The sequence below is a fragment of the Falco cherrug genome, chromosome 7 (assembly GCF_023634085.1).
Source record: "Falco cherrug isolate bFalChe1 chromosome 7, bFalChe1.pri, whole genome shotgun sequence".
Lineage (NCBI taxonomy): Eukaryota > Metazoa > Chordata > Aves > Falconiformes > Falconidae > Falco > Falco cherrug.
This window is the reverse complement of record NC_073703.1, coordinates 42,707,729-42,759,856: the sequence shown is the minus strand read 5'-3', so window position 1 is coordinate 42,759,856 and position 52,128 is coordinate 42,707,729. Positions and strand designations below refer to the sequence as shown.

At 38.3% G+C, this 52,128-nt stretch overlaps 1 protein-coding gene across 3 annotated transcripts; it reads right to left on the bottom strand.

The window, feature by feature from the left end:
- Positions 1-7,522: 7,522 nt before the first annotated feature.
- PPP4R3A (protein phosphatase 4 regulatory subunit 3A) lies at positions 7,523-51,746 on the bottom strand. 3 transcript variants are annotated; one of them, XM_005438884.4, is made up of 15 exons: positions 50,469-51,746; positions 41,925-41,980; positions 32,739-32,837; positions 29,725-30,342; positions 20,814-20,891; positions 20,594-20,710; positions 19,993-20,109; positions 19,136-19,267; positions 18,931-19,033; positions 17,495-17,653; positions 16,136-16,305; positions 14,138-14,280; positions 11,365-11,555; positions 10,611-10,837; positions 7,523-8,435 (listed from the first exon to the last, which is right to left on the bottom strand). In XM_005438884.4, the coding sequence occupies exons 1-15, from the start codon at positions 50,608-50,610 to the stop codon at positions 8,322-8,324; spliced, it is 2,466 nt and encodes an 821-aa protein (XP_005438941.1). In that variant the 5' UTR covers positions 50,611-51,746; the 3' UTR covers positions 7,523-8,321. The 3 variants fall into 3 exon arrangements, with proteins under 3 accessions (XP_005438941.1, XP_055571807.1, XP_055571808.1); XM_055715832.1 differs by lacking the exon at positions 50,469-51,746 and adding an exon at positions 34,314-34,378; XM_055715833.1 differs by lacking the exons at positions 32,739-32,837; positions 41,925-41,980; positions 50,469-51,746 and adding an exon at positions 25,832-25,953 and having other exon boundaries at positions 29,725-29,863.
- Positions 51,747-52,128: the final 382 nt, after the last annotated feature.

Sequence of the window (52,128 nt, the reverse complement as noted above, 5' to 3'; positions counted from 1 at the left end):
TCATATTCTGATGGAAGAGCTGTAGGCAGATTATCCATCAGCATTACTCAATTCTCTCACTTTTTGATGTAGCAGTAGCTGGGGTGTCCAAAAAGCACAAAGATCAGACCCATGTTGTAGTGATTGTATTCACTACGCTGTACACACTATCATACCTGATCTACGTCAGCCACCAAGCCATACTTCACTAATATTTTACAAAGGCCAGCAGGAATCTGCAAGCTGCCAGACACATTTTGATATTAGCAGCACCATAAAACAGCCATAGCATATTATTGCCGCAGTAGAAAGCCTTGATGCTCAGTGAGAAAGATCTATCAACCAACCAGTTATTAAAAGGTGGGCTATGTTGTGAAATAGTAGCTACCATTAAATGTCTGGATAATGGCTAGAAATAGATGAGGTGATGTGAATGGTTTAGCTATCAACATCACACATCTGGCTTGCAAAGGTTCTAGTTGTCAGGTACAGCTCGGGAGAAGGACAGGCAAATGGAAGCTTGCTTTCACATTTGGAGCAGGTAACTGTAAGGACTCCCCAAAAACGTCAGTGAACTACAAATTCAGGTCTTGCAGAGCAAGACACTTTGCTGTTCCGGTGAGCAGTTTTATGCCCTCATTTATAATATGCTGAATGTGGCATCTTCTATCTTGGGTGTCTTTTGGTATTCTGGATTTTAACAGCCATCACAGCCGTCTGTAGCTGGCTCTTCTCAGAGCTGTACAAGTGGCTTCCAAAGGGCACACTGGCAGCCACCTGGCTCTCTTCATCTAGTTTTTATTCATCACCAGTAGCCTGCTGATCCTTTCTGTTGCAGCACAAACAAACTATCAGGCTGCAACAAGGTTTTTACCATCCGTCAGATTCTACTGTCCATGCTGCTTCTCCTTCCTCCAGAGGTCAGACCACACTGCTCCTCTGTCAGACAATCCTCAGGTCTATTTAACTACTTAGTGGGAACGAGCTACAGCTGCACATGGTCCATGTCAACCAACCCACTGCCACTGAGGCAAGGCCACAGCTGCATGTTATCAGTGCTAATCAACCCACTGCCTGCATTCCTCTACACCTTTCCATACACAAAAAGGAGTTCATTTTTCACAGTCTATGGATATTTGTCATTACACTTGTAGTAGTCTAAGTGGATATCCTTCATTCCTGAAATGACCCCTTTAGGAGGATCCATATATTTAGGCACATATTTAATTTCTTTTTCCTTTAAAATGATGTATTAACATCAATCCTGAGGCTGAGTAATATTGCTTCACTGTGAAGGAAAATTGCAAGATGAACAAGATTTGTAACAATCCATTGAGGCTTGTGGCACACAGAAGATGGAAATAGTTATAGTGATCTCATTAGGGATGATGATATAATCAAAATAAACAAACGCACACACAATGTCTGTAGATTTCCTGCTATTGTTCTGATGTTTATGGTAAGAACCAAGAGATCTCACAGTTTATTACGGAAACGTCAGCACATGGTATAGAGGCTAACATAATTGTCTGGTAAAACAAAGGTGATCTGTCTTGCGACAGAGATGCTGTAACTAGCCTGCTGTTCTTGGGACTAGAGCGCTAACTTGACACTCTGGTTATTCCTAACTCGGATGGATAGTGACACTGGGAAAAGCTCTGTCCTGTTCTTGGATGTCAAAAGAAGATACGGCTGCAGGTATCAGAATGATTCACTTCTTGCAGCTGGATAGCCAAAGGCTAGCACCTTGTTCCTCCCTTATGCTACTGCCATGCATGTGGTCTCCCTCTCATCTTGACCTCTTTGAGTCAAAAGGTAGAAAAGCAACACGGTTATTAGATGTCAAAAATAAGGATACTTGGGCAGTGTCTCGGGTAGAACTTGACCCAAGTTGTGCTCAGGGATGAGGGGCAAAGTGTGTTCACCGTAAAGCCGCCACGCACCTCATCTGGCATCTGGAGCCACTAGTTTATGAGGTAGGAATGTGTTTTTCCTCAGGGCTACAATCGAGTACCCTTGCATTAGCTATAGGCTGCAAAAGACAGCTCATAACTCCAAACAAACTACACAACTACTACAACCATTCCCTTCGGGAATCACATCACACATGGTGCAGCCACAGTAACGGACCTTTCAGCTAAAGAGCTGTCAAGATAGATCTGTATGCAAACATGTCATGCAAATGTAGCTCTTCCTTACTACAAAATTAACATGAATTAGATACCATTCAATCAGGAAAATTAAACATATCAAATGCGTGGAGTTCAGATTCTAGAGGCTTGAGTTTAGCTTAGGTCACTGGTACCAGGCACCTCACTCTACAGGGAGGTTTTCTTTTGAATGTCCAAGTACAGAAAGTTCATCTTTCTCACCAAATGGAGCAAGAGCAAAGTCCAAAGGTCAGCCAGCTGAGTACTTGAGAGGTTCTACCTGGTGTCCTGTTCATAACAGTGAGCAGTAAGGACTGGTTATTCTCACTCTGATGTGCAGAACATCTGTATGGCCCTGAGGGACAACCGTATAAAAAAAAAATCCTGCAACACAACTGGTCTAACAAAATACACGCACCTCCATACTTGATTCCAAAGGAACACATGCTCTAAAGATGAAATGGGGCCTATATATTAAATAGCTAGCTATATCTTTATCTAAGTACTAAGAACATTTGAAAGGTGCTTTATGAAGAGCAGACACATACAAAAACTTCTGAAGATGGACAAACACTTGTATTACTCTGTTACTAGCTTTGGTACTCGGTTCTCCCACCCATGAAAAACAAACATTTACATCTTCCTTGTTTCTTACCGCGGGTAATCTAGACCTTGAAGAGGTAGGTTTATTTCTGCTTTGAGACTAAACTGAAATATGTTAAAAGCTGTGCTCTCTTGCTGGTTTTAATGAAGTTATTTCTTCAGAAAGAATTGCAGCTTCTAGCTCTCCTGGCTGACCTAAAAAATCCTGACTGACGGCAGCAGAGAAGTCACTTCTGTTTTGGGGGTTGTGGAGGTGGGGGAGCGGAGCCATGGGGAGGAAACAGGCTTTTTTTCAGGGTAAGATAATTTAACACATTTTCAGATGTGTAAAAGTAGAAGCAGATTTGAAATGTAGGTTTTTTTAAAGTTTCTCCTAAATGCTCAATGTTGTTAGCACAGACTCCTGTGACTCTGTTCATCAGGAGCTGCTTCCAGTTACCTCCACATCCTGAGTCACAACGTTGATCAAATCCTGCTAAATGGCGACATTAGCAGATTGCACATCCCCGATCACAGCTGCCTTTGGGGATCCTTGACCTTTCAACACCAGTTCAGTGAGGATGAAGGTACAGTCGTACTGTCTCTGGCCTCACCAGGAGGACAGAAGACTGTACTGAACTCTCCAACCTAACAGCATCAACCTCCCACCTGAACACCAAAGCCGTCCAAAGGCCACTCAGTATCAGCAGGCTTAAATAAGCCTTACTGAGGTAAGCACACCTTAAAATCAAATTTCCAAGATTTCAGCCACTGAGGTGTACATCTGAAACACAAGAGAAAACACTAGCGTCATCGGAAAACTCATGAGCATATTGGAAGGGCTGTGGCGTGCACGTGCTTCCAGAAGCAATGCTAATGAACAGCGATATACACGCAACTACTGAATGCTTCTGAACCCTTTTGGTGGGCAGCCCACGTACAGTATCTTTAAAGTTGCTTACAAGTGGAGTATCAAAATCAATGCTGTTCAGCCCAAATCATCCCTGGTCTTTATTACTGATGCACACTTTGTGAGCATAATTCTACCCTACACCGAGTAATTTCCAGGTCTCAACCTAAACTACAAGCAGTCATTCACACAGAGCCATTTCAGAGTTCTGAGACAGATACCTTACATCTCCAGGAGATGCAACAGTGCACAGCGAGGCTACTGCCACAGGTCTGAAATCACTGTGCATCAGGAACTATTTCAATCATTTGCCAGTAGCATTCTATGTGTTGTTTTTTTCTTTGATGTTACCCACTGGTTTACATATTTTTACACTGTTCATAAATACAATTTGCATACAGAAGACTACATCTCCTTGGTCCCTTTTTTGATTGCCTTTCTTCCAGCAGTCTGCAGGGTTTTATTTCAGCTTTCAGTAATTTTGTTAATTTCAATTTATATAAAACCCCTACAAGACTCACTGTCTCCAATGAACACGATTCCAACTAAAGCAGTATTACACTGAGATAACTGTTTGCCAGATAGCCAGCCACCTAAGAAAATATAGTAAGTTGTGCCTCCCTCGCAAGAGTAACAAGACTTTAAATTATGGCTCTGGTTGAAGGTAGGCATTACAAATCCTCCCACAGATGGTTTTGCTCGATCTGTAGCATGCCCACATGACTCGCCTCCTTTCTGGACTGAACTGTAAGTTGCGTATTACCTTCATTTCCTCCGGACTCCAAGAGAAAGCAGTAGGAGCAGGTGGAGAACGTGCACATGGACAACTTAGCTTGAAAAACTTCAGTTGTTGGCAACTTCTCCTCTTTGAATGCTTGTCTGGTTTTACACTTACGCTGTGGGTGAGCCTAAGCAGTAACTCATCCGGCCTCCTACTTTCACAATTTACCTGTAATGGGTCTCAATATCCTCAAGGCAACTGCAGTACTACACCAGCATTACTCCAGGATACCTCCACAGCTGTAAAACAGTGGATAAAGGCAAGGCTGAACTGCTGTGGCCACTCTACAAATGCTAGGAAACATAATTTAGCAAGGCAACCACTGTAACTTGAAAGGTAGCTAGTTCTCTAATGGAGCCACAGTAGCAATATGAGAACAGACTCTGACTCTTAAACAATAAAACTCTTACTAAAAGTTTCTGAAATCTGCAGAGATGCAAAGCCACAGCCCAATGGTACGTTAAAAGGATTTGGCCTACTTGACATTTCATTCCCTAAGAACCTGATGTCTCACCTGGTTGGGCTATGAGGTGGATGAACAGTCTGACCTTGTTTACCAAGCAGGTACATTACAGACAGGTACATTTGAGAGGCAACTTACTGTTAGATGCACCAGCTTTCAGATCCTTTCATCCTCACGACATAGGAGAGAACAGCTTTTGGTGATGTGCACTGTTACCTGAATGAAGCCCCTACGTACAGTGGAAGAAAATCTGGAAATATTCCAGATTACCTGGAACTACCTTCCTTAACGTAAGGGCGCGCTTCCTTGGGGTACCAGGTACTCCATATACTTTTGTCTGGTATTCCCAGCAAACCTAGGCTCAAAGCTGGGCAGTGTACCGCAGAGTACCCAGCATCAAGTCTTTCAGCCACTGAAAGAATACAGGAGCCTATACTGATGATTCAAGCGTGTTGCATCTTGCCTGTATGATACTTAAGGGTTTGCCCTGTAAACTATACTTAAGGATACAGTTAAGATGCAATTAAGATGATCAAGCCATGTTTAATATATACACACAACTCTACTGGGATGCAGACAAATGGTTTTAAAACTAGTAATAATAAAAATAAAAAAATCAGCCCAGAGAAAGATCTAGAATGGAACACTGTTTCGTAACATAATTTTTTCACCTCTTAAGTCACGACCACTTTCTTTTTTTATACCTATCACTTCTCAGAATCCCACTATTTCCTTTTTTTTCCTGAAATGTATTTTAAGATTTCCATGTAAAAAGTGAAAGTCACTGGACAAAAGCATACCCACCACTGTCTCCAACTCACCTACCACTTCCAGCTTCCATGAATATATCATCTAAGTGTCGACGTGTCCTGTCAGGCCACAAGCATTAAGTAACTGGGAGGACAACTAACCATCTAACTGCAAGTTAGACAGCATTAAAAGATGTGCAACCTATATTTTACCAGTCTTTTAGAGCTTCATGAAAACATACGGTGCTCAGAAATATTCCTACTTCCACTATCATTCTGACTGACACCAGTAACAAGGATAGCATTTCTTTTGTTAAATGTAATGTTTCAAGTACTACAAGTCCAAAATCCAGAATTCCTATAACGATTATGAAAGTATCTTAAAGTTCAGAAGACCGTAGCATCAGACATCACAAGATCAAGTACTCAATAGCTGAAGGAACATAAAAAATGTTAACAAAGAATGTTCCTTCAACCAACTCAGACAAACTGACTTCCTGAGATACAGCCTGGAGGACATGAAGACGATATGGATAGATTTTAAGAGCTTTACGCTCAAGGCAAGTTTGACAGATTGGGAAGGATTTAAATTCAGGCTGCTTAAGAAAACCTGCAAAATGACAGATTTCCTTATCACGATGTCTGCTCTGACACCAAAGTTGCAAAAATCACGTTTCAGATACGTCGCTGAGACAGCATGGGGACTCTCACATTGCAGCAGCAGGTTGTATCGAATCTTGTAGTGACCAAGTGCTCAAGTCTCGCCCTCTCTGTAAAATTTATTGCTGAGAACTGCCCTGTCACAGACGTTTCAAACACACTGTAAAAACTCAACCCTGGAAAGTAATTTCAAATGAACTTTTTGAGGAAAAGATAGCTAATTATTCTTGCCTAATGCACACTCTTATTTAAACTGAGATTACTAATTTGTATTAATACGAAGTCCAAGCACAAAAGCTTTGACTTTTGTAGTTTGCATAGAATATGCCACAAAACATACCTTTTTCAGAAACAAAAGTGCTAACCTACACCTGGGTGTGGTCACATATAATCCAGCCTCAGATTTTAATTTCTCTTATTTCTATTTGTATGTGATACGTTAACGTGTAACATCATGATTGTTGCAACATTGGTGCTGTGAATGTCCAAAAGGAAACCAACTAGAAAATACATGTAAGGGTGTCTCGTTTGTAAAGCAACTGAATAAACTCCCCTTCTTAGGAAGCACTGCTGTGCAATCAAAGCCATCTTCTGTAAAAGTAGTAAGGAAGCAGGAAATAACGTTCAGTTTCAAATTACCAACTAATAATATTTAGATTTTTGGAAAAAGGGGGAAGAATGTAGTCATTGAGTTAGACCCAAAGATTAATTGCTGTTTTTCAACTGAGTATGAGAATACTGAAAGATGGTATCCTTGTAAAGAGTATTCTACAACCATCTTTGATTCACTAAAACTGGTATTCCAAAGGGATTCAGAGGTTTTAAAAAAATACCACTAATGCCATTTTCCTTCAGCTTTAATTACGTCTTTTTTATTTTTGTAAGTCAAATGAGTCAATATATTGGTATTCCTAAATCACCCACCTTGCACGTTGATGAATTGGTCTACCATCATTGTTCTGAGTTACGAAATTTCAAAGTCTCTTTGGAATACTAATTTCATATTTATAGGTTTCACTTTTTTTATCCCATCCTATTTCCCTGAATTTTTTCTCGACAGTTGCTGATGTAAAATTTCATATAAAATATTTAGTCACAAAATAGTATTGCTTTTATGCACATTGTGGTAAGATTTTTTTCTCCCCCGGTAAAAACTATACCATCTTCCATAAAATCCTAAACACATTAAGAACTGTGATGCAGAACAAAATTACACAGGGTGAAACAGGTACCAGCACAACAGTGAGATTATATTACATCAAAAAATTTTAATGGTCCCAAATATATACTCAACAACTAAGCATACACTCAGGGGGGCAAAAAAAAATTATGACACAAAAGTGACCACATCTAGAATTCCACTCAATCTTTAATCAAGAAGGGACAAACAAATCCCCCACCTCCAAAAAAATTTCTGCAGTTTAAAGGGCAAAGGGAACAGATTACAAAAAAAAAAAAACAAAAAAACAAAAAAACAAAAAAAAGAAAAAGAAAAAAAAAGAGAAAACTTTATATTCAGCCCTCCCCCTCAGAGGTTTTAAAACCTGTTGTAGCTTGACTAAAATGTTCAGAATGTATGATTTCAAAGGCAGGTCTCTTTTATACAAAGAAACTGCTGGCATTCTTAACTAGTGAAGAATTATGGCAAAAAATGCCTTTTCTTCAGAAGTCTCATACATGGTCCAAGAAAGCATATTCTGATTGTAGCAACTGACCAGCCAATCCAGAGTTCCACTAACAAAACTCCTGCCCTGTTGGCTTTTTGTTTGTTTGTTTTGTTTTGTTTTCCATTTCCTTCCCTGAGAAAAGGGCAATGTGTGGTCCAAGCTGGAGAGCTCAAAGGCGTTAAGTCCTTCCCCTAAACGAAGTATTTCTTCCCCTTCTTCTGCTCCTTTGAATTGGCACTTGATTGGCAGAAATCTGTTTGTATAGGTTGATCTGTGTCACACACAGTAATTCACAAAAGATTGCTGCTTTGCTGTGGGTTTGTTTTGTTTTTGGAAAAAATATCCTTCCCCCAACTGGTAATGTTCTTCAGCAGTTGCCATTACGATGACTCAAGCTTTGCTTTCTTTGACAAAGGTAAAGTTTCCTCTTTGTCTTCATCTTCATCATCCTCTTCATCATCATCAGGATAATCTACAAGCCCCACAAGGCCTCCCTACAAAGACAAGACACAATTACTATAATTAAGAAAATGTTTGTACATTGATACTTCACATTTGTATTGGAAAATTATGTTTGCACAGAATATTGCCATACACATACTGATTCATGAAGTTTTGAGTAAAATGAATAAAAATAAATCCTTCAGTATGGATGAAAATGACATTGTCTGGAAAATGTTTAGATGAGTAAGTCCAAAACAGGGTTTTACCTATCGAACTGGATAGAAGTATTTCCAGTTGAAATTTAAGAAAATCCACAAGTCTACTTAGTTTTGCTAAGTGCCACTGTAAGTGCCCCTGAAGCTCTATCTGTAAAGATGGGGTTTTTTTTTTGGGGGGGGGGGTGGTGGTTGGGTTTTTTCTTTGTTTTGTACCAAGCATAGCTGACTGCAGCAATGAGCAATCTGGAAGCATTTCAGAAACAAATACAGAATATCCTTCAATTTGAATTTTTGAATCACAATACTTGCAAAACACAGGCTGTCTTCACAGAAGCTACTTTAAATGTGTAATAGCTGAAAGAATTTTTTGTATAATACAATTAAATGAGGTATACAGCTTACAGAATTTAAACAACTTGGCCACTAAAGATGAAAGCATATCTAGTAATATCAAAAACTCCCTTGTACTGCAAATAACCACAAATTTTAAGATTAGGCAGGTCTGTACCCATGAAAAAGCAGCATGAACTTCTATAACTTCCTCCAACTACACTAAGCTGCAATTTCTGAAGCTCAACCAGCATTTGACTACAATGGCAGTTACTGGTGCTTTACTCAAAGATCATACTACTTATTTGGGTGTCTAGTGACAGACATCCAAACCAGAAAATTCCAGCCAGTTACACACATTCTGAACAGTCACATACAACATAACACTGAGTATACTACACATAAAATAATAGGATCAGGTAATTAATGAAAAACCCAATTTTAACAGTTTCTAGTTTGCAACTGTAGCACATTGACGAACAGTGCACACTGCAGTGAAAGAAGATAGCTTATGCCTGAACCCATGAACAGTTTTTTTCAGTACACTGTGTATTCAGTGTAACCTGATCATTTTTCTTTTCCCATCACAACTTGGAATTCTGGAGCCAATACTGTATGCAATACGCTCCATATGTCAAGTCCATTTCAGATTCAAGGAATTACACTTGAGAACAAGCCTCCAGCAGAAATACAGAATAGACTGAACTGTATTCCAAGCAATTTTATGCCTTTATAGAAGTGCTTGATTAACTACTGTGTTTTTTTAATAAATGAAATAAGTCTGCTTCCTCTTCCTACACAGAAGAATTTAAAGGAAGTGTCCCTTAGTTCTTCCATCAGCTGAACTCCTCTCACACTGGAGTTTTCAACAGAAGGTAACCCAAACACAAACTTAAGTCGTGTTTACTATAAGGAAGAAAAAAACCCTAAAACCCCATTTGCCTTTACTAAAAACTAGGTGAACAAGCAGCATGGTGGCATTAAAAAATAAGGAGGAATCAGAATTATTCCAAGGCCACCTGAGAACTGAGATACATACCTGACCTTCCACAGAAATGGAAATAATACTTACAGCATCCTACAGTGTATTTTAAAATTATTTAAACAGGCTTTCTTCTTCTATTTCAGTGTGTTCCAACCCAAAACTACGTTATTTCAAGAGGTAAAAGGAGTCATGCTAAGATATTAAAAATTACTTTTTGTTCTGGCTTACAGCAACCACCCCTTCATAATACAATTTCTTTCTTTCACACGTGCCAGTTTTATCATGCTGAACAATATTAAAAATGGAACAGTAGAAATTCTCAATGGAGCTCATGGGACATCATGGAGCCTGGCAAAATTTGGCAATGTTTCCAAAGTATTTCTACCTGCGAAACAACCCTGTGCAATTTAACAAAAGCCAGGTGTTGTCTGTATTTCACAGTAAAGATCACTGCAAAGAGCAGCTAATGATATGCTTCATACTTCAACAGTTTGGGCGTTAAAAGAGCTTTTATTTCTTTTTATATACATGAAAGATCTCCTTAAAAATGCTGAAGGCCAGACAAAAAGTACACACAAACCAGACAGTCCATTATTACTTAACACGTCAGAATTCACACAAACTTGGGAGAGATGCTGAAGCAAATTTCTAGTCTGTAACAATTAAGTCAACCTATGTCCATTCAAAACTACCTTAGTTGTAATAGCTGCCATCTGAGATGTGCTTTTAGAAACTGATCCTGGAGACCCAGGGGACCCTGGTGATCCGGGAGACCCTGGTGATCCAGGCAGATTACTTGCAGATGACTGGCTGGTAAGGTTAGATTTTGTACCACTGGAAAAGGAAAGCTTGAAACTTGGGCTCTGACGGCCTGAAAGGTTAGTTTTCAGCAGAACTTCCTTTTCTTCACTCTCTTTCACTGGAGAGAAAAAAATACACACACAAAAAATTGAGGAAGTAAAGCAATATAATCAAGCAAAAAATGTAATTACAAATGACTTTACTGTGTGGGAAAAGGCTTAATATTTTATGTACAACTTGGTAAAGTGAGTCATCACAGACTTTTTTTTTTCCTCTCCAAACGACTATACCACCTACCAGCTGTTGCCATTGGCCAGGAATGAACACTTCTATTCTACCAATGATATCACCTGAACATTTTCAAGAAGATTTTTAATTAGAAACTTGAATAAAACACAGGAAAACGTGGCTATCAGCTAAGATTGTCACTCAAATGCTTTAAGAAATCAACAACGTTTTGGATCATTCCGATTTTAAAGACAACAAAACTTGTTTTGAAGGGGTCGTCTACCAACTTGGTGTCACGATTTCAAAATCTAAGAACTTCGGAATAAATACATGCAGAGCCTTCATTGCAGTAGGACTAAAGAATAGGAGTTACTGCTCCTACATAAACCATATGGCATTCTTCTTCTCATCACTTACATTTTTTCCTTTCCATGAATTTACTGATAGGGTCCATAATATCTTCATCATTTTTAGTTTTATCAGAAGGGGGCACCACTGCCTCTCCATCTTCCATATCGTCTTCATCAGTATTGAACCACATTTCCTCCTCATCCTCCAAGGTTCTTGCATCCCTTCTGTATCTATGGTTTCTCAGAATGGAACGCATGCTGCAGAACAGTAAGTTTTAAAACTTATGATTAAAAAACCAGCTCATATTAATAATAAAAATTCTATTTGACATTTACAGTGACAGCTTACAGATACAAATATTGTAGAGCAATAAAACCACCAGCAAATCATTCTGTAATGCAAATCTTTGTATTTTCAATGCAAAAAGCATTAAAAACTTTTCTTTATAAAGAATCAAATAAGGTAGAACTCTGCTAATAGCACATTCAGGCTACTCTACCTTGTCCAAAATTCTGTAGCTTACAAACAGCACTATTAAAAGTAATTTTAATAAATGTCACTAAAGTTGCATTCAGGCTAGGTTTAGCAGTTTGCACTGGTAAATAAAAAGTAGTAAAACAAAGAGTTTAGAAACTAGACTTTTTCTGAAAATACTTTACAACTTGTCAGTATTTGGGGTCCAATGTGTTAAAGAGAAAAACAAACCCAACCTCAAATCTAGTTTAAATGTGACTTCAGTTTAAAATAGACACATTAAAAAGACAGCTATTTCTTTCTGCTACATCCATCTGTTAAATTTTTGGTCACTATCAAACTTTTGCATTCTTCAGAGCCTTGGATACAAAGTGCTATTTCTCCCTCCCCATTTGATCTATTACTAGTGTTGGTCTATCTCAGCTCCATTTTCCTTTTCTTTTCTCTCACAGAAGCAGTATTACGGCCTTGGAGGAGAGGGACAGTGATGTGCACCCTGAAGAATAGGGGGAGGAGAAGTGGAAGAGAGGTTAAAAACACTCTTTTTATTGCTAATGTTGATTTTTAACAGTCAATTTCCAACAAAAGCATGAAACGGTTGACACATTTTCTGTAGCACTTCTTCAAAATTCACTGGTCACAATTAAGTCTGAAATTTGATGTTTTTCATAGTCTCTGTTACTGGAATCAAAATGTTAGTAATATAGTCTCAGCTTATTCTATTTAGAGAAAAGGTCTTGCGTTACTGGCTGCAGGAAAAAGTCAGAATGGAAAAATTAGGAAACTACAAGGTATTAAATAAGAACGCTAAATGTAGTTTTAAAAATCTTAATACTGAATAATTTGCTTGCCAACATTATAATCTGGATCTATACACAATGCATCACTTTACACTGCATTTACATTCAAGTTCTGCTAATAGTGTAAAAATATTACTTAAGTGGCACTCTTCTGAATACTTTTGTGGCCTGCGTCAACAAATTTTTTGGCCTCCTTCCTTACTGAACTATTCTTTGCTAAAACGGGTAAACAGATTCTTGGGTTTTGCATTTTATTATTTCTGGGTTTTCACTTAAGAAATTACATGGACTGTGAATGGGGCTTGTGCAGCCACTATATAAGATGAAGAAAGAAAGTAAAAAGCTGGCTGGTTGAGCTACAGACCTTGAAGCTATAATTTTCTGCTGGATAAAGTCAAGCAACACCCCTATACACAATCAACTTAGCTCAACTTAAGCCAAGAAAAGCCTAATGTTTTACTTCCTATACTAAATGGAAGTTACTGAAGGAAGTGGCTGGGTGCTCTTTCTAACACATGCATTAATGCAAGAATCATAGGCTTGAATTTCACAGCTGTTTAAAACAATAAGCTTAAGCTGACACAAGCCAAGATCGTCTCACCTGTAAAATACTACTACCCAAAACTGCAGATCCCATGTATACTTTTGAAAATGCTTCAACATTTTAAAAACAAATCTATGATTACACTCTCATTTTAATTGTACCAGTCCGAAATTTAAATATTGGTTAAGAAATCTTGTGGCAGAAAATAAAATAGCTTAAAAGTCTGAAATTTAAGGATGTCCTAGTATGACTATTTAGGATTAATTTCTTAAACTGTTTTCACACAAACTTGGGACAACCGAACAAGAACAGGTCTTGCTAACAATTCTTAAAGAGTAACTCATTTATTCACACAAGCAGTACGTTTTCTTTTAATGAAACTACACATTTGTAGTAATAACATTTGACAAAAATAAATGGAGTAAAAAGTCCTAAACTTCCTATTTTTATACACCCTAACCTTTTAACCTTAGGTAACTGCGTACTAAGGAAGGGAACTTCTGTTCTGGCAAACAGGAGGAGTGATTCAAGTGTTACATCAAATTATTTTTTACTCCATCAGCAAATTAACAGTGACAAAAAAGCATTCTCTGAAAATTTCTTAGTATATTCTATTTCTCAATCATTTTGGTAGAGCTTATCTAAATAACTACTCTCCAAACTAATTAAAATAAAAGGAAATCTGATGTGAATTTTTGAAGGAAAAATCCACAGAATGGAAATTCACAACTGAATAATCCTTTAAAAGAAACAGTGGGAATCTGCTATTTGGGCAAATGAACTTCACTTGACAGGCTTCCAGCCTCATCAAAATAGTGTTCATAAGTTTAGGATATAACAACTTAGCATTATTACTGGGGGTCCAGCAACTAATGCTAGCTGAAAGCTGATCAAGAGTTTGAAGCGACACATCTGAAAATCACACTTTTAAACAGGTAAATTCAACAGTGCTTAAGATGCAAGCAGGAGTCTAAACTAGTAAAGCACTAATATACTAGTAAGAGCATTTAGTGCATTTTACCTGTCAAGTTTTGGATTATCTTGTCTTTCCCTTTGTTGTTCAAATCGTAGTTTCAGTCCCTTGAATGTCTGCACATAATCTACATCTTCCAGTGCCTTCCAATAATTTTCAATCACGTGAGCCGTTAACGATTTTATATCTTCCTACAGGAATGAACAAACATAAAGCAAATTGTTTTATGCTATGATTATTTTAATTGAAATGAATTTATTTAATAGAAAATAACTCAAATGAGGGATTTTTTATTAACATTCCATAGGAAGCACCCTATTAATTTACTTATGCTAAAATGAATATTACACATACAAGTGTAGTTAAAAATCTAGAGCTTCAAATATTTGATTAGCAAAACAGGCATAACAGCAGCAAATTTCTAGCAGTATCCTCTCCTGAACACGGATTCTAAAACCCCGATAGAAAATTATACCAAAACCAAATCTAACAGGTCTTTCCCAATGAAACTTGTAAATATTTTTACACTGATAGATTAACTGGTGTCTGTTGTAATCACTCGATGAAAAAATATGTCTATGAGATACAGACTTCACATTCATATTGTTTCTTTCCTTGCTGCAAATAAATTACTTATACAAAAATAATTATTCAATGCATTCGTTTAGGATGAGAACAAGGAAGACATTTTTCATTAGAAACAAACATCAAGTTTTTCCTTTGTTGCCGCACAGTGCTGGTCAAGGTCCTTTACAAAAGCCTCCCAGCTGTTCTGCTATTTCAGTTTAGCGCTGTGGCTGCCCAAAGCCACCCTAGGCAGCTGAGAGCAGCACAGCTCTGCACACTGCAGCAGGAAAACTGCTCCTGTGCACTGTCTGGCTTTCTTAGCACCGCACAGCCCCGGGAATACACTGCAGAATGAACACCTGAATTATCATCTAATAAGGACAAACAAAGCAACATAAATCTTAATACACTGATTATTTTCCTTTTTGGCTACATGCTCAAAGGTCACCTCTTATGAAAGGTAAATACATCAGCAACAACAAAACCACACTTCTTATACATTTTCTCTCTTTAAAAACAAACCTAGATAAAAAAAGTTGACAAAAAATATTGGGAGATGCCAAGAAGTGTTCTTGAAATGCAACCTGGGTATCTATGTCAAAGAGAGGATAACAAAATAGAAGATCATTTATTTCCCCATAGCATAAACTGTAGAATCAGCACCCAGTCTCACGGAGTACTGAAAGACCACAGCACAGAAGTCAGTGCCATCACCTATATGGATTAACTTTTTTCATGGCTTCAAAACCATTTTTACATCAACTCTTCCATGATGATTAGGTCATCTCAGTCTTAAATCACCTTGAGTCCCAGCTTAAAGAGGAAAGAGGTCATCAGCATGGAAGACAGCAAAAGGTGACAAAACCTCCTTTTTTCCTCACCTACTTAACCCTCCACAACTGTCTGCACCCTAGCTTGGCCCCACTTACAACATTTATGGTCTGTGCAGAATCTTGTCAGAATCTGGATGCAAACAGCAGTAAGGAAACAGTACTGTGCAGACAGCCAAACTGGCATGAGCACTTCGAGAGACTCCCCATGGAAGAAACTTTCTATCACTCCTTTAGTATACACAAAAACCCCTGGTATCTCTTCTGTATATTTCCATATTCTGTTAACTGACATCACAAAGCACAGCTAAATTTGATGGGTTTATAGCAATAGCTTCAAATCACATTCCTGTCATAACAGTATCATCCAATCTGCATGATGCAAGTTGCTTAGCACTGCCTTTGCAAATCTTGTTACTGTGAATACACTCTTGACTGAATTTAATTTTCAAGTTATGGTACTGCTTGAATGTAAGAAAGAACATGTACAAATATGTAACATTGATATAAAAGAAAGTTCATTTAAATACAGTATCACATGGTCCCATTATGACAGCATAATTTAGGGTAACAAGTAAAAAGAAAAGTCATCTTGAACTACCAAGATTAACCAATCCAACAAGTATCTTCAGTACGTAACAGCACTCACCACTCTGATAAATTCAAACATCTCTATTATGGCAGAGTTCATCAGATTATAACGGGAACCATTATTTAGAAATGCTTTGACCACAGGTTCAAACAAAAAACTTTTCATTATATAACGGTTGTAGAATTCATCCTTTAGCCCAATTATCTTTCTCTTGAAACGAAGGGCACCTGAAACAGAAATATTGCCATAAGAATTTTAAAATTTTTAAATTTAGACGAAAAAAAATCCAGAAATTACTCGGGGCAATCTGCAACCTCAGTTTTTATACAGCATTACATTATTAGAACCAGACAATACTTTCAGCTAATTCTATGCTTCTCAACAGTCTTGACTATACTGCTGAAGATTACTTATCTATTTTATCATAAAGAAATTCTCCATATATTTGTACAAGTGAAACCACCTCTGTTCACTGAAGAAATAATATACTACTGTTTAACTATATTACTACTAACATAAAGGTGTATCTTCATTTTTTAAATTACTTATGATAAAGGGAAAATATTTTCCCAGTAGATCTGGGAAATTTGCTTATCATTCCTATTATTCAAATGTAAGTTTGATTACATTCAATGAAGCCCTGTTTGATTAGGATGAAAACTATCTCATTTTAAAATCTGTAAATTACATTTTCTTCACACATGTAGTAAACCAAAGAGTTAATATACATCCAGTTTAAAGCTTTTCCCGAAAGCATACGCAAGTACATGAATGTCCACGCATAAAGAGAAAGCAGAAGGTCATCTCACTACAAGGCAGCACATTTTGGTTTGCAGCTAGATGCACATGAAAAAAGATTATTCAAGTTTTCTAAACCCAACCTCAGGTGAATCAGTTACAAATTTAAAAGTTCCATCTTATTGCATGGCACTGCTCAGTCAACTTCAGACTTTGTTTTACTCTATGTGCACAACAGAATAATGGAAAAAATCTCTTCCTTGCCTCCAAAATTAAGTCACACTGCTTTGTTATTACTGTGCAGAGCATGGTCAAGAACTACTAGAGTTTGAAGAGCAGCACAATGAGCTTCTGTGTGTTTTAATGCAATCAGATAACTGTATCTCTAATTAAATACCTTTGATAATGTCTACTAAAAAATATCAAAACTTACAATGGTTCTCTTAGGATACTGAGTACTGAGATACCATCTTTTCAATTCACCTCTACATTGAGATTAACAAAAATCCTTCTGCTTTTTAGAAAAAAAGACATCTATAAATGTAAACTTATTTACTAATACTAGCTGACGAACATATAAATTGGTATGCAAAACACAAGATTTCTTCCAGCAGAACGAAGAGATGCAACACTCCACATTCACAAAATACTAGTTTATTCTTTAGCTTTCAAACTTACACAATGCCAAGAAAGCGTGCTTCGAGGCCATGAGAACAAGTACCCTTCGCAGGATATCTTTGTTAATGATGTAGTTCTTTATGTGGTAAGTATGATGCTCTACACAGAAAGTTAACAATTCCAGTATTAATGCCAAGAGTTGGGCTGTCTGAAAATCATCTGTAATAAAACCAAAACCAAAATAATTAAACATATCTAGAATACTGCCTCCAGAAGCAAACTTCTAAATACTCAACTGCAGTCTTGTAAACATTTCCAAGTTCTTGTATATTCCCACAGATAGCTTAGGGAACATGCTGCAGGGTATGTTTAGTCTTCAAAATAGAAATTGAACAAACGTATTATAGACTGAGTATTTTCTATTTATATAGACATGGCAGGAAATCCTCTTAAACTATAGAAACAATTACATTTTGTCTGTCTTAAATCAGTGTTTGAAGGTTCAGAGAACATGGAACTTCACACCAGCAGGAGCAGCGAGGCTTATTTAACCAAATCTCATTAGGATGTCCACATGTCTGTATCAAAGTATTGCCCTATATGCAGTGCCTTGACTTCAGTCTGTACTAAAAATGTGATCTATTATGCCTTTTAACAAAAGTACTATGCAAGAAATCTCGGGCTCTTTTAATACTTCTAGGACATAATCATAACAACATACACAAAACAACACAAACCCTGCTTTTAAGTAGACAAATAATAAATAAACGTTAGATTTATTCTTTTTTTTAAATGTAGTGTTACCTTTTTAAAAATATTGCCAGGTTGTCTACCGCTAAAGAACACAAGTATTTTAAATGGTAAAAAATCTCACTCCCAATCTATCCGGGAGCCAGCTGAAATAGAACAGATTAATTTAAGTAATCCCTTGGAAAACTATACGATAAATTAAAAAGTTGAGAGGACATTTATGTCTCATTTACATCTCTCATTTTACCTCCATTTTAGATGTGTTATACTATTAATAAACAAACAGTGTTGCTGCTAGTAGCCAGCAAGAACAGTTATCATCACAGATCGCTGTGTTCTTAGTCTGATGTAGAACCAATACCCTCAAATTCAGCACAGTATTGTGATACACACCTTATCAGGGGCACTTTTGCATCCTCTCTAGTAATTCCTGACCTTAAAAAACTCTTACGCATATTTACAATTCTGTGTCAATGAACAGTCCCGTTGAGTTACTAAAAACTATACAAATACTTTAATTTTTGCTGAAGCAAAATCTCCAGGAAATGCTGTTCAGTTCTTAAAGCAGGTGTCTGCTGATTTTACTTATAAATTATTTAAATGACTAAATCATGAATCAACATTTTACTCTGAACTATGTATCACAGTCTCAGGTTCTCCTTAAAACAAAAAACATTCCTTGTTATTCTATTTTAAACACTGACATTCAACCACCTTGATGTGCCCAAAATCCAGCATGCCATTACCTTTACTAGGCTTGTCCTCCGTAGTATTGGCCAATAAAGGGGCTGTGAGAACATGCATACAATGTTTGTAGAAGAAACCCAAGAACTCTGTCTTTTCTGTTTTCTAAAGAATGAAAAAAAAAACAACCAACAAACTATATGTAATACATATCATCAAATACTCTAAAAACACCAAAGGTAGTTTTGTTTGAAGGCATTTACTTACATTGGCAGTGGCAAGCATATTTTCTGGATCAACTAAAGTACGAAGTAAACCCATGAGTAGCACTGCCCCTCCAAGTTCTGGATCTGTGTCACAAATCATGTGTTCTATAATGAGGTTAATGAGTAATATATCCTAACAGGAGGGAAAAAGAAAAAAAAAAAAAAAAGCAAAAGTCAATTCTAATGCTACTCCCTTGCCCCCAGTCTTCAGAATTCAGAAATTACCTTCTGAAAGGGTGACCCCACCTGGTCAGAGATGGTGCTTTATCAAAATTTTGTACAATGTAAACTACACCACCAACCCTAAACTTAACAGAAACAAATTAACTTTACAGCCCAGCGACACATTCTGGTTAAGTTATTCAACAGTAAAAAGGCAAGCAGCTAAAACACGTTCTGAAATTAACAATCTAATTTAGCCTTTAGTCTTGAACACTTAGGACCATGATTCCACTTTCAATGTGCACGACATTAAAATGAACACAGGTTTCTTACAAGTAAATTAAAAACACGTGTACATGCTAAGATCAAGACTGAAATTTATACTTTGCATTTAAAGGAAGCCACAATTAAAAAACATTTTTTTTTGCTTGTATGACAGCTGATGTTTACCAAAATGGTGATTTATGCTAAGCTGCTTTATTTTACACTCAATAGAACAAGAATATGTAAATGGGCAAACACTCATGTCCCCTGACTAACAGAACTTCTAAAACCACAGTAGTTCAGTACCCTGTAACCATCATGACTACATTCCATACTTCTTCAGAATGAGGACTCATGTCACTCATACAGTTGTAAATATAAACCAGTAATTTAAAAAAAAAGTACACACATTTCTGAGGACCCTCTACTTACATCATCATTCTGCTGTGCTTCCTGCATGACAAACTCTCGTACCATGGATGGGTTGTATTCAACCAAATATGAGAATATATCAGTGGCTGCACTTCGTACTTGTGCATCATCCATACCCTGAAAAGTCAAATAAAACCGTTTATGTTTCCTCAAAATAAAGGCTTAAACTGAATGAAGAAAAGAAAGTAAGTATCTTTTAATTCCTACTTACAAGTCATACCTATTACTAAACTGTATTCTAAAACATAATTGACTCTAACCTCTTTGTACATTTGACAACTGTGGGGCAAAATAAATGTTATGGTTTCCCTGCCCTTTGATCTAGTTCCCTATTTTTTTACTTAAGTGTACACCAAGCAGCATGTGAAGATAGGAAAGCAGATGAGAAAACAAAAATATAAAAGTGCCAAGGCACTTACCAATGTCATATTTTAACTACTTTTCAAGTTTTACAAAAATGTTTAAAATGTTCTGAATCTCAAGCTAAGCTAAGACAAAGCAAACCCTTCAGAAAACCATGTGACTGAGGTTTGGCATACTTACTTTTTTAAAAAAACCTCTCTGGAGATAATTGTTCACAAATAAATTTGAACTGACTTACCAATATGACTTCTAGTGCTGGCAGTATGCCCATATTAGACAAGGTTTTGAAAAATGCATCTCTGTTTTGAGGTTGCAGTGTTTGAGAGAATGCACAAAACTCTTTCAGAAAATTTACCTGAAAACCAGTAATAATATACTAGTTAGTAACTGAAAAAAAAAGATGCATGTATCACTTTGTAGCAACTGTCCCTTTCATGTATATTTTACAGTCTTCTTACCAATTCCTGTCTTTTCTCCTCATCCGTGGCTTCATCTGTTAGTTGTGCAAACAAGTCTGTCAGAAATTTTTCATCTTCCTACAAAGGCAAAACAATACCATTTGTTTATTTGACAAAATCAAAAAGGCAGCTAAGTATAATATAAAGTTCTTCTAAACCATGCCTCCTGCAATTAAGAGAACATATGCTTGTGTACTGTAATTAATCATTCAATTTTCAAACAAATTAATATGAATCTTGTTTTTGAGCTTTCATTATGTTCAGCACCACTCCACCCCCCAACACTTAACTCTCCGTTCCTACATATCTTGCATTGCCTTTCGGTTGTCCTTTTTCTAGTTCTACTGGCATTCTCATCATTTTGTCTATGACTTTTTCTTTAACTTCCCTCCTCCTTGTAACGTGCCCATCCCCCTAAACCACACTACAATACTTTTGCTTCAACTGTTTACATATATTTAGAAATATTTATTTATATATATATACACATTACATACATTTATAAACATGGTCTCAGCCCTACACACACATATATCTTTGAAATGTTACGAGATCCTTGCAGCAGAACTAAAGCACGGATACCATGAAGGGAGAGCTGCCTAACAGTAAGAACGTTGTAGATTCTTTCCCCCCAATGTTGTGAAAGGTGAATTCTAGAAATCAAATCAAAATAACTATTTTGATCCTATTACATACAGCATTTATTGAGCATTCTGGCTGGCAGCAATCAAAAACCATGCTGCTATTTTTCATGCTGCTGTACCTTAGCAAAACTACACAGCCAAGGCATTACGAACGTGTTTAGCCTGAAAGCAGCAGCAATACTCAGCTTCCCATAACCTTCACAGTTCTAACAACCAGAAGATTAAACCAGAAATAAAACCTTCCCCATCCTTTCCCCAATATTATACAGTAGTAAGACAGCACCTGCTTGAAAAGGATACCTGTACATCAGATATGAACAGGTTTTTTCTAAGCTGCCAGTGTTCTTTCTTGTGAAGTCAGTACACCATGTGCAACATCCCTCCATCCCAAAACCATAGTGCTAGAAAACAAAGTTGCCTTGCTTATGTTTACGCAGCATAAAGCAGAACCGTGAAAGTACTTCAGATACATCCACATGAACTTTTTTACAACTGCGTATTATCTAGGTATCTCATCCAGGCTCACCCTGCAGCCTTGCTGAGAACCTGAGTACCTCAGTTCCAACAGCACACCACGCTAAGGCAGCTACAGGACTGTCACAACGCAATCCACGCTCTCTACATGGCACTGCACAGCACAAATCAACCCCAGATAGGCTGGCATGACCTACTACCCTACAAGGCATTTCAACACACCACACTGTGAGGAAAACCCTGTATTTAGGTTACGCCCCATGTTTCCTCTTGTTTAATGCGCTGTGCTTCTAACCTGACCTAACAGTGATGATGAAAAAGAATGATTTCTGGACACAATTTCAGTGGTATTTCTGTGACTGCTTCAAAATCAAAAGAAAAATAAGAGGTGAGGCCTCATTTGAAGTTTCCTGAAATTTGCTCCAGACGACAGAGAGCTGGAAATGTAAAGTTTGACTTCAACATTTCAACTGTCAAACATGTTCAAAACAACTATTAAGGTCTTTGATTTCAAGAAACGTAACTTAAGCTGTGATGCATACAAGGGTGACCTGACTACCTGCTGTCCAGCTGCTATATGGCTTGGTAAGTTTCTGTTGTTTAATTCATTAGACATTCACAGGTAACATAACTAACACACAGTAGAGATACTGACATAGTTGTTCAGTAAAATTAAAAAAACAACACAAAATGGAAAAAATGAAACAAAAAAAACAGTTCTTTTGAAGAACATCAAGTTATTCTCCATCATTAGCAGTGCATTTAAGAAAAGGCTAAGTAGTTTGCTTCCATTTATCTGTTTGCTATTTTGATCAAGATGTAAAACTAATCTTATCTGTCAAAACTATTGACAAGATCCATGCTTATCACCAACTGGAAAGCATAACCTCTATTTCCACTCTAAGTGTGAAATTAACTTTTCACCTCCTTCATAATACCTGACAGTAAGTGCAAGTCAGTACCACAGAATATCTCAGAATGATCACTGCAAAAAAAGAATGCAAATTTCAGTATTTCAATATGTCAGAGCCATGATTAAGTGTGCTTCTGTGTAAAAAAAAGGTGCAAATACTACCCAAAGCATCAAATTATTTTTTTCAAGTCAAAATGTGGAAAGACAGGAGCCCCTACACTGCTGCTGGTGATACATGGGTCTTGTTTATGACCCACTGCAGAGCCCCGGTGACCGAGGCAGCCAGGGAAGCTGCACCTGCAGCACTACACGGCTCAGAGCACGACAGGCAGGGCCTCGCTGGGCAGGAGAAGGCGTGGGCAGGATCCCAGCTCAGCGCTCTGACCAGATCTTGCCACATCCCTGCCTGGGTCAAGATATGGCTATCCACAGAGGAGGCCAACCCACTCACCCTGTTACTGGGCTTGCATGTGTTTTGGATTTGTAGAGGAGACTTCCTAACATTGGGAAGTGATGAAAGACATCAACGCTGACATTTCAGGAAGAATCTGCAGAAGTTCGGTATGTAACCATTTTTCATCCTTCCACATACATACTATAACACAGTATTTTACACTTCTGTATTAAATATAACATTGAATCATTTCCCACACCACCTCCTCTCCCAAACTCTACTAAATCCATTGCATTCTTAAATTAATAGGATTATCTGAAATCTCTAGACTTCAGAACTACTACAGTCTATTTAAAAATCAGATGAATTAAGATAGATCTGAGTGATTCGAAGCATCCCCCCTCCCCTTACATGGATAAAATGTAGTAAATTATTAATAATTTAATAATAAAAATATGTAGGCAATTATTCCAAGAAAACAAAACCAACCTCTTACTACCTTTGCAGTTACACCTTAGCCCCGAAATGCTTTTAGGAGTTACCTCATTCCAGATACTTAATGAAAGGTAGAGAGGCTGTTACTGATGGGAAAACCCCCAATTCTCTGACATTTATAGAGAAATTGTCATTGCAGTGAACATTCTAAATACAAGACATTCTCTCTCAAGCTGTAAAATTACTGACAAGGGCGGCGTACCTAAAGACAACATTCCTGAGCAACACTACCAGAATCTATGGAAATGCAGTCTGAGAGCAGAGTTCACATCTTTTAGAAGTCACAAAGCACCAACACCAAATGCTAGATTTACACAAGCTCAATTGTTTTCTTTTTCCCAACTTGCAGAAATCCCCCCAAAAATATCTGTGAAATGAACACGGCCCAAACGCCTAATTCTTTGCAGTATCTGGCCTCCTCATGCAGAGAAGTATCAAAACCCATTTGGATGTATCATAAGAGGCTGTGAACGTCACAACTGTTTTCCAAGAAACTGAAACTGCAAATGACAGTTTACAGGGTAATTGTAGAAGCTAGCTATTTTCCCATTAAGTACTTCACATTAAATGTGCAATACTTAAACTATGCATATATCAAACACTAAGTATATTCCATTATGCTTTTGCAGCATCTAAGCAGATGCTCCTATGATTTAATACGCTTCAAAGTTCATGAGATAAAATTGAGCCGGGTCATCTACTTGCTCAATCATTTATAACTTTAAAAACAAGAAAACCCACAGACAAAGTAGGATCCAAAAAAAGACACCATTCAAATTTCTGATTCAACTTTCAAAGCAGTTCTCCTCCTCCCAAAAGGCACTTAAAGCGTTTTCAAAAGCAGGCCTCTCTTAAATTAACTTTCAGTTATCCAATACTTCATGTGTGCGATTACAGAAAAATGACGAAAAACATCCCTTTCTCAAAAAAATCCAAGAAACTCAGTGACACCTAACCTGGAAAAAGAGGATATCTTCCATGCTATTTTCTACCTCCATATTCATTATAGGCAGAAATAATATTTCAGCCCAGAAAGTGAGTTTCATAAAACGTTACCATCAAACAGAACATTCCTTCCTGATACCACACTGGAAGATTTTAGAGTTTAAAATGTTTCAGTCCCTTTTATCTCAGACTGCCTTCCCACACATGCCTTCATGAGCTATCAATAAGCTATTTCCACCTGAGACAACATGCTGAAACACCAGCAGGATCCACCTAATCACATCTGCAGTTTCTGTACACATTGAAAATAATTTGCTACAATGAAGAAGTTCATGTCAGAAATTATTAGCATGCACCACTTGCAAACTTCTTTCACTAAGTCATTTCACCCAGAAGGTGACATCCTTTTGTACTTTATTGCAAGGTAAATTCTGCTGAAAGTAATCTCCAGGGTTATTCCTGAGCCAACTACTGAAAAACAGCAGGCTGGCAGATGTTCCAGTCCTAATATGTTTGGGCAAACCTACCAACATGCACTGACAAAATTCTTCCTCTAAAACAACTACCAATAATTACATTTACATCCATGGGGTTCTTCTGTTTATAAGTAACCATCCGTAAAACCACTTTCAAAATTAAACCCAGCCCATTGTTATATATAAATACAGTAAAATATACAGATACACCTAAATGCCTACGATTTTTTAGTTATTGAAAAGGGAGATGGGGACTATCAGTAATTTGATTTCTGTATTTTAAAAAGCTGATTTACCAGTACAGTAATGCCATGTGATCATTGCTCTACTAGGCACATATATTATTTTAACATATGTCCAATCTTCCCCTTCTACTCTGTACTTTCCTGAAAATAAAAGACTCTGAAGTCTAACCGCACAAAATTTATCCTAACAATGTTCCATATTCTGGAAAAACACCGCAGGATCTTGCTGGTAAAAAGAATACGCCAATGAAAGGGGGGACAGAACGGAAGGAAACAGTGTTTGCTCACTCTATGGCGCAGTTTTGCAAGTTTTTGTTTTTAAGAACTAGTTAATAATACAAAGGGAAAGAACTGGTGGCCTCCAGTGTGAACATTAGTATGTATTTTTCAAATTGCAAAAGAGCGTCATATAAAGTAAGAAACACCACTTACCTGTCCCACCCCCACACTCAACACTTGGTGAACTCCGTGTTTCAGCAAGGTTTCTTGGTGGCTATGACATCTCAAGACTAGAACAGGCTGGACCCCAAGCAGTAAGAGCATATTAAGAGGGGCTGAAATTGGAAAAAAAAGTTATATACCTCTCTCATATCTTACATATAGTGAATCATAAAACCTACAACTGAGTAGGTTTCCACAGCAGTTAATTCTGTAGTATCATGGGTTTATTATCCATCGTGATCAACAGTATCTAGTTTAGTGAGATTTTGACGTAGTTACTTAAAGCGACAGATCTTAAGACAATGAAACACAAAGAAGCTAACCTCCATTTCTTGGAAAAGCCTATCAGTGTAAGTATTTTTATAAAGATTATGGGAAAGCTAACCTTAATGAACACAGAACGAGGAATACAGTTCATAACCCTAAATGCCAAAGGTGACCTATTTTCTGGTTTTGGTTTTACCACAGAATGGGCAGAAGTTACTTGCCTACTGAAGAAAGCAAAATCATGGAAGCAGGTATCTTCCATGACTATAGAATTTATGTTGTTTTTTTTAAAGACGTCCAAAATCTCTCCTAACAAAACCAGAATTCTTAAGAATCAGCCTATTGTTATTTACAGAACTCACTAGCTGTAGCTGAAAAACCAACCTTAAATGTCAGCGACCTTAGATGTCCTATCTTGACACCAAATACCTTAAGTAAGACACAGTGGTAATTCTGAGTAAAGTCACCTGGCCTATCAAAAAAAAATAAAAATGGCACAATCTGTAGCCAATTCTAGTCACTTTTCTGTAACTAATGTATGGCTGAGTTAATTTGAGATGAGGATATTGCCAAGTGCCACTGTAGTTGATACACAGCAGGACATGAAAAGGGCTCCTTAGAGCTCATCCTTTTTTCATGGTAGAAGTAAGTTTTTCTTCTCCTTCACAGCCAGTGAGAGAGAAAAAAAAATAAAACATCTCAGTTGTACACACAACAGTTGCAGTATATCGCAGGGTATCAGCTGCTTAGGGAGTTTACTTTTAATCTGAGAAGTAAAATTTCCTAAAAAGATCACTCATTTGTCACACTCTCAACGGTCCAGGAGAGGAAACCTAAAATCAACAGCAGAAGCATTAACAACCTGTATTATGCATCAACTACGAACTTGAGACTCATCCATGGCTACCAATAAACTACCATGAAGCAACCCAGAAACCGTGCAGTTAATAATGACTTATAAAAGAAACAGCTTCTAATGTACACACATACAGTTAGTGACCACCAGCATCTCATCTAAAATAATGAATGCCAGGAACTCCAATTAGACAACTTTAAATCCTTCATGAAATAACACCTCCACCTCCACGAAAGTATCATAACACAACCAGCTACAGAAAAAGGTGCTGAACCATACATAATGGAAGAAAGGCCTTAAGAATTAGTTGTAGTAGTGCAATCAACAAAAGCAGTCTTCTAATTTTGCTCTCAGAACATTATTTATTCTGCTTAAAGAAATGAGAAGGAACAGAATCATATATTTTATACATGGACTGTGGGAAAGGAGGGGGTAGAAAAAGGAAAGGGAAAAATGGAACTTTAGGCGGCAGAGATTACAGAAAAGCACAACCTGACATATTGCTCTATAAAGAAATGAATAAATAAATAAATGCCAGGTAAGTAGGTCTAAAACCTGGTTGAGAGCTACACTGTGAGAACTTGAAAAATCAGTAAGTCAAGCCTTTTGATCTCTTAGAAATGCAATGGGCATAGAATTTGTGATAGCTTTTTTTAATTCTCTCAAAACCAAGAATTGATCATAAATGTCAATTTCCAACAGATTCTTGTTTATAAATTCAGGGAGTTCCCCCTCCATGTTATAGAGCTGTACTGTGAAAGGAATAGGAAATGTAATATAGCACAGGATGTATTTTCTTCCTTGTGCACTACAGCTCTTGGCTCCTCAGAGCTGTAGAAAGCACTTGAACAATTTGAAATATTTACCTAACTTTGACAGTGATGCAGTGCTAATTCTTCTGGCTCCAACACACAGGGAGTATACTTTATTCCCAACCACAGACAAAAGCAACAGAAGTGAAAATAAGGTTCAGAAACTTGCAGTCACACAACCAACATCAGATCTGAACCTTTATTTCAACTGTAAATGGCAACTAACAAGTTTCACAACCACACTAAACCTTGATATTCTAACCCCAGCTTACCCTCTGTCTATTAACGTAACACAGATTGTAAGAGACAGAAAAAAGGAAACTAATCAGCCACTAGTCTTCCATCAAGTTACCTGGGGATTACTGGCAAACATGCCCTTAATAGTTCTGCAGGAACAGGTCCCCTTTTTCCTTGCCCAGCCTCCTTTTCAAAGTTCAAGACTCCTCTCAGAATCGGCCACCGAAACCCAAGACTCCCAAGCCCCTTCTCTTCCTCAAACCAAAATGTATCACCCTCAGGACTCTGCTTTTAGCAACCCTTGTGAAGAGGTCCAGATATTTTAGAGACACTAGTCATACTGGATACTCAAGTTGAGACCCCTTAACTGAATCTTCTTCAGCACTCTCTCCGAGTCAGGCTTGTAAGCTTTCTCAAATTGGCCGCTCCAAAACCATTAGGGTCTTCTGACTGTTTCAGATACGCATTTGTGCCTTTGTTTACCAAGGACACACATACAGACGTGAGGAGTTTGGTTCAGTTGGGCATAAGGTGGGGTCTAGTACTACTGAAGATGTCCCACGTGTTCCACCAGGCCTCCAGTGGCTGCTCAAATAAGTAATGGTCAGACCAAAAGGCACCTGCCTCAGCTACTAGCCCCGGGTGATGTCTTGCACATCTGCCACTTATCAAATACTACATGTGTGGACATGACAGATTAAAGCTCCAAGAGCTTTAATAAACAATAGTATTCTGATCAACTGAGTGTGGTGGATGAAAAGTCGGGAGGCCTAGTTCTGACAGAAGGAATTCTCTCTCCTTTGCTGTATTTTCCATGAAAATAAGCAGGGTGCGTTCTGAGATTCAGTTGAAGAGAAATATGATTAAGGTAATCAGCAGCAGCAAGCATTTTTGTCTATTTCTCCAGATCAGATAGCCCCTACAAAGAGTGGCTATTCATTTATTAAATGTTAGGAGAATTAAGATAATGATAGTTAACTTCTACAAACTAAAATATGTGTGCTGTAACACTTTGCTGAGTTAGTTGCAAGCTTTAGGAAGCTCCCATTACAGAGATGTACCATCTACTTCTACACCATGCAGGAAGTTCATGGGTTGGTGCAGAATACTAAAGACATGCTGGTAAAGTATCTAAAGCATCGTAGAATCTATTTATATTTGCAGTAAGACATAGATCATGAAAAACTGGTAATTCCAAGCAGTATTATTTGGCGACTTACAAGACAAACTAAGAAAATATTCAAGCACCTAAGGCACTCTTATGTTCTGTACTCTCCAAACAACTAATTTAAATTACTTCAAAATTAGAAACAGTTATATCCTGGTATGAGATAGTATTTGTGAAATCTAGTTGAAGTAATTTGGGGGTGGGGTGTGTGTGTGTCATGGTTCAAAATACAGAAAAAAACCAAAACTAACTTCAACGCTTCAAAATGCAAACAATACTATTCATTCCAAACAACCTCATTCAGGGTTCTGTGTTTGCTCCATTTGAATCAGTTACAAAGAATCTAGTCCAAAATTGGAAATATGAGAACATATATCTAACAGCTCAGCACTCAAATCCCTGCCTTTTATGTCACACTTCAAAATTACTTTCAGAATCACACAACTGAAGGTTCCACCGAAGCACCTCAATTTTTCCAGGAAAAAATATCCAACTTTCTCTACTCAAGCACAAATAAAAGAGACTGCGAAAACATGAAACTTACCTGTAACATACCAACTATTTCCACTTTATTAAAAAAGATGAAAGAATGAAGTGTTGAGAGCATATTTTCCTCAAAAACTGAGGGAGTGGGTAGGACCATATCTTGAATATATTGTACTCTGTATGTCTGATGTATTTTTTGCTTCAGCTCTGGATCAGATATAGGTATCACCTCTTTAAATTTTGCTGTTTTAGTCAGAAATTCCCTGTGTTTCCGTGACTGTGATAAAGACGGATCATATTCTAGGCATCCAATTATGTCCATTATACATTCCTCGGAAAACATGACTTCAAAAAGTGCAGTTCTGTTCAAAAGGAAAATTCCCTTGATAATTTCATATAAGTGGTGTAGTCCTTCAATGTTCTCCAAGTCTTCACACACATGAAAAATTTCTAAGAGCTTCTTAATATAGCCCTCATTTTCCAGTGCTAGTGCGAGTTTTTCACGACGTAATGGTGAAGGCAATGAAGACGCCACAAGTTCTGCAATTTCTTCTAGTCGACTTAATTCACAAGACGGCAATTCCAGACCTGGTGATGACATATCATCAAAACGTTCTTCTTCAGATTCATCGACAAGGTCCTGAGTAATATCAACAGAAGGGTCTTTGCCTTGAACCTACAAAATAAGATATGTTCAGTTTACTGCTACTTGAATGCTTTTTAAAAAATGTAATTACAACTGTCACACACTTCTTCCTTGTACGGCCAAAATCGAAGGGCAAATTAATGTTGACATTTACAGCTGGTTTGGAAAATAAGAGATAATTAAAAGATTTCTTCAAACCGAGGGCTTTACAAAATTATTTCTACATTAGATATTTAATTCTACTTGTTTTCTAGAAAAAGGAGAAATAATAAAGCTAAATTTTGAGTACCTCAAAAAAGACATTCATAATCATTAGTGTGGATGATAACTTTTTAAGAGACTACTGAACTAAGCAGTTTGCTTTCAGTCTTTATTTTCTGCAGATTTTCAAATGCAAATCAGTATTACATTACTGCAGTGACAGCTTTAAACATTTATCTATAGGCTGTTTAACTGCCCTTGGTGCTTTTTAAAGCTTCCACTACCTCACACAGAAGAGAAAGGCCAGCCTTGTTATGTTTGCAGTTCTGGAGAGCTGCAAGTCACAATCTGTTACCCCGTACTTTTTGAATACTCCATAGAGGCACAGAATCCCCTCTTAAGAACACAAAACGCAAACCAACATTAACAAAAGAGTAGTGGAAATCTGGAGCTTTTAGAAAAACAAGGCACAGGACCTGCAAGATCTCTCTAGAGATACGACGATGAAACTGCAGGAAGTACAAATTAGTGAAAAAAACAGAGACAGATGCTTGGGCACCACAGCGTTTCAGCTTTAATGACATCTTAATTGTATCTGCTTAGAGCCTGATTTATGAAATCCAGAAAGGCACTGCTGTGTGGAACAGTAGAAGGTATTGTTCTTTTTAATCCTGAAAATCAGCAAAAAAAATCTGGGAGAAATAATTCTTCATGGATAACAGCAAGCCTATACTTAAAATTAAAATACAAAATGCTGTTAAAACCCACATACTGTTCTGCTTATACAACTGCGGCCACTTCCAGGATAAGTGGTATCAAAGTTTTCCTTTTAGAAGACGCTTTAATGACTGAGGAAGCTTAAGATCTTTCAAATACACTAGACACAAATACAATAGCATGGCCTCAAAACAGGATGTAAAGGCACTGGTTTCTTACAAAAATACTGGATCTTTACATGAGGCTGAGGAAGCTGGGCTTCTTATCTGGCTCTTTCCCAAGAACACAGTTTCCCCTTTCCCCCATTTTGTTTCTGTCCCCAGCTTTTGGTCCTTTGACTGCTAAGGTTCCTGGTTTACCTAAGTTTCTGTACTTATTCACGTAAGTGGTAAACTGTTGAAAAGCCTCATTCCTGAAAAAAGGAATGATCTATACACATGCAACTATAAAACCAGATGTCTTTTGCTTTATTTTAGAAATGAGTGACAACAAACTCCAAAAGACAGAGGCAGATGTTTGTTCAAGAGTGCACATAAAGAATTCAACAGATTTAGAGAAATCCCACCTAATACAGCATAAAAATTAAGAAAAAATGTAAAACTTGGAATGGAAGAAAAAACCCAAAGATCTGACAAACTGAACTAACAACAACAACAACTAACTGACTAAACTCTTTTGGGTATTGACTAATAGTTAGTACCTGATCAAATGTTACCCAGCAACAACACTGACTCAGTGACTACACAGTCATCCGGTCATAATGGTAAAACATAATGAGTTAATTAGCACATATTAAAATATATACATGCTATAAATAAATCGTTTTATTTCTTTAAACTGTAAGAACTATAGCCCTGAGGTGATAATACAGGGATAGAGCTATCTCCTGCTTCAACTATTAGATCAACCTTTCATAATCTTAACACTCAACAGAAGCATGCTGTCACATTCACACGGACAAAAGTTCTGTTGAGAAAGTCCCTCACCTGAAAGGAGAATGAGGTAAGAGAAAGAGAAGTATGAGAAATGTAGAAAAAGAAATGTGAATAAGATATGGTTAAAGCCATGAAAAATACATTATAAAACTCAGCAAGAGCTCACATACATTCTTCTTTCTACAATAAAACTTCAGACAGATAACCTTTTCCCTTCTAGCAAAATTGGAAAAAGTTAATTATAAAACTAATTTTTATGAAACTTTTTAAGCACTCATTTTAAGCTAAAACTTCCTTGGGTGATAACAGAGCTAAAAAGTTATGTTGAGCAAAAGGACCTGAAAACGCTCTAAAAAAATACCTCAACATAGTTTAAGTTCATATCAAATTTCTGGAGGAAGGAGAGTTTTCAAACTCAAAATGCAAAATTTGGGGGAGGTAGCAACGATGATAGTATCTTTCCATACTTTCCATCTACTGTGTTCAGATTCACCTCTTTGAACAGTCTAAAAATTTTGAACACAAATACTAAAATTATTCAGGTTGCTTCAATCTTAGATTTATCAAACTTACCTGACATATTTTTTCCCATATTTCATCACATCCTGCTTTTTCTTGAAAGCTAAGTGCCAAATCATAATTTTCAGCTTCAGACCACACAATCAAGGTATCCTTTAAAGAGAGGAAAAATATTTTCAGGCCCTGTATTTCAGATTTTAAAAACCTGAATAGTATTTAAAGAGTAAAAGTTTAAAATAAGAACAGCTTGATACCTAACTATAACAGGACAGTATTACAATACAACTGTAATCATCATACTTTGTAGATTTTCATATGTTCTGAAATTCTTAGGATTAAAACCATTTCTGCATAAATCACAATAAGGAAGTTCCAGAAAGATACTGAAGATTCTAGTTCTTAATTCATGGGACCATGGTATTGCAAATCCCAAAAAGGTTCATCTGGAATATGTACTTCTAACTCAGTGCATCCTCTGATAAAATATGGTAACAAAAGCAACAGGTTTTGTTTCTTTTTTAAAATCTGTTTCAACTGGACCACATGAAACTGCATATCTTTTGTAGGATTAAAGTTGTAATATCTTTTTTTAATTTTTATAGGCCCCAAAGGACACTGTGATGATGCACAGAATGTGCTTAAAAAGCAGCCCCAAGATGCCTACAAACTTTAAACAAGAACTGAAACTCAAATATGCACAGTTAATTGCCTAAGAGCATGGATCTTTATTACACTGACACCAGCACACCATATTTACTCATTTCAAACTACAATTCTGAAACAATGCTTTGCCCTAGATTTCTAGAAGTTGAAACCGTGCTTAGCTACGTTTACCACCCAGACACTTAAGCTCCACCAACTTATTAAATACTTCAAGAGTTTATCAGAGCCCTCATACTGCATGCAAAACCAATACATGGAAGTGGAAGCTGATGCTGCAAACAGCAGTATCACACGCTGATAAGGTATTTGATGCAGTCATTTGCAGTCTACTAAATAACTGTTAGAATTAAAAAAACAAAACACCAAAACATGGAAAGAGAAGACAATATAATATGCATTATTTATATACTGAATCAAGTTTTATTTGAAATGTCTTTTGTCCTCCTGTAAAAGCTAGCCGAAATACAGCCACATTAATTATATATAGCCCCATGATACTGCATTATTTCAGTTAAGTGCTAAAACACGCATTTACTCACTAAGGACAAGAGACATGAAATTTTTTCTATCTATATTTCAATGACAATCATGACATAAAAGTATTTTTACTTCATTAAGTATAGATTTTGCTTATAGTGATTATTCCTAAAGGAATTAATTTTAAATATTTGCAAAAGCACCACAGTTGCCAGACATCTATAAAGTTTAAGACAGTTTATTAATTAGACTTAAATTTATTTCAAATATTAAAATGAACACTGAGGATTAAGAGAAATCTTACATTTAGATTTCAATATGTACTTACTAGAAAACTCCTTAAACTAAACTGTAATCTAAATAGCACGATCAGCTAGCTCCATTAGGATTCAGTCAAGCAATACAATACAATCAATTTGCCATTACCAGAGCAGCTATACTGCTTCAGAGGCACTAATGGCTTTACCTTGCAAATGGCAAATAGTTTACCTTTTCCTTTTCCAAAGGGTTGAGGAAGAGGTGGTACACAGAAGAAAGGGGTTTAGGAAGACCACCTCCAAAATACAAAAGGAAGAAGAAAGTCACAATTAATAGTTTATTCTCTACAAGACAGGTCATGGTGCAAATACTCTGGTAATAACAGATTGACAGCACCTAGTACTGCTGACTCCTACAGAGCAAGAAAAATAGCAGTTTAAAAAATTCAGAAAGGTCCAATAGAAAAAATTATTTTTTTTACCACCTTTAAAAACAATATGTACCTTACTGCAATATTCATTGTACGCCATGAGGTTCAAAATCTAATATGTTAATCTTTGCAATTAGTATTTATACTGCTGTAGTTTTCAAGGCCACTGTCTCACCAGCTTCCCACTGAGTAGTGTTTATTTAATTTAAAAAAATCAACCTAATACTAAATCTTAAATAGACCCTTGAAGTACTTGCAACATTCCTATCTAATTAATTTCCATTTAAGTGGAAGTAGTTAAATTTCTAAGCAAGCCATTTCTAAAAGAAGATCAAAACATATTTTCTTCTTTATAAAGAACATGACCAACAATAAGAAAATGACTAAAAGAACACAAATAAGGACCGTGTTATTTACATAAACTTCAGTAAGCTAAGTAAACAAAAGCTCTAAGTCTCTGAATACAGTCCAGCACTGGACCAAGACAGTTCTGTCTTTTTCCTCTGGGGAGAGGAGGGATGGAGGGAGGAAGGCAGGCAGAGAAAAACAAAAGGGAAGACACAAAGGTAAAGCTGCTTTTGAAAACTATGGTCACAGATGTACAGAAGTGTATTTGGCCATAGTATAGCAATTGTTCTTGCTAAAAAAGGCCATCTACTATCATATATGGAAGTTCACACAGTATTTTTTCACCTCTACACATTCTGAGTTTTTTGTTTGTTTCTTCTCTGGAAAGCAAAACAAAAAAACTGCTGGAAGAAATTATTTGAGCAGCAGAACAATAATCTAGAAGTTTTGTTTATTAATATTAGAAAACTATTTTCCAATTACCAACACTAACAATTTCAAATGATTAGTTATCTGTTATCTTGCCACACAAGGATTTCATATTATAGATTATTATCAGTGCCTCAACAGAAACCTATCAGTTGCTACTCTGGATCTTTACGAGATTATTTGTACATCCTTTCTTGCCTCAAAGGGCTTTTAAAAACAGAAAATGAAGCAAAGTGAGAAAAACACTTCAGTCTGTTGCATAATCCACAGTTCAGCTGAAGTTTAAAATCACTGTTAAATGCAGATATTAATGTAGTTTCATTTTCTTAATCCCACAAAGCCTATACTCATCAAACAAAAGAGCAGTACAAGACTTACGCATGTAGGGAGAAGTGACTGAAGGAAATTCTGGATGTAAAGGTAAAAACACATGACTACAAGTCTAGCTTCTGCTCGTTTTATTTAAAGGAATCTTTCTTGTTTGATCTGAAATCTCCTCAGTGTAATGTGAATCCACTAACTACTCTGGATCTCTCAACTATGCAATAGGACTATCTGTGGCTTCCAAATGCCAAACATTACTTCTTGCAACTCCACAAGGCAACTGAAATTTCTTAAATTTCTTAAGACTGTCTCCTCCATTCCAAGAGAAAACAGGCGTGTAAATAAATATGCTTAGTAATAGTAGCTATTGGCTAGAGGGCTAAGGAGATGACTCTTGTATATTACTCCCCTAGGAGCATAATCTCTTCAATCTTATACGATGCATAAAAGCAGTTCTGACTCAGTTTGATCAAAAACATATCTGTTAAGTCTCTAGACAAGAAACTGGATGGGATGACTAAAACAAACATGTAAAATTTGTTCTTTAGATCTAGGTTGTTATTAAACTCAATTAAAATGTGAAACTGCAGCATTAAATCATAGCCACATTGTGTGAATTAAATCATAAACATGGACAAATGTTTTATCATTGAAGGCTTTTATACTGAGGGCTCTGCAAGAATCCTAGCATTCTAACTTCTCACATTTTTCAGGATGCATTAGAGCTCTTGGCAAGATCTTTTTTTAAATAGGATGACAGTCAGGAAACGACTAGGTAGAGTTCACAATCTTATTCCAAGTTCGAAAATAATTTGCTGCTTTGCAAAAAAAAAAAAAAAAGTTGACAATAATGCTGTGTCATCACTACCTTAGCCCATACCAAATTTGCTGTCCCCTATAGCCGTTTCTATAAATTTCTCTTCTTTCATATTATTGTTCATTGTGACTACTCAGATATAATCAAGAATTCTTGATTTTAAGCAAAAATCCTGACTATGGCCTTTTTAGAAGACGTATGTATTCAACATTCCCATAGAGAGGTATTTATCATTTCTACCAATGGAAGTTAACTTTCTGCACTCTTACTCTTACAAAGATACAGCATGAAGCTATGTTCTTGAGAATAGTCAGGGATTTCTCTGCTGCTTGTTTCATTGTTGGCTACATCAAGTCCACATGGAGCAAGTTCTGGTTAGTTACAGGTTTTCACTGTGTGAACTACTACTCTGCAGCACTACTGTGTACTACAGCTTTATTTGAGGCTTCATTCCTAGGCAGCTAACCTTCAAAAATACTACTGCAATAGTTTAAGACAGGAAGCAGTGGCACTTATACTTAGATGGACAGGGTTTAGCATCTACTGTATGATTTCTCCTTGCTTTTTGAAATTATTTCCAAAAGGCTCGCTTCCCTTAATAGAAAGGTTCTTGAATACACACTATCAGTCTCACCATAACACTCACCAGAAGTCACTTTTATTAAGACATTAAATTAGTTTCATTTATTAGCAGGTGTGTTGTACAGCATTCATAAAATCTCCAAAGCAAGCCCTGGGATTTCATAGTGAAGAATTTCAGAGCAACTGGTACTCAGGATTTTATTCTGCTGTAAAGCTGATTTAAGATTTTTTCCCAATGTGATAAAATTAAGAAAGTTGTTATTGTTTGACAGTGCCCCCTCACTGGTGTTCACATCTAGGGAGAATACTAGTCTCTTTATTAGCTCCAAAATAGTATCTTGGCATCCCTATGAAATGTGGGCTACTCTCAAGAAGCGGTGATCCCCCAAATTAGATAGGTCTTTCATAAATTCTTGCTTTTGGTCTTAAAAAGCAAATTAATCTCTTCCTACTCGCCCTCAAACAGTTTAGGCCTATGAGACTTTCCTAGCCCCCACTGGAAGTTCAACACAGAAACGTTGGTTCTCTCCCTCCTGGACTGCCTGACTGCCAGTCTTCCTTAACTAAGCCCTCACACTGTTTACAGTTACAGACACTTCTCTGGACATGCCATGCCACCTTTCAGCATCTTGCCAGCAAAATATTTACAAACAAAAATACAGTTTAATAAGAAGCCTTCTGCTTATGAAACAAAAAGCCAGAGTAGTGTCAGTAGTTTAAGTTAACTATACATAAGTATCGTGGTAGGTTCCAGCAGAATCTTCAGGCTAAAAACCCCTGCCACAATAATGTAATATAAAGTTTGAATTCTGCATTTGGTTTTGTGCATTTGTTCACCTAGAACCTGAATATCTGGATGGGCTAATAAGTTTCCCAAAAATTGGAATAACATATCAAAGGCACACTCAGTCTTTCAGCAGAATGTATTCTATTAGCTTCTGTGAAAGCTCAACAAATGTATGTGACTTTTCAGTTAGCAATTTCATAGCTGCATTCCCATTAATCACATGGAATAAATCAGTTTATTAGTTCTGTAACAGAACCTCAGCTCACTGGCCTAGTGACCATACCCAGAAATAGCAGAAAAATCAGATTTCACAGGAAAGCATGCATAAAGATAAAGCAACACGTGATCATCTAAACCAGATAAACCAACCCACTCCAAAAGCAAGAGCAATCACTCCCCTTGTTTTTCCCCTCACCCCACAAATGACATGTTTTTCCTTACTGTCATAGCTACAATAAGCAGAAATTTTATTGAAATAGTTTCACTGTTGGCTTGCTTGTCCTGACAGCAAGGGCAGGAATTTCATCTTCTCTGCACATTCTGCTAGTGCCTTTTGGGATCTTGTCAAAGATTTTTTATTATTTATTATTTTGTTATTAGTAAGTCTCACCATTCTAGGATAGCCACCTTCAAGCTACATAGGTAACAGATGGTACTCTGGATGAATTTAAGCCCTGTATTCATGCGAGGAACTGAAAAAGGGACTGCAAAAGCTAAGAACATGAGACACTGAAGATTCTGGTGCAGAGGCAAGACACAATAGGTGGAAGCAACTCCAGTCTTCGTTTCAGGCATAAAAAGGGATGCAATACATACTTCATAACAGGGTTACAGGATGTACATGGATGTATCTAAAATAAACTTGAAGATAATTCTTTACTGTTCTATTGGCAAAGCACTGCCAAAGTATATTGAAAAGTATATACCCCAATCCAATCAGTTCAGAGCATCCAAAGACTTCCACTGGTAGCAGTTCTATGCTACAGAATCAGATATATACACACATATCTTTCTTTTTGAATGCAGAGCAGAAAATGACTCTATTGTGAAAGACTAACCTAATTTATCCGACTAGTGCAGAGGTAGTTAAAAGACTGCCTATGTGTTTCATGCTTTAAGGAATTATTTCAAATCTCTAGATGGCAGGTAAGTCTGGGATGACAGGAGGCTAGATTGTGTGAGCTGAAGTATCTCTGGACCACGTTGATGTATGAAAAAAAGAGTCCCCGAGCAGGTAGGTCTCAAGATCTGCCAAATATTCTTCCACTCCAAAAAGAAAAGCAGACAGCTGTACCTGCCATAAAGTGGATCAACATTTATGTGCACACAGAGACCTGACTAAACCATGGTAAAGGGAAGTCATTGCTTTCAATCCTAACCCCCAAGAAATCTAAAGCAGACAATTTGACAAAATTTTACTTGAAGTCCAGGTTCACTGGGCATGGCTTTTGTTGTGGTTTTGTTTTTCAGTTGGGTTGGGGGGGGGGGGGGGGGAGGGAGGGGGTTGGGGTTTTCTAGTTTCCATGGATGATTTACATGTCAAGAGAACAGAGGAAGCAAGGCAAACCTGTACTCAGGTCTTCACACTATTATTCTGACAAATAATGATCTAAGCTGCAACAGTTATCACTAAAATATACAGACCCCGGAAACTGCATAATTTATGGTATCAACAATTAATGAGACAATTTGTTTCACGCTGGCACTAACAGCACAGCACAAGTAGAAGGTTCTTTCACCAGTGGAAGAACTTCTATCCCAAATAGAATCCAAAGCAACTGGCATAGCAAGTTTCCCCAAGAGCTTATCTATCACATATCTGCTTCCTCCCAACCACAAATTATATTAGTTGGTCCAATAAAAATTGTTTCTTCTTACAAGCCTCACATCAGCCTAGACAAAAGTCAGAACTCATCCACTTGTGCCATTAGATACCCGAAGTGCCCACAAGCCACGTGCCAAGTATGTCACAGTAAAAACAGGTGTACTGCTGTGTACCCCTTTAAAATAGAATGGAGGTTCACCCTCATAACAGAATTTTGAGATAAAAGACTGACAAAACCATAAAATTTTAAAGTAACTTTACACTGTTAAGTCTTACATTTCTAGGAGATTTTTCTTGAAATTTTATAAGCACAGCTGACAACTGCAGGCAAACTCGAAAGTAAATCTATTTCAGGCTGCAATTCCACTAGTAGCCGAGTTGACCTAAGTGACCTTCTGCAGCCAAAAAGGAAAGATCTCTCTCACACTTCCATCTCACAGTTCCACAAATGGATCTCGTGTGAGGTGGCCTGAAACTTCTGCTGACATAGAGAGTTAACCAGTTTTTGAAGAGTGATTTGGAGTATCACCTTAATTTTCTTGTGGTTTAGTGAGTTTAGTCAGTTCAGACTTCTATAAGCAGAGCTGGAAAGAAACAACCCTTCCTTTCAGCTGCTAAACTCCAAGCTTAGCTCATACGGAACCAGGTTTAAACTTTAAAATGGCCTTTTACTAAGGGAAAGGGTAAGTAGGCCTCACCTGAAAGATAACGTGCTACAAAGTACGATAGATACACACATCGAGAAAGATTTGGTATTTCTAAGGCTCAGGGTGGAGCCCTACATTCAATCTGTATTAGACACTGCTTTGCTTAAATAATATGAACACCTGCAAATATAAATTTCTGACTACGTGGGATTTGAAATTTTAAGAACAGTGCTTTTCCTTCTCCAGCACAGAAAACATACAGTGCTGTTCTAACAGGACAGATTCATGTTCAATATTGTTATTTCTCTAACCATATTTTCACAATCACAAGTATTGATTTCTACAGTGCAAGATTACAATACATGTCTGACCCAGAGTAGCAATGCGCACAGATATGAAATGCTGTTGCACTGACAGGCATGTGTGGTCACTTGCAGCAATCTTACAATTTTATGTCTACTTTAAGTAGGCTTTATGTTTGATCTGGCATAAAGCTTACCCTCAATGCTCTTTGAACAGATTTGAACCAGCAAAGCAATTTTACACTAGATCAGCATTTTATGCCATAAAGGTGTGAAATATTCAGTGTAATTTTAGGAATCCTAAAGCATGACCTCAAGCTTGTCAGGATTACAACTGAAAGTTAGTTTCCTTCACATTCTTGCTCATCTTGTCCTTTCTTACTCCCTGAAACTGATTCTCCACCCCAGGCTGGCCTTACCAGACTGCTTACACGGTGCACGATGAATTCTATAAAGGGGCAGATACAGGCTGAATTTTCCAAAGGAGGGTAATTTTAACCCAGACTGGTTCTCCCCATTCAGTTCAACATACAATCCTACAAGCAGCTGCAGCTCCACAACCACCGGGACTGCCCGTGAGCAAAACTACACTGTATCTATGGTTATAATAAATTATTGAAGCTGAAGACTGAAAAATGTTTTAATACATCAACTGTACCTGACAGGATTTTAGCAAGTCTGAGCTGACCAGACAGCTAATGGTTCAGCATTTCTAAACCTCTAAGTGTAATTCTCAGCATGTGAGATGAGAACAGCAAAGTGCAAGACCAGCAGTTCACTTCTCACTCATCTCTGTAGCGCTCTTTAGGAGCTCATAATGTATAGCTTAAATAATTGAAGTAAGGTGCAAACTAGAGGTGAAAAGCTTCTTTTATGTATACAAAATGTTTTGAAGCAGTAGTAATCCATATCCATCTTCCAAGTAAAATCCAAACAAAGGTAAACATGGATATAACTTTAAAGCCTTCTAGTCTTCACTTAAAAAAAAAGACATTGAAAGTTGTAGTATCTGAAATATAAAGACAAAAAAAGCCAGATATCAAGTTTCAGATACTATAATCCTCAGGAACCTCAGCTATTTCGTGATTTTCAGAACTATGCTTTGCCTGTCTCTTCCAAAGCATTTTCTGATGTAAAATAGAGTGCAAGTTATCTATGTGACTTCAGAAAAATGCAGATAAATAACACACACTTATTATGAAATGCACAAAAATGATGAGAACTATTTGCCTCCTATTTTTGGTACAAAACCATACAATATAATGTGTAATACAGGCAAAAAAAATACTGTATTGCTGAAGTTAAAGAACCTGTCTTTAAATGTGAGGGGAAAAAAAAAAAGTATGTTTACCTGTTGCTTCTGGTACGCAGTGTTCGGGTTAATTTTGGACTCCAAAAGAAGAGAGCCTAGAAAAAAAAAGTTCCACTTATTTACATGTGTACTAGAATTTCAATCTCAACATGAATTTTCTGATCGCTCTTCCTCAAGTATGTATTAACACCTTTCCTCCCAACAATAAGCCTGTTAAACCCATATCCTACACTTTCTATTTCATTTTCCCCTCAAAAATATTGTTCACATAGTACAGAACATTCAAGAGTATTTTGAGGACTGGAGTTTTAACCTCTTATTCTGAGAAATTACTTTTCCACAGATATTTTTTTTATTATAAACTCTACAAAAAATAATCACATAAAAAGCATCACAACTGCACTCTGTAAATCACCTACAGTTGTTTTGTACAAAATCTGCTAATCACATGGCTAACTGTTCTCAAAGTTTAGCTAAAACCCTTACATTATTGTGCTGGAAAGCATATCTAGAAACCAATGCTTACAACAGCAACCATTATGACTGCAAGTAACACCACCAAAACACTCAGACATGATAAACTTAGGAACAACGGTTTCACAGCAGCTTACACTGATTTAAGACATTAGAACAGCAATTCCATTCTCATGTCTGTTTTCTTGTCCTTCCTTTTGCATAAGCATTACTGTTAATACCTGTCATGTTTAAATGGTTTGGAGGGTTGATCTAGGTCAAAACAACCCTTAAAACCACTTTTACTTCTGGTCCAATCATTTCCCTCATCCACCTCGCTGCTCAGCTGCACAAATGCCAGTGCATGAGGGACTCTTTAAAGCCATGACTTAAACTTACATACCTGCAGAGCTTCACTTAACATACATGAAGAAGTACTGATAAATTCACCTGCATGATCAGCCTTGTAGTAGAAACCATAAGGCTGCAAGCACACCCTTGAAAGAGACACTTCTCCATTTATTTACCTGCTTCACTTTTTTTTGAAGAATAAAGTCCAAACTCTAAGAAAAGTCTCAACTTCTCAGTTTCATAGCCACAGTTAGAAGGCAGTCTTATATTTATATTACTATAGCATTTGCCAAACATCCCCACAAAATCTACACTAAAGAAAAATAAAAAAATGCTTCAACCACCTCAAATACAGAAGACTGAGAACTTTAAGACAGGACAAGAAAACTAATTACTTGGATTTGAAAAACATACTTGGAATCAAAAACTATACTTCCAAATCTCACAGCAGGATCAACACGTAGCTAGTTTTCACCATCTGAAGAGTATATCCATTACAAAATCCACAGCAAAAAATATCCCAAACCGAAATTTGTTTAGCATCCTCAATCTCATCGGTTATATTTACAAAACAATCCCACTCTCCTTTCAAGAATTACTAGGTGTTTACTAGGAAGTAACATGTGGAAGGGTCATATTGCGATCAGTCAAAATAAGACTGATTTTGATTGAAAGGGACCTCCAAAGTTCACCCAGTTCACTCCCATCACCAAGCCATCTTCAACTAGATCAGGTTGCCCAAAGCCCCACCCAACCTGACTGCAAACATTTCCAGGGATTGGGCATGTACCACCTCCCTGGGAAACCTGTGCAACGCCTCACCAGCCTCATCGTAACAAATTTCTGCCTTATAGCTAAGTCTGAATCTATCCTCTTTCAGTTTAAAACCATTGCCCCTTGTCCTGTTGCTGCAGGCCCTACTAAGAAGTCTGCTCCCATCTTTCTTGTAAATCCCCTTTAAGTCTTGAAAGGCTGCAGTAAGGTCTCCCCAGAGCCCTCTCTTCCCCAGGCTGAATCCCAACCCTCTCAGCCTTTCCTCACAGAAGAGGTGTTCCACCCCTCTGATCATTTCCGTGGCTCTCCTCTGGACCCACTCCAACGTCCATGTCTTTGCTGTGCTGAGGACTCTGGAGCTCGACACAGTACTCCCAGGTAGGGTCTCAACCAGAGCAGAGAGGCAGAATCACCTCGCTTGACCTGTTGGCTATGCTTCTTTGATGCGGCCAAGGATTCGGTTGGCTTTCTGAGCCGTGAGTGCACATTGCCGGCTCATGTCCAGCTTTTCACCCATCAGTACTCCCAAGTCCTTCTCTGTGAGGCTCCTCTCAGTCCCTTCGTTTCCCAGCCTGTATTGATACCGGGGGTTGCCACAGTCCAGGTGCAGGACCCTGCACTTGGCTTTTGCTGAATGAACCTCATGAGGTTCACACAGGCCCGCCACTCAAGAATGTCTAGGTCCCTCTGGATGGCATCCTGTCCCTCAGGTGTGTCAACCACACCACTCAGCTTGGTGTGATCTGCAGATTTGAAGGGTCCACTCCATCCCACTGTCTGTCACTGATGAAAATGTTATGGTGGGGGAGGTGAGGGAAGAGACTTAACAACAAGATCACAAAATCTTACTTGCTGAAAGAGTGGTGTATCACTAAAGAACTACGTAAGTATCGTAACAGTTTGCTGTCTAATAAGAAAGGTTTTACTTTGTGAATTTAGAAGCTTTATCAAAGATTTTTATATTCATTAGCTTACTGTGTTTGTGATAATCTGATACAATAATTTTTTTTAATTAACAAAGCAACTTACATGTGATGTCTACTTCTTTCTAATTTCTAAGTCTGTTCTACAAGAAGCAGCCTTCACTAATGAAGCCGGCTTGAGAAGCTATTGCCTTGTCTCAACTGCTCTTGCATTGAGCTGTTTACAAACTCAGACACAATCCAACAACAAAACAGAACTAAACAGCCCTCAAGGGAAAACAAGACACAATGGAAAAGCAGTCTCCCCCCAAAACCACATATACTATCCTTTCTTAAGAGTTCTTCCAGTTTTCTAACTTGCACCAGCTCTGTGAACAAAACTGCTTGTGTGCTCAAGTGCAGTAGCATAACTAAAAAAAAAAAAAAAAAATAATCACAAACTATAGAGCAGGGCAGAGAAGGAAAACATCTAAGATAAGCTTTACCATGAATCCAATACACTGCAGTACTTGGGCCACAGTCTCAAGCTTTGAATTTTTGGGTCTGCCTAGTGAACATCTAGGAACAGTATTCCCTTTATTACAATCATCAGTTATAGGCAGTATTTCACTTCAATCTTACTTTCAGTTTCAAAGGCTCAGCTTCAACGACAAGTTTCAGAATATTATTTTGTCCTATTAACTTAGTTGACTAGGTTCTAGAAAGTCTTTACTGTCCAGAAATACTTAATACCATCAAGTATGAATTAAATAGTTAGATTAAAAAAAAATTAAAAGCAGTTGATAAACATTTTGACTGCTAAACACAGATCTACAGACAATGAGATCCTGAAATTAGCCGAGTATCACACAACTTGAATGCCACGTTTGAAAAACCCCTATTAAAAAAAATAATATTGAAGACAATTGAATGCAGACATTTCATCTTCCAGGCCAGAAGCAGACACTAGAGAATGACCTCTTTACTAGACTTATTTCTTCTTCTCTGCTAAACCTGATGCTTGCAGGAAAGACAAATCAAGCCTTACAAGGCTTGACTTGCTTCTCATCACTACATGATTCAACTTACTCCTCACTGTAACTAGAAAAATATGAATTTGGAGATAGAAACATGCTGAAGTGTAAATTCTGCTCTACAACTAATAGCTGCCCCAAATCCATCCTTCTGAATAATCTGATGCTCCATTTGTGCAATTTGTTCACCAAAAAGGGTTCAACAACTCAAAATCTGTGACTATTCTACTAGTTAGTTCAGTGGGTTTACTTTTGTACAGTAAGTTTTACAGATTCAGGCCCCTTCCTGGTATGAGGCAGTCTCTGTTACTTGCTTCTGGGAACCAGGCAACAGAAACACATCTGTAAAATAAATTCATCAGAAAAAGTTTACGAAAATCTTACATACTGTAAATAAAAGTTCTTCTCCAAAGTCAGTATCAGTACTGATTCCTAAATACAGTTTAAGATGCTTACTCTTGCATTTGTCATAAGCAATTACTTTCTATGGAGGTATTTTTCTCTTGGTACTATACTAAAATACATTAAGACTATCCAGTCTACTTTATAAAAATACGCCAACAAAATCTTACCTTCATTGACACAATGACTCTACTCAAAGTTAGGTAAGACCTGAAAACTCACCTTAATACAAGCCATAGTTTTAATAAAGCCCTGAAAATTATGCAGATCTAGTTATTTTCTAAATTATAGCCTTGAATGAATTTGTAAAGGTAACTGCAAAACAGTGGTGCCAGAAAGTAACATCTAAAACCACCTATAAAGATGAAAATTGATTTGCAGAATTATGTTATTTGCCACTGTAATGCCATATAGCACAGCTGGGTTTTTTTGTTTCTATAACAACACCATTCTGTGCTGTGAAAGGAATGTGTGTATAGGGAAAGACTTGCTCAAAACAGACTACATACAGATATACAACGCTATTTTCAAAGACAGTTAAAGAACATCAAATATCCCAATGCAGTAGTCTTAAACAACAAATCTGAAGACTTGTTTACGTGTACGCATATGGAGGAGACCTGCTGGTATGAGAGTGCTCCTCTCCCATCAAATTATGGGGATCCTTCCTCAAAAGCAGAAAAGGTACAGTGTTGCATGACCCTTCACCAATATAAACATGTTTAAGTAAGTTTCAATTCAAGAGCTGGTTTTCCCAAGATACACTCAGAGGTTTAAGTTCTGCAGTCACTTCTGCTGCTACTGAATCACAGAAACTTAACAGCTGAAACAGAACTCCAAGAACACAGTCTGCACTCACAAGTGACTATTCTCCCATCTAACACACATTTCTGAAGGGTTAAACCCAAATATTAAGGAGAGGGGAGAACCAGGAGAAAACAAATAAAAAAATTCCCCCCATCCCCCATGTTTCTGGGTTGTTTTTTTTCCCCTCATTTTAACCTAAGGTAAATATATAGCCACAAATTTCTCAGTGTTGCTTTCCTAAAACTAACTAACTAAAAGTAATCCTTTGAGTCTGAGCAAGGTAAAGCAAACTTAAGCCAAATTCTGGCTAAGCCTTCTGCCAGTATTATGGGGCTACTGATACCTAGTCTAAAGAAACAGCAGAGATGTAGATGTCTGCCCTGTGGCAGAAGGCATTAACATACAGAATTCAGAAGTGGCAAACTACAACTTCTGAATAAAAGTTATTAGATAGTTCCTAAAAGATAGCTGGCAAATATGGCCTCCAATGTGGGAGTTCACTTTGGCTTGTCAAGAAGTTTAGTTACAGGACTAGTAAAGTTTAATTAAAAGTTTAAGCCTTCAAGTTAACCGAAAACAGTTGAACAGAAAAGTTAATTTTAGAGGTCTCTTCAGCCATCTGGGCTCAGAACAACAAAAGTGATATGAAACCATGCAGTGAAAAATCTAGAAGCACACAGACATTTTAAAAATTAAGCAGGCCACAGCAGCCTAAAATACCATGTGAGAAACAGGTCATAAGAAATCAAAGGCTTATGATTACACACAGAAACTCACATGGAAGGTGACCCTTGGTAAAACAAGAGTTCACTACTGCTCTACTGCAATTCAAGTAGAATACACTGTTACTAGGAATCACACAGAGAAACTTCAGGGTTTCAAGTCAAAAAAGTTAACAGTTAAGTGGCAAAAAAAAAAATACAATTCACTGTTTCAAAGATTAACCTATCTGATCTGAAAGCAGTGTATGGCATTTCTGTACTATAACAGATTACACCAAATTGCCTGTAATGACTCTTAGAAGTTCAGTGCCTGCGAGCATTAGACATCCCAGATAGCAACACAAATAGCCCATCTGCTCTAAATTCTTTTAAGATGTTAATAAAACTCTAACCCAAGAAAAATAACTCCACTCCTACGTATTTAAAAAAAAAAAAAAAGCACTCTTACTCAGTTATTACTTTCGTTCCAGATGACCGCTTACCTTGGACTTGGTATACTGATTGTAGCTCCCTTATCTGAACACCCTGACCCTGTCATAAAATCTCAACCACTTGTAAAGCACTTAGGAGCTACACCAAGTCACAGCTGTGCAATCAAGAGACTGAACTATGTGCTAGCCCACGTGGTCAGCCATACGATTCTCTGGTAAATCTGCTGTTGTTCTGTGCACAGCCAAACTGGCCCTTTAACAGGAGTGGGAATTTCCCATACACAGCAGGAACTACTGGTAACATCCCCTCGGCATCCCCCACTCAGGAAACTGAGCCTTCAGCTTCAGGCAGATCCGGAGGTTTTCAGTCAGCTTCCTGGAGTAAGTTAGTAAGAACATGCCAGCGTGCACAGGATGAATCTCAGCTCAAACCTAGGAAAAGCTGGTTTAGAAAAGGAGGAAGGAAGACGGTTTCATTGTGGAAGGAGGAGGAGCTGGTGAAGAAAGACAGTACAAGAATGCAATGGAAACATGGAGGCAAATCGTGTATAGGTCAGGCTCCTACTTCTTTTATGGTTTTGATAACTAGAGAGGAAAAAAATTAAATCACAGTCAGCTCCTTCATTTAGTTAAAGCACACAAGGGAACACAGAAATTGAGTGATGCCGAAAACACAAATCTTTTTCCAAACCACTTGCTCACATGCAAAAATTACTATATCTGCCCTCAAAACCAACCCACAAACAACTGACACCGGGAGTAAACAAACGATAAATCAAGTTTTATGAGGCGTTTACATAAGCAAGTTAGAAAAACCAGCCTATAAATAGAGTGCACATTTACCCAGGACTGATATTGCATACTAAATTAAGAACTTTAGCTCTGTATATTATTCAACACTCTTGAAGTACATGTGTGCTGTTTGAGAGAAGTATAATGTGTGTATCCTATTAAATATACTTCTGTGTATTAGGTGCTATTAGTAAGTTCTGCTTTTATTAGAGTATCTTCACTATGCAACACAAAGTAATGTCTTCATCTTTGTTTTGGGATCAGCTATACTAATTTGTATTTTCCTTCTTACAGATGTTCATTCAGAACAAATAAGCTGGCAACAGCAGTCCAATTCAGGTTCTAGCCAGTTTTAAGCATACATATTCCACTGAAAGTCAATAACTGGGTTTTAGTTTGAATGGGCTATTTCTTCACAGGCATGTTATGAACTGCAGTTCTTTCACTTTCTTTTCATAAAAAAAAAAACGAAAAACACCACAAAAAAACCAGAAAATTGTTTAGTGTATAGAAGACATGATAGTTTTTAAACCTAAGCACATCAGCCACATAGGACTCTACCTACAAAAAAAATAAACTGTTAATTTAAAATTGAATTTAAAACCTAATAAAAGATTAGCCTAAAAATAACCTTTCTTTTTACCTCACTCCCGCATGTTGAAATTAAACTAAGTCTACTTCCATTTTGAATGTTTTCTCTTACACTGTGATGTTGACCAAACTAGAAATGCATCTTCTTCAGTGTAAAATAGATAAAATCAAGTATTGGTTTAATTTTTTACTGTATAATCAAGAAACTACAAAACCCCGAGATTCACACTTATCAATTATCAAAACCCTGCTCAGATGAAAGTTTGATTCATCAATATCAGTTTATGATCTTTGTACTTTGTCAGAACTTTCTCAAATAGTAAGAATTAATCATTCTCAAGTTGCTTTTCATCCTAGCTCCTAAAATGAAAAAGCCAAATAAAGAAAATCACAAGGTCTGTTGACAGTCACAAGCTATAACTAGATCTACAAGTCACTAGATACAGTAGCTATGTATCTGATGAAGTAATAAGTTGTGCACCGACAGACTTAACTAGCAAAATGGTACATGCTAGATATGGCAAAGCATATTTTAAAATCTACTCTGATCGTAGCAGCCATGAACTCACTCAATCAACAATCCAGACTAGCCCAAACATGCAGCTACAGGGGTAGATTCTGCTACTCAGCCTGTACTACTGTCATATGTTGTCAAAAATGTGAAGGAAGTTGATAATGTATCATTTTAAACTGATTTACAAGAAGATCTAGAACAGCTTAATGACTAAGAACCACCATTCCATTAAAAAAAAATCTGAAAATGCTGCTCTGTCCATTGTATTGTCTTTACTACTGTAACAACTGTACTTTAATAACTGTTGACAGCTTTTAAAGTCTTGCATAATCCTTGCTACCAAAGAAAGGGGGAGGAGGGGGTGTTAGCCATACAATGACTTTTTAAACATTTACTACTAAAAAACATGATCAAAGTTTTGAACAACAGCTTTCATGAGTGGATCCTTTCCAGAAATATCTAAGGAAGGATACATCACAATCACCAGTTTTGAAATTGAAATACGTTGGGAACCCGGTGATAGAACACTAGATACATAAACCATACAAGACTTACAAGACCTGAACGTATTTTATACGCAACACTGTGTACTCGCTATGAACCAAGCGCCTACTATGCATGCACTTCATGGCAACCTTCCATTTCTTACCCTTGGCCTAACACGAATGAACTACGGTTAGTGCCTACTTGCTTTTAAGAATCGCATTTGAATTACGCAGCAAAACATTACAGCAACAGAGACAAAGCTAGGCCCAGCTCCTTTGCTGGGTAGGATGAGGAAAGAGCGTACCTTCAGACACACACACTTACCATCACTCTCTGCCCTGACTAGCAGGGACATGCCCTTGAGCCTCTCCACGTAGCAAGAGGACACATGCCCTGTGCCTCGATCATCCCACTGGCGGTCCTCATTTAGCGTGTAAACCTTCACCCTCCGCCGGGTGTCAGTCATCCTGCCGCCTGCCACACCACTGCCACCACTCTGGCTTGCAACCGCTGGAGGAGCAGGAGACTGGTCGGGGGCTAGGCCCCCCTCAAAGGAGGGGAGCAGAAAAGAAGGTAGCAGCCCCACACGGGCACGCCAAGCAAGCTCTTCTTACTCCTCTTCAGTGCTGCAATGGGATCCTCATTATCGAGGGTAACAGAGGACTGGGGGGCGCAGGGCAAGAGGGGGAACAGGAGGTGAAGATATGAAAGGGGAGTCGCTCCAGGCACCGTCAAGCGCTGCACAAAAGGCGAGTGAGCCTATGCAGGGGAGAGCCGCAGAGAGGAAAGAGGCTCTTGGCAAGGGCGAAGGGCTGGCAGAACAGGCAGTGAAGAATGGATCCTGGAGGAGAAGAGGATCCACGGGAGTGGAAGCAGCGGTGGACAGCAGATGGCACGGACGACAACGGGCAGCCGGGCCGGGGTGACAGGAGCAGGCGAGCCTGGAGGCCGGGGCCCTGGCGAGGGAAGCAGGCGGGAGGCTGGCGAGGCCGGGGTGAAGCAGGCGGGGGAAGGCAGGCGGGAGAGGGGCCGCTCGCCCCGGCCCGGCGCTCGGCTCTATTGTGCAGCAGCTGCCCAGGCCCGAAGCCCCTCGCTCGCCGTCCGTTAGCGCGGGGCTCCGGGAGCCGTCCTTCCCGCCGGGGCTGGCCGCGGCCTGCAGGCACTGCCTGTCCCGGGGCGAGATGAAGCGGGCGGGCGGGCTCAGAGCCCCGTCTCCCCCATGGGCTCCCGTCGCAGGCGGCAGCTTCACTCCCAGCCCGACTCCGCCGCCATATTCTTCTTCCTCTTCTTCCTCCTCCTCCTCCTCCCGGTGCTGCGGCGGCTCAGTCCCGACTCCTCAGCGCGCCCGGCGACGTGGCTGCGCTCCAGGCGCTCAGCAGCCCTGCCAGCGGAGAGACGCTCAGCCCTTCAGAGGGGACGAGCGGCGACGGCGCGACACAGCACAGCGCGGCCCGTCCAGCCCGGCTCCCACCGGCTCCGTCTCCGCCTCAGTCACTGCGCGGCCGCCATCTTGGTTTCACCTCTCACTGGAGGCGCGGGGTCTCCCAGCCAGCGGCGGCACGGGCCGCCCGCCAGCGTTTAAAGGGCCAGCCGCCCCGCGTGGGCTGCGGGTGGGGGCATGCTCCGCGCCGCCAGCACCGCCGTCTCGGATCCGCGCGGGCGGGACACGCGTGGGGCCCTGGCCGGGCCGGGACCGCGGGCCCCGGGAGCGGAGGGGCGGCGCCGGCTGCCCGCGCTGCCTCCCCGGACCTCGGCGGGGGGGGGGCCGGGGCCGGGCGGTGACCGGTACCGCGGCGGGGCGGGAAGCGCGCGGCCCCGGCCCCACGGCGGGGGACGCCCCGGGGCTGCACCTGGGGCCGTGTTCCGGGGTCTTCGTGCGCGCCGCTCGGCGGAGCGGGGGCCGCTCGCCAGAGGGTGGGCTGCCGGTGCCTTTCCTATCTTCCTTTTTTTTCCTGTCACGCGTTGCTGACTGATCCAAAAGTTA

Bases quoted from the DNA above. Each gene is read 5' to 3' on its own strand.
- PPP4R3A (XM_005438884.4), bottom strand. From the start codon at position 50,610: ATGACTGACACCCGGCGGAGGGTGAAGGTTTACACGCTAAATGAGGAC. The intron at 14,281-16,135 runs GTGAGTGCTGTT...TCATTCCTGTAG, and splicing joins TGTTTGAATTTATCAGAGTG to GAAGATATAAAATCGTTAAC. The intron at 10,838-11,364 runs GTAAGTGATGAG...TTTTCTCTCCAG, and splicing joins ATTCATGGAAAGGAAAAAAT to TGAAAGAGAGTGAAGAAAAG.